The sequence below is a fragment of the Triticum dicoccoides genome, chromosome 5A (genome assembly GCF_002162155.2).
Source record: "Triticum dicoccoides isolate Atlit2015 ecotype Zavitan chromosome 5A, WEW_v2.0, whole genome shotgun sequence".
Lineage (NCBI taxonomy): Eukaryota > Viridiplantae > Streptophyta > Magnoliopsida > Poales > Poaceae > Triticum > Triticum dicoccoides.
In genome coordinates this window covers 133,011,817-133,083,905 of record NC_041388.1, presented here as the reverse complement: position 1 = coordinate 133,083,905, position 72,089 = coordinate 133,011,817, and the positions used below count along the sequence as shown (strand labels likewise).

General features: G+C 45.3%; 1 protein-coding gene and 1 non-coding gene across 2 annotated transcripts; one reads left to right on the top strand and one right to left on the bottom strand.

Moving 5' to 3' along the window:
* The first annotated feature begins 46,579 nt into the window (after positions 1–46,579).
* Positions 46,580–46,662, top strand: TRNAL-UAA. Its single transcript has one exon. It is a non-coding gene; the product is annotated as a tRNA-Leu (tRNA).
* Positions 46,663–49,227: 2,565 nt separating this feature from the next.
* Positions 49,228–51,938, bottom strand: LOC119300278. The gene has a single exon (XM_037577296.1). The coding sequence runs from the start codon at positions 51,850–51,852 to the stop codon at positions 49,465–49,467; it is 2,388 nt and encodes a 795-aa protein (XP_037433193.1). The 5' UTR covers positions 51,853–51,938; the 3' UTR covers positions 49,228–49,464.
* Between the last annotated feature and the right edge of the window lie 20,151 nt (positions 51,939–72,089).

The window sequence follows — 72,089 nt, the reverse complement described above, 5'->3', positions numbered from 1 at the left end:
TCCCCCTAGGAGCATGCGCGTAATACTTTGTTTTGATAACTACTAGATTTTTGCAATAATTATGTGAGTTCTTTATAACTAAGGTTGAGTCCATGGATTATACGCACTTTCTTCCTTCCACTATTGCTAGCCTCTCTAATACCGCGCACTTTTCGCCGGTATCATACACCCACCATATACCTTCCTCAAAACAGCCACCATACCTACCTATTATGGCATTTCCATAGCCATTCCAAGATATATTGCCATGCAACTTTCCACCGTTCCGTTTACTATGACACGCTCCATCATTGTCGTATTGCTTTGCATGATCATGTAGTTGACATTGTATTTGTGGCAAAGCCACCATTCATAATTCTTTCACACATGTCACTCTTGATTCATTGCATATACCGGTATACCGCCGGAGGCACTCACATAGAGTCATATTTTGTTCTAAGTATCGAGTTGTAAGTAAATAAAAGTGTGATGATCATCATTTTTAGAGCATTGTCCCAAGTGAGGAAAGGATGATGGAGACTATGATTCCCCCACAAGTCGGGATGAGACTCTAGACTAAATAAAAAAAAGAGGCCATAAAAAGGCCCAAATAAAAAAATGAGAGAAAAATAGAGAAGGGACAATGCTACTATCCTTTTAACACACTTGTGCTTCAAAGTAGCACCATGATCTTCATGATAGAGAGTCTCCTATGTTATCACTTTCATATACTAGTGGGAATCTTTCATTATAGAATTTGGCTTGTATATTCCAATGATGGGCTTCCTCAAAATTCCCTAGGTCTTCGTGAGCAAGCGAGTTGGATGCACACCCACTTAGTTCCTTTTGTTGAGCTTTCTTATACTTATAGCTCTAGTGCATCTGTTGATGGCATTCCCTACTCACTCACATTGATATCTATTAATGGACATCTCCTTAGCCCGTTGATATGCCTAGTTGATGTGAGACTATCTTCTCCTTTTTTTGTCTTCTCCACAACCACCATTCTATTCCACATATAGTGCTATGTCCATGGCTCACGCTCATGTATTGAGTGAAGATTGAAAAGGTTTGAGAACACCAAAAGTATGAAACAATTGGTTGGCTTGTCATCGGGGTTGTGCATGATTTAATTACTTTGTGTGGTGAAGATAGAGCATAGCCAGACTATATGATTTTGTAGGGATAACTTTCTTTGGCCATGTTATTTTGAGAATACATAATTTCTTAGTTAGTATGCTTGAAGTATTATTATTTTTATGTCAATATTAAACTTTTGTCTTGAATCTTTCGGATCTGAATATTCATACCACAATTAAGAGAATTACATTGAAATTATGCCAACTAGCATTCCACATCAAAAATTCTATTTTTTATCATTTACCTACTCAAGGACGAGCAGGAATTAAGCTTGGGGATGCTTGATATGTCTCCAACGTATCTATAATTTTTTATTGTTCCATGCTATATTATATTCTGTTTTGGACAATATTGGGCTTTATTACACACTTTCATATTATTTTGGGACTAACCTATTAACCGGAGGCCCAGCCCAGAATTGTTGTTTTTTGCCTATTTCAGAGTTTCGCAAAAAAGAATATCAAACAGAGTCCAAACGGAATGAAACCTTCGGGAACGTGATTTTCGGAACGAACGTGATCTAGAGGACTTGGACCCTGCGTCAAGAAAGCAACCAGGAAGGCACGAGGTAGGGGGGGCGTGCCCTCTACCCTCGTGGGGGCCATGTTGCTCCACCGACATACTTCTTCCTCCTATATATACCTACGTACCCCCAAACTACCAGATACGGAGCCAAAACCCTAATTCCACCGCCGCAACCTTCTGTACCCATGATATTCCATCTTGGGGCCTTTTCCGGAGCTCTGCCGGAGGGGGCATCGATCACAGAGCGCTTCTACATCAACACCATAGCCTCTCCGATGATGTGTGAGTAGTTTACTTCAGACCTTCGGGTCCATAGTTATTAGCTAGATGGCTTCTTCTCTCTTTTTGGATCTCAATACAATGTTCTCCCCCTCTCTTGTGGAGGTCTATTCGATGTAATCTTCTTTTGCGGTGTGTTTGTTGAGACCGATGAATTGTGGGTTTATGATCAAGTTTATCTATGAACAATATTTGAATCTTCTCTGAATTCTTTTATGTATGATTGGTTATCTTTGCAAGTCTCTTCGAATTATCAGTTTGGTTTGGCCTACTAGATTGATCTTTCTTGCAATGGGAGAAGTGCTTAGCTTTGGGTTCAATCTTGCGGTGTCCTTTCCCAGTGACAGTAGGGGCAGCAAGGCACGTATTGTATTGTTGCCATCGAGGATAACAAGATGGGGTTTATATCATATTGCATGACTTTATCCCTCTACATCATGTCATCTTGCTTAAAGCGTTACTCTGTTCTTTTGAACTTAATACTCTAGATGCATGCTGGATAGCAGTTGATGTGTGGAGTAATAGTAGTAGATCCTGGCAGGAGTCGGTCTACTTGTCTCGGACGTGATGCCTATATACATGATCATACCTAGATATGCTCATAACTATGCTCAATTCTGTCAATTGCTCAATAGTAATTTGTTTACCCACCGTAATACTTATGCTCTCGAGAGAAGCCACTAGTGAAACCTATGGCCCTCGGGTCTATTTTCCATCATATTAATCTCTCATCAACAAGTTATTTCTTTTGTTGTTTTTATTTTGCTTTATTTACTTTGCATCTTTATCATAAAAATACCAAAAATATAATCTTATCATATCTATCAGATCTCACTTTCGTAAGTGATCGTGAAGGGATTGACAGCCCCTTTATTGCATTGGTGCGAGGATTTTATTTGTTTGTGTAGGTGCGAGGGACTCGTGCGTAGCCTCCTACTGGATTGATACCTTGGTTCTCAAAAACTGAGGGAAATACTTACGCTACTTTGCTGCATCACCCTTTCCTCTTCAAGGGAAAACCAACGCAGTGCTCAAGAGGTAGCAGCAGGCTGCTGAGTCATCATGGTGGTAAGGTCTTCACGAAGATCTGCATGCCGCCACACTAGTGTTTGGCTAGTTGGATTAGCATCCACGTACTGCCACGTGGGTACTAGCCTCAGTTGGTGGGTTGGCCGCTGAGCTGGGGCGGCAAGGTCTTGTCGCGGTCCCGTGTATATTCTCGGCAAGGGTCTTGTCGGGGTCTTGTGAGCACCCTCGACAAGAGTCTTGTCGGGGCCTTGCGAGCGTTTTCGGCAAGGGGGCTTGCGGTTGTCTTGTTTTCTGGTCATCGTCTAGTCTTGTGGGATCTTTGTCTTCACAAAGATCTGCATGCCAACTATGCAGGTGCTTCCCGAGCCTTGGCTCCAATGCTGCCGATGGTGTCGGTACTCTTAGGCTCAAGGGTGGCCGCGATGTTGGCTTTGGGTGAGCTGCCCTGGCAAGGCTCTTGCCGGGGCTGTGTAGGCCGCCCCGACAAGGATCTTGCCAGGGAAAAACCCGTTTTGCTGCTTCGTCTTCTACGCCCCCTGGCTGGAGCGCTGCTCTAGTATTCTTGTGCTGCTGCTTCCTCCCTTTGTCCCGCTAAGTGTGGCCGCAGGTGCGGCTCTAAATGTTCGTGCACAAGTAGAGGGGTAAAAAGGAGAGCGCCTACTTTTGTACACCGATAGGAGCCCCTGGTCTTGGGCCACAGATAAGCGCAACATGTTGTTAGGCCAGGCCCAGAACGGTGTGCGGGCATGTGGGTGGAGTTTTACTGCGGTAATTCCCTTGCCGGTCGCGCTTCCCCGCGACCCGTGTTGAATGCGTGACATGGGGGTCGTGCGTGGAATGACCGCGGCATGCTTGCATCATCCATGGTGAACAGTAAAGAGGCGGCTTGCATGTTCTCTCGAAACGGCAAAGCCACCGCTCATTTACTCTCTTCCCGTTGGAACCATCGTTCCACGTTTCCCACTACGCCTGCTCCTTACGCCATGTATGCCGCATGCACGACGCGGGGTAGGTGACAGACGCATGGAATATGGGAAGGCGTGCGGGGGTGATGCTCACGTGCCTTCGATTGGGCGGGGAGGGCGGTCGATGGCCTCGCTTGGTGCCACTTTAATAAGTCGGATTCGAGCGGGCTCTTCAGGGGCGTAGAGCTAGTATTTCGGCCTCCCCTCCCCAACTATAAAAAGGGAACTCGGGGGTAGGAGGAAGAGCATCTCCCTGCGTCTCCCCTTTGTCTCCATCCCCACCCAAGGTCATGGTGAGGGGGCGTGGCCGCGGCCGTTCTTCTGCGGAGGCGACTAGGTCCTCCTCCCGCCAGAGAGCTGCGGCAGTCGAGGAAGAGATAGATGCCCAGGGTGGCGGCCATGCTCGAGGCGGGGCCGTGGTCAGCGAGGCGGTCGAGGCAGAGGCGGCTGAGGCAGAGGTGGGCGTGGAAGGGGATGCCTGCGTCGTCTCCGTCTCCATCGCCATCTCCCCCGCCAACTCCTCCTGCTTCGCCGAGTGGCCATGTCGGGGACTCGGCGCTCGAGTTTATCCTACAGCTGCATGGGCCACTGCGCCACCGCCTTCGTCTTCCCTGGGCGTTCACGAGGGTGCTGGAGATCGACCAGCCACCGCGGTTGAGGCTTCACATGAAGGGGTGTTGCCATGGCGACATGTGGGTGAACACAGGGTTCCCCGCCCCTCAAGTGATGCTCCTTCGCCGGGGCTGGAAAACCTTTGCACGCGCCCATTGCTTGATGGATGGGCACGTCCTATGCTTCAAGCTAGCGGAGAGAGATTTTCTCTCCGTCAAGGTCTTCGGGCGCTCGGGACACAGGCGAGGGTGCTGTGCGGAGAGCTCGACTGATGGCGAAAGCTCCTCTGTGGGCGAGAGTGAAGAGGAGGACAGCGACAGCGACGACGAGGGTAGTGGGCGGGAGGATGACGGGCCTGACTAGGCGTCGGGCACACCGTTCCTGGGCGATGCCGGCAGCACCATCATCTGCATCGCCAGCTCCTTGAACTTCTCGGGGTTGTCGCCTTGGGCGGCTGGCGTTGGAGGGACGGGGAAGACGAAGAAGGCGGGTGGCGGCCCATCAAGTCGGAGTACGATGGCCTCGACACCTTCGTCGCATATTGTCGGGCTGCTGCCTCATCTTTCGGCTCTTCCTCCGGCACCGTCATCACCAGCCACCTTCCGGACGATCGCCGATGTGTTCTCTTGGCGTCTTCTGTTGCTCGTACCTCGCCTAGGCACTCATTTTGCCCTTCCGCCATCTTGTTCCGTTTCCTGAGGAGAGGGACAATAAAGGGATTATCGGCATCTTATCTCTTTTTAGTTTTTAAGCCTACGGGCCTTTGTAAGATTTAAATCTCGTAACCCCCTTGCTCATGTATGCATTCTGTACGAATTGTACTTGTTAGCAACGTATTAATGAGGAGAAGGGTGTTTGTCGGGTTTTGTTTGTGCGTGGGCGAGGGCCACACCAAGGAACGAGTCCTCGTTATCTTAAGATAAACAATGTACCCCGGCAATAGGCCTTGCCGTCTTTCTGCTCTATAGCTCGGCTACACTCACGCCCTTGGCGGAGGTAGAGGCCGAGTAGGATTAGGCCCTTCGCTCCTCCCCTTCCCATCGCACTACAACCAAGTTCCGGCCCAAAGTAAGGTTTTCGGACATGGGACAGAGGGAGCAAGATGGTATGAGAGCGAGCGAAGTCTCGTACGTTCAAGTTTCATATGGAGGCACAGAGTGGGGAAAAACTTATCTGATGTTGCAACCCCCGGCAACCTTGGCTTGTCATGATCGGATCCTTAGACCTGTAGCCCCTGGCAACCTTGGCTTGTCGGGGTCGGGGCGTCGGATGTTGGGGAACGTAGCATAAATTCAAAATTTCCCTACGTGTCACCAAGATCTATCTATGGAGTCATCTAGCAACGAGGGAGGAGTGGATCTACCTACCCTTGTAGATCGCGCGCGGAAGCGTTCAAGAGAACGGGGTTGATGGAGACGTACTCGTCGTGATCCAAATCACCGATGATCCTAGTGCCGAACGGACGGCACCTCCGCGTTCAACACACGTACGGAGCAGTGACGTCTGTACATGCTAGGCTCGTCAAGTCAACCTAAGTGTTTCGCGTGTGTAAATCTGTGTTACACCCGTTGTATGTGAACGTTAGAATCTAACACCCGATCATCACGTGGTGCTTCGAAACAACGAACTGTCGCAACGGTGCACAGTTAGGGGGAACACTTTCTTGAAATTATTATGAGGGATCATCTTATTTACTACCATTGTTCTAAGTAAACAAGATGCATAAACATGATAAACATCACATGCAATCAAATAGTGACATGATATGGCCATCATCACTTTGCTCCTCTTGATCTCCATCTTCGGGGCTCCATGATCATCATCGTCACCGGCATGACACCATGATCTCCATCATCATGATCTCTATCATCGTGTCTTCATGAAGTTGTCTCGTCAACTATTACTTCTACTACTACAGCTAACAGTTAGCAATAAAGTAAAGTAATTACATGACGTTTATGTTGACACGCAGGTCATAAATAAATTAAGACAACTCCTATGGCTCCTGCCGGTTGTCATACTCATCGACATGCAAGTCGTGATTCCTATTACAAGAACATGATCAATCTCATACATCACATATATCATTCATCACATCCTTTTGGACATATCACATCACATAGCATACCCTGCAAAAACAAGTTAGACGTCCTCTAATTGTTGTTTGCATGTTTTACGTGGCTGCTATGGGTTTCTAGCAAGAACGTTTCTTACCTACGCAAAAACCACAACGTGATATGCCAATTGCTATTTACCCTTCATAAGGACCCTTTTCATCGAATCTGATCCGACTAAAGTGGGAGAGACAGACACCCGCTAGCCACCTTATGCAACTAGTGCATGTCAGTCGGTGGAACCAGTCTCACGTAAGAGTACGTGTAAGGTCGGTCCGGGCCGCTTCATCCCACAATGCCACCGAATCAAGATTGGACTAGTAACGGTAAGCATATTGAACAATATCAACGCCCACAACTACTTTGTGTTCTACTCGTGCATAGAAACTACGCATAGACCTAGCTCTGATACCACTGTTGGGGAACGTAGCATAAATTCCAAATTTCCCTACGTGTCACCAAGATCTATCTATGGAGTCATCTAGCAACGAGGGAGGAGTGGATCTACATACCCTTGTAGATCGCGCGCGGAAGCGTTCAATAGAACGGGGTTGATGGAGTCGTACTCGTCGTGATCCAAATCACCGATGATCCTAGCGCCGAACGGACGGCACCTCCGCGTTCAACACACGTACGGAGCAGCGACGTCTCCTCCTTCTTGATCCAGCAAGGGGGAAGGAGAGGTTGATGGAGATCCAATAGCACGACGGCGTGATGGTGGAAGTAGCGGGATTCCAACAGGGCTTCGCCAAGCGCTGTGGGAGGAGGGAGATGTGTCATGGGAGGGAGAGGGAGGCGCCAGGGCTTAGGTATGGTTGCCCTCCCTCCGCCCCACTATATATAGGGCCAAGGGAGAGGGGGAGGGCGCAGCCTTTCCCCTTCCTCCAAGGAAGGGTGCGGCCAAGGGGGGAGGAGTCCATCCTCCCCAAGGCACCTCGGAGGTGCCTTCCCCTTTTAGGACTCTCCCCTCCTCTTGTCCCTTTGGCGCATGGGCCTCTAGGGGCTGGTGCCCTTGGCCCATGTAGGCCAAGGCGCACCCCCTACAGCCCATGTGGCCCCCGGGGCAGGTGGCCCCACCCGGTGGACCCCCGGGACCGTTCCGGTGGTCCCGGTACAATACCGATGACCCCGAAACTTGTCCCGATGCCCGAAATAGCACTTCCTATATATAATTCTTTACCTCGGACCATTCCGGAACTCCTCGTGACGTCCGGGATCTCATACGGGACTCCGAATAACTTTCGGGTTACCGCATACTTATATCTCTATAACCCTAGCGTCACCGAACCTTAAGTGCGTAGACCCTACAGGTTCGGGAGACATGCAGACATGACCGAGATGACTCTCCGGTCAATAACCAACAGCGGGATCTGGATACCCATGTTGGCTCCCACATGTTCCACAATGATCTCATCGGACGAACCACGATGTCAAGGACTTAATCAATCCCGTATACAATTTCCTTTGTCTAGCGGTACGATACTTGCCCGAGATTCGATCGTCGGTATCCCGATACCTTGTTCAATCTCGTTACCGGCAAGTCTCTTTACTCGTTTCGTAACACATCATCCCGTGATCAACTCCTTAATCACATTGTGCACAATATGATGATGTCCTATCGAGTGGGCCCAGAGATACCTCTCCGTTTACACGGAGTGACAAATCCCAGTCTCGATTCGTGCCAACCCAACAGACACTTTCGGAGATACCCGTAGTGCACCTTTATAGCCACCCAGTTACGTTGTGACATTTGGCACACCCAAAGCACTCCTACGGTATCCGGGAGTTGCACAATCTCATGGTCTAAGGAAATGATACTTGACATTAGAAAAGCTTTAGCATACGGACTACATGATCTTGTGCTAGGCTTAGGATTGGGTCTTGTCCATCACATCATTCTCCTAATGATGTGATCCCGTTATCAACGACATCCAATGTCCATGGTCAGGAAACCGTAACCATCTATTGATCAACGAGCTAGTCAACTAGAGGCTTACTAGGGACATGGTGTTGTCTATGTATCCACACATGTATCTGAGTTTCCTATCAATACAATTCTAGCATGGATAATAAACGATTATCATGAACAAGGAAATATAATAATAACTAATTTATTATTGCCTCTAGGGCATATTTCCAACAGTCTCCCACTTGCACTAGAGTCAATAATCCAGTTCACATCGATATGTGATTAACACTCAAGGTCACATCCCCATGTGAGTAACACCCAAAGAGTTTACTAGAGTCAATAATCTAGTTCACATTACCATGTGATTAACACTCGATGAGTTCTGGGTTTGAACATGTTATGCTTGTGAGAGATGTTATAGTCAACGGGTCTGAATCTTTCAGATCCGTATGTACTTCACAAATTTCTTATGTCATCTTGTAGATACAACTAGTACGCTACATTTGGAGCTATTCCAAATAACTGTTCTACTATACGAATCCAGTTTACTACTCAGAAAAATCTGGATTAGTGTCAAAGTTTGCATCGGCGTAACCCTTTACGGCGAACTCTTTTACCACCTCCATAATCGAGAAAATTCCTTAGTCCACTAGTTACTAAGGATAACTTTGATCGCTGTCCTGTGATCCATTCTTAGATCACTCTTGTACCCCTTGACTGACTCATGGCAAGGCACATTTCAGGTGCGGTACACAGCATAGCATACTGTAGAGCCTATGTCTTAAGCATAGGGGACGACCTTCGTCCTTTCTCTCTATTCTGCCGTGGTCGAGCTTTAAGTCTTAACTTCATACCTTACAACTCAGGCAAGAACTCCTTCTTTGACTGATCCATCTTGAACACCTTCAAGATCATGTCAAGGTATGTGCTCATTTGAAAGTACCATTAAGCGTTTTGATCTATCCTTATAGATCTTGATGCTCAATGCTCAAGTAGCTTAATCCAGGCTTTCCATTGAAAAACCCTTTCCAAATAACCCTATATGCTTTCCAGAAATTCTACGTCATTTCTGATCAACAATATGTCAACAACATATATTCATCAGAAATTCTATAGTGCTCCCACTCACTTCTTTGGAAACACAAGTTTCTCATAAACTTTGTATAAACCCAAAATCTTTGATCATCTCATCAAAGCGTACATTCCAACTCCGAGATGCTTACTCCAGTCCTTAGAAGGATTGCTGGAGCTTTGCATACTTATTAGCATCTTTTAGGATTGACAAAACCTTCCGGTTGTATCACATACAACCTTTCCTCAAGAAAATCGTCGAGGAAACAATGTTTTGACATCCTATTTGCAAGACTTCATAAATAATGCAGTAATCGCAAATATAATTCCAACAGACTCTTAGCATCGCTACGAGTGAGAAAGTCTCATCATAGTCAACTCCTTGAACTTGTCAGAAAAAATCTTAACGACAAGTCGAGCTTTCTTAATGGTGATACTTACCATCATTGTCCGTCTTCCTTTTAAAATCCATCTGTACTCAATAGCCTTACGACCATCGAGCCGTTCTGCCAAAGTCTACACTTTGTTTTCATACATGGATCCTCTCTCGGATTTTATGGCCTCGAGCCATTTATCAGAATCCGGGCCCACCATCGCTTCTCCATTGCTCGTAGGTTCATTGTTGTCTAGCAACATGACTTCCAAGACAGGATCACGTACCACTCTGAAGTAGTACGCATCCTTGTCATCCCACGAGGTTTGGTAGTGACTTGATCTGAAGTTTCATGATCACTATCATAAGCTTCCACTTCAATTGGTGTAGGTGCCACAGGAACAACTTCCTGTGCCCTGCCACACACTAGTTAAAGAGACGGTTCAATCCACCATCCTCCCACTCAATTCTTTCGAGAGAAACTTTTCCTCGAGAAAGGACCCGATTCTAGAAACAATCCCTTATTGCTTTCGGATCTGAGACAGGAGGTATACCCAACTGTTTTGGGTGTCCTATGAAGATGCATTTATTCGCTTTGGGTTCGAGCTTATCAGCCTAAAACTTTTTCACATAAGCGTCGCAGCCCCAAACTTCTAAGAAATGACAGCTTAGGTTTCTCTAAACCATAGTTCATACGGTGTCATCTCATCAGAATTACGTGGTGCCCTATTTAAAGTGAATGTGGTTGTCTCTAATGCCTAACCCATAAACTATCGTGGTAATTCGATAAGAGACATCATGGTATGCATCATATCCAATAGGGTGCAGTTATGATGTTCGGATACACAATCACGCTATGGTGTTCCAGGCTGTATTAGTTGTGAAACAATTTCCACAATGTCTTAATTATGTGCCAAACTCGTAATTCAGATATTCATCTCTATAATCATATCATAGATCATTTATCCTCTTGTCACGACGATCTTTCAACTTCACCCTGAAATTACTTGAACCTTTCAATAATTCAGACTCGTGATTCATCAAGTAAATATACTCAACATCCACTCAAATCATCTGTGAAGTAAGAACATAACGATATCCACTACACGCCTCAGCACTCATTGGACTGCACACATCAAAATGTATTACTTCCAACAAGTTGCTTTCTAGTTCCATTTTACTGAAACCGAGGCTTTCAGTCATCTTGCCTATGTGGTATGATTTGCATGTCTCAAGTGATTCAAAATCAAGTGAGTCCAAACGGTCCACTTGCATGGAGTTTCTTCATGCATATACACCAATAGACATGGTTCGCATGTCTCAAACTTTTCAAAAAACGAGTGAGCCCAAAGATCCATCAACATGGAGCTTCTTCATGCGTTTTATACCGATATGACTTACGTGGCAGTGCCACAAGTAGGTGGTACTATCATTACTATCTTTTGGCATGAACATGTGTATCACTACGATCGAGATTCAGTAAACCATTCATTTTAGGTGCAAGACCATTGAAGGTATTATTCAAATAAACAGAGTAACCATTATTCTCCTTAAATGAATAACCGTATTGCGATAGACATAATCCAATCATGTCTATGCTCAACGCAAACACCAATCTCGATGGTAGAGGGAGCGTGCGATGCTTGATCATATCAACATTGGAAACACTTCCAACACATATCGTCAGCTCACCTTTAGCTAGTCTCCGTTTATTCCATAGCTTTTATTTCGAGTTACTAACACTTAGCAACCGAACCGGTATCTAATACCCTGGTGCTACTAGGAGTACTAGTAAAGTACACATTAACACAATGTATATCCAATATACTTCTATCGACCTTGCCAGCCTTCTCATCTACCAAGTATCTAGGGTAATTCTGCTCCAGTGGCTATTCCCCTTATTACAGAAGCACTTAGTCTCGGGTTTGGGTTCAACCTTGGGTTTCTTCACTAGAGCAGCAGCTGAATTGCCGTTTCATGAAGTATCCCTTCGTGCCCTTGCCCTACTTGAAACTAGTGGTTTCACCAACCATCAACAATTGATGCTCCTTCTTGATTTCTACTTTTGTGGTGTCAAACATCGCGAATATCTCAAGGATCATCATATATGTCCCTGATATATCATAGTTCATCACGAAGCTCTAGCAGCTTGGTGGTAATGACTTCGGAGAAACATCACTAACTCATTTGGAAGATTAACTCCCACTCGATTCAAATGATTGTTGTACTTAGACAATCTGAGCACAAGTTCAACAATTGAGCTTTTCTCCCTTAGTTTGCAGGCTAAGAAAATCGTCGGAGGTCTTATACCTCTTGACGTGGGCACGAGCCTGAAATCCCAATTTCAGCCCTCGAAACATCTCATATGTTTCGCGATGTTTCAAAACTATCTTTGGTGCCTCCATTCTAAACCGTTTAACTGAACTATCACGTAGTTATGAAAATGTGTATGTCAGATGTTCGCAACATCCACAGACGACGTTCGGGGTTCAGCACACTGAGCGGTGCATTAAGGACATAAGCCTTCTATGAAGCAATGAGGACAATCCTCAGTTTACGGACCTAGTCCGCATAATTGCTACTACCAACTTTCAACTAAATTTTCTCTAGGAACATATCTAAACAGTAGAACTAAAGCGCGAGCTACGACATAATTTGCGAAGATCTTTTGACTACGTTCAGGATAATTAAGTTCATCTTATGAACTCCCACTCAGATAGACATCCCTCTAGTCATCTAAGTGATTACATGATCCGAGTCAACTAGGCCGTGTCCGATCATCACGTGAGACGGACTAGTCATCATCAGTGAACATCTTCATGTTGATCGTATCTACCATACGACTCATGCTCGACCTTTCGGTCTCTTGTGTTCCGAGCCCATGTCTGTACATGCTAGGCTCGTCAAGTCAACCTAAGTGTTTCGCGTGTGTAAATCTGTCTTACACCCGTTGTATGTGAACGTTAGAATCTAACACCCGATCATCACGTGGTGCTTCGAAACAACGAACTGTCGCAATGGTGCACAGTTAGGGGGAACACTTTCTTGAAATTATTATGAGGGATCATCTTATTTACTACCGTCGTTCTAAGTAAACAAGATGCATAAACATGATAAACATCACATGCAATCAAATAGTGACATGATATGGCCATCATCACTTTGCTCCTCTTGATCTCCATCTTCGGGGCTCCATGATTATCATCGTCACCGGCATGACACCATGATCTCTATCATCGTGTCTTCATGAAGTTGTCTCATCAACTATTACTTCTACTACTACGGCTAACGGTTAGCAATAAAGTAAAGTAATTACATGACGTTTATGTTGACACGCAGGTCATAAATAAATTAAGACAACTCCTATGGCTCCTGCCGGTTGTCATATCATCGACATGCAAGTCGTGATTCCTATTACAAGAACATGATCAATCTCATACATCACATATATCATTCATCACATCCTTTTAGCCATATCACATCACATAGCATACCCTGCAAAAACAAGTTAGACGTCCTCTAATTGTTGTTTGCATGTTTTACGTGGCTGCTATGGGTTTCTAGCAAGAACGTTTCTTACCTACGCAAAAACCACAACGTGATATGCCAATTGCTATTTACCCTTCATAAGGACCCTTTTCATCGAATCCGATCCGACTAAAGTGGGAGAGACAGACACCCGCTAGCCACCTTATGCAACTAGTGCATGTCAGTCGGTGGAACCAGTCTCACGTAAGAGTACGTGTAAGGTCGGTCCGGGCCGCTTCATCCCACAATGCCACCGAATCAAGATTGGACTAGTAATGGTAAGCATATTGAACAATATCAACGCCCACAACTACTTTGTGTTCTACTCGTGCATAGAAACTACGCATAGACCTAGCTCTAATACCACTGTTGGGGAACGTAGCATAAATTCAAAATTTCCCTACGTGTCACCAAGATCTATCTATGGAGTCATCTAGCAACGAGGGAGGAGTGGATCTACATACCCTTGTAGATCGCGCGCGGAAGCGTTCAATAGAATGGGGTTGATGGAGTCGTACTCGTCGTGATCCAAATCACCGATGATCCTAGCGCCGAACGGACGGCACCTCCGCGTTCAACACACGTACGGAGCAGCGACGTCTCCTCCTTCTTGATCCAACAAGGGGGAAGGAGAGGTTGATGGAGATCCAATAGCACGACGGCGTGATGGTGGAAGTAGCGGGATTCCAACAGGGCTTCGCCAAGCGCTGTGGGAGGAAGGAGATGTGTCATGGGAGGGAGAGGGAGGCGCCAGGGCTTAGGTATGGTTGCCCTCCCTCCCCCCCACTATATATAGGGCCAAGGGAGAGGGGGAGGGCGCAGCCTTGCCCCTTCCTCCAAGGAAGGGTGCGGCCAAGGGGGGAGGAGTCCATCCTCCCCAAGGTACCTCGGAGGTGCCTTCCCCTTTTAGGACTCTCCCCTCCTCTTGTCCCTTTGGCGCATGGGCCTCTAGGGGCTGGTGCCCTTGGACAATGTAGGCCAAGGCGCACCCCCTACAGCCCATGTGGCCCCCGGGGCAGGTGGCCCCACCCGGTGGACCCCCGGGACCCTTTCGGTGGTCCCGGTACAATACCGATGACCCCGAAACTTGTCCCGATGCCCGAAATAGCACTTCCTATATATAATTCTTTACCTCCGGACCATTCCGGAACTCCTCGTGACGTCCGGGATCTCATCCGGGACTCCGAACAACTTTCGGGTTACCGCATACTTATATCTCTATAACCCTAGCGTCACCGAACCTTAAGTGTGTAGACCCTACGGGTTCAGGAGACATGCAGACATGACCGAGATGACTCTCCGGTCAATAACCAACAGCGGGATCTGGATACCCATGTTGGCTCCCACATGTTCCACGATGATCTCATCGGATGAACCACGATGTCAAGGACTTAATCAATCCCGTATACAATTTCCTTTGTCTAGCGGTACGATACTTGCCCGAGATTCGATCGTCGGTATCCCGATACCTTGTTCAATCTCGTTACCGGCAAGTCTCTTTACTCGTTTCGTAACACATCATCCCGTGATCAACTCCTTAATCACATTGTGCACAATATGATGATGTCCTATCGAGTGGGCCCAGAGATACCTCTCCGTTTACACGGAGTGACAAATCCCAGTCTCGATTCGTGCCAACCCAACAGACACTTTCGGAGATACCCGTAGTGCACCTTTATAGCCACCCAGTTACGTTGTGACGTTTGGCACACCCAAAGCACTCCTACGGTATCCGGGAGTTGCACAATCTCATGGTCTAAGGAAATGATACTTGACATTAGAAAAGCTTTAGCATACGGACTACATGATCTTGTGCTAGGCTTAGGATTGGGTCTTGTCCATCACATCATTCTCCTAATGATGTGATCCCGTTATCCACGACATCCAATGTCCATGGTCAGGAAACCGTAACCATCTATTGATCAACGAGCTAGTCAACTAGAGGCTTACTAGGGACATGGTGTTGTCTATGTATCCACACATGTATCTGAGTTTCCTATCAATACAATTCTAGCATGGATAATAAACGATTATCATGAACAAGGAAATATAATAATAACTAATTTATTATTGCCTCTAGGGCATATTTCCAACATCGGATTGTTCTCTTTCTTCCAAAATAGCTCAGCAGAAATGTCCACACACCCTGCGAACCAAAAATGACAGGAAGGAACAGATAGATGCATACTCGACCTCTATGCTAAGGGTTAGTCGCTGCCAAGCACTATCAACCCTAACACAGAGAGAGACTCAATCTAGCATGCGTGTTAAAACTTAGGGCGCCAGCGCTTCATTTATTTATGCTCAGGGTCTGCGCCTAGCTTTGTACAAAGGGTTACTTGCCTTGCCGGCAAGGCTTGCACAAAAGGTGGTTTGCCGGGGAGCCCGGCAACCGTGCCTTATGGGTAAAACTTGTGAAGATGTTCGATGTTCCATGAGTTGCTCACTGGAATACCATCTTCGGTCTCCAGGTGGACTGCGCCGGGCCTGGTGACTCGTATTACCCGATAAGGGCCTTCCCACTTTGGCGCCAACTTGTTGGAATTCTTGGTCGACTGAACGTACCTAAGAACAAGGTCGCCTTCCTCAAAGCTTCGGGCACGAACCTTGCGGCTATGGTAGCGGCGCAAGGCTTGCTGGTAGCGTGGTGCTTGCACAGCCGCCCGAAGACGATCTTCCTCAAGGAGCGTTGCGTCATCTTGCCGCAACTGCTCTTGCTCAAGCTCATCATAAGCGAGCACTTGAGGTGACCCATGCGTGAGTTCCATGGGGAGAACTGCTTATGCCCCGTAAATGAGGGACAAAGGGGTCTGGCCGGTGGCTCGATTTGGTGTCGATCTGATTGACCAAAGAACCGCTAGCAATTCATCAATCCAGCGTCGTCCGCACTTGTGTAGCCTGTCAAAAGTTCTTGTCCAGAGGCCTCACAATACTTCAGCATTTGCCCTCTCAGCCTGGCCGTTGCTTCGTGGGTGTGTAACAGAAGCAAAATAGACCTTGCTACTGAGGTCCTGGCTGTACTACATGAAGGTGCGGCTTGTGAACTACGTGCCGTTGTCGGTGATGACTCTATTTGGCACACCAAAATGGTAGACTAGTCCCTTGAAGAATTTGACGGCCGACTGTGTTGTCACCTTTCTCACTGCCTCCACCTCCGGCCACTTTGTGAACTTGTCAATTGCGACGTACAAGTACTCAAAGCCCCCGACAACACGGGGAAAGGGGCCCAGTATGTCGAGCTCCCAGACCGAGAATGGCCAGGAAAGAGGGATTGTCTGGAGAGCTTGAGCTGGTTGATGATGCTTCTTTGAATGGAACTGGCACGCTTCACACTTGGTTACTAAGGCCGTTGCATCCTGGAGGGTAGTGGGCCAGAAGAAACCTTGCTGGAATGCCTTGCCAGCAAGGGCCCTTGACCATATGTGGGAGCCACATATGCCTCCGTGGATCTCTTCCAACAGCTCCAGTCCTTCCTTCCAGGGAATGCACTTCAATTTCACACGTTTCGGCCTTTTTCTGTACAGAACGTCGTCGACGAACTGATACATGATAGGTCGACGGACTACTTTCTCCTCCTCTTCCTGCTCCTCAGGAAGTTCCCCTGTTTGGAGGAATCGGACGGTATGTTGTGCCCATGCCAGAGCATGAGGCTCGACGACAAGGGCTAAAGGCGTTTCCTCTGGCATGGGAGCGGCTGTCTCTATGGCCAGGGCTTGACGCCCTGCCGAAGTCTGTTGCCCCATGGCAGGCCCAGTGTCCACAGCAACATCTTTGTCGGCGGCTCCTGGGAGCTCGGCGGGAAAGTACTTGCCGGGGCCTAATTTCCTTTGCTTGTTCTGCCATGTCGATGGTTCAACGGATGGTTGAGTTAATCAAAGCACAAAAGTACCTGGTTCCACAGGCAATTTGAAGGCAGTGTGTTTCGACAAGTAGTCGGCGATGCCGTTCTCCACCCGGGGAACATGCTCCGCTTGTATACCATCAAAACACTCTTCCAGCTTCCTCACTTCATCTATGTAGGCCTCCATCAATGGGCTTTGATAATCTTTGTCAACTTGCTTGACGACAAGCTATGAATCACCCCTCACGTTGATCTTCCTGATTCCGAGGTCTGCCATGTTCCTTAGACCAGCAAGTAACCCCTCGTATTCAGCAGTGTTGTTTGTTGACATCTCCCTGGAAAGTGCATCTGGACTACATACTTGAGGTGCTCTCCAGGGGGTGCGACGAGCAGCACACTAGCACCGGCGCCTTGCAGCGAGAAAGCCCCGTCAAAGTACATAATCCAGTCGTGACTTGTTACCTTGCCGGGGAGAGTGGTCTCCTGAATCTCTTCGTCGAGCGTTGAGGTCCATTCCGCAATGAACTCTGCCAAGACTCTACTCTGAATTGTCGAAGTGCTTTCAAACTTCAAACCAAATCTCGACAGTTCCAAAGCCCATTCCACAATCCTCCCGGTTGCGTCTGGGTTATGCAATATCCTTTGCAACGGGAAGCGGGTGACGACGATGATTTCGTGTGCTTGGAAGTAATGACGCAGCTTCCTCGAGGCCATAAGGAGGCCGAAGAGCAATTTCTGCACACCAGAGTACCTTGACCTAGCCCCTGCAAGAGGGGGCTGACAAAGTAAACTGGGTGCTGCATCATCTTCTTCTTCTGCACTATTTCATTTGGTTGCGTCGCTTCTGCTTCGCCAGAGCTGGACTCTGCCGGGGGCCTTGCCTTACCGGCGCCAGGCCCTGTCGGGGGGAGCTCTGGTTTGCCATCCGCCAGCCCTGCCGTTGTCATTGCCTCTTCGTCGACCTCCCTCTATGCCACTAGCGCGGCGCTGACCACTTGGTTTGTTGCCGCTAGATATAACAGCAACGGTTCTTGTGGTTTAGGCGCAACGAGTATTGGCATAGAGGAGAGGTACTTCTTCAAATCCTGCAGGGCCGCCTCGGCCTCTGGGGTCCATTCCATTGGGCATGCCTTTTTCAAGATTTTGAAAAAAGGAAGGGCACGTTCAGCAGACTTGGAGATGAATCTTCTCATGGCGGCAATGCAGCCAGCGAGCCGGCGTACATCCTTGATCCACCTAGGTGCCGATCTGCTCAATGGCCTTGATCTTGTTTGGATTCGCCTTGATCCCACGTTGTGACACAAAGAACCCGAGAAGTTTGCCAGACACAACACCGACGACACACTTCTCAGGATTCAGCTTGAGGTTGATCTTGCGCAAATTTGCAAACGTCTCTTCTAAATCTTGTACGAGTGTTGCCCTGTCCTTGGTTTTGACCACTATGTCATCCATATAAGCTTCCATATTTCTATGTAGCTGGGGCTCAGAACCAATTTGGACTGCTCTTAAAAACGTTGAGCCAGCACTCTTCAACCCGAAAGGCATTCGTAAAAAACAATACATACCACATGAGGTGATGAATGTTGTCTTCTCTTCATCTTCTCTCGTCATGAAGATCTGGTGGTATCCTGAGTAGGCGTCAAGGAATGATGACAAGTCGCACCTGGCCGTGGAGTCAACAATCTGGTCAATGCGCACCAACGGGAAAGGGTCCTTCGGACAAGCCTTATTGATATCTGTGTAATCAATACACAGCCTCCACTTCCCATTTGCCTTGCGCACCACCACCGGATTGGCCAACCATGTCGGATGAAGTACTCCCCTCACCAAGCCTGCCGCTTCTAACTTCCTAATCTCCTCCATGATGAACTCCTGCCGTTCCAAAGCTTTGTTCCTGACCTTCTACTTGACGGGTCGCGCATGAGGACAGACAGCATGATGGTGCTCAATCACCTCCCTGGGAACGCCAGAGATGTCGGATGCTTGCCATGCAAACACATCGACATTCGCCCGCAGGAAGGTGACGAGCACGCCTTCCTATTTGCTGTCAAGGGAGGAGCTTATGGTGAAAGCCCCTCCCGTGCCATCCTCCTTGACGAACACCTTCTTGGTCTCTGGTGGTGTAGCTCTAGATTTCTTTCTCTTGTCGGTGGAGCTATCTGGCACGTCCTCAACGGGAGCACAGCACTCCGAAGAGGTGCGCTTGCCGGAGTGGGTGCGAGAGGTCTTGCTGGTCTTCTTCCCTCCCGGGGCGTCGGCGGCAGGAGCAAGTGCCTTGGCGGCAGTCGCTACAACTGCCTCCCGGTAGAGTTAGTTAGCGCAGATCAGCGCATCCTTCTTGTCGGAGGGGGCGGTGATGATAGTCATCGGCCCAGGCATCTTCAGTGTGTTGTAGGTGTAATGTGAGGCCGCCATGAACTTGGCTAGTGTTGGGCGGACGAGGATCCCGTTGTAGGGCAAGGGGATCTCGGCTACATCGAAAACAATCCTCTATGTCATGTAGTTTAACTCGCCTCCAAACGTCACGAGCAGCGTGACCTTACCCTTCGGCTGACTCCTTCCCGGGTTGACCCCTTGAAATGTGTCCGTCTCTCCGAGGTCTCCATCAGGAATCTGCAGCCTTTTGATCACAACATGCGAGATCAAGGCCCCACCATCAACTAGCATTTTTGTCACCTTGAGGTTGCATATTGCTGGCGGAACCAACAACGGCAAACACCAGACCGCAGTTGTGCGATCAGGGTGGTCCTTGGTGTAAAAAATGATAGGCGTGATGGACCACTTCAGTGGCTTTCGAGCATCGAATGATGGTTCCGCTGTTGTGATCTCACGCGCCCACTGCTTGAGCTGGCGGTGAGAGGTGTGCAGCGAGGCGCCACCGTCAACACACATGGCCTCCGTAGCTTTCTGGAACTCATGCTCGCCGGACTCGTCATCCTCGTCATGACCATCGTCTTCCTGCTTCTTGTCGCGGCCCCGGGAGGGCCTCTCTTGCTGGTTATCCTTGCCTCGGCAACCTCCTTGGCCGCCACGCTTCTTGCCGGATCTTTCGGCACCATCCTGACCCTTCTCCTTGTCCGCCTCTCAAACTCAGCTTTTTGCTTCTCAGCAAGCAACTCAACTTGTCGGCAATTCTTGAGGTCGTGGCCCTTCGTGCGGTGGATCTTGCCGTACTGCTTGTCGGAGCCTCCTGGCAAGCGGCACACCCGGCAATTTCCTTGCTGGGGTCGTCTGCCTTGGCCTTCTTGGCAGCGCCGGTGTCCTCGGATCCCTCAACGGCAAGCACGGTCTTGCCCTTGTGCTTCCTGTTGTGGCGCCGGCCCTTCTTCGTCCGGACGGCTGTGTCTTCGTCTATGGAGTCGGTTTCCGCACCGGCGTCCTCGCCGGGGTACTTCCTCCCCTCTTCAGCTCGAGCACACCTATCGGCCAGAACATAAAGTTTGGCCACATCTTTGACCTTGTTTATCGCAAAATCTTCACGCATCTTGCGGTTGCGCACATTCTGATGGAATGCGCTGATCATGGCGGCAGGATGAACATCTGGGATGTTGTACTGCACCCGGCTGAACCTGTGTATGTACTTGCGCAGGTTTTCACCTTCCTTCTGGGGGATGATATGAAAATTGCTTGCCTGGCCATGAGCTTGGTGGCCTCCAGTGAAGGCGCCAACGAACTCATGACACAAATCCGACCAAGAAGAAATGGAATCCGCCGGCAAGTGCATCAACCATGACATGACATTGGGTTTAAGTGCCAACGGGAAGTAATTGGCAAGCACCTTGTCGTCGCGAGCTCCAGCACCTTGCATCGCGATGGTGTAGATGCTGAGGAACTCCGACGGGTGGGTCTTGCCGCTGTACTTCTCGCTAACGCCGGGCTTGAACGTGCGGTGGGAGGGCCACTGGAACTGCCGCAACTCACGAGTAAAGGCTGGGCAACCCACCTCGTAGGATAGGCCACCAGACCTCCCGGTAGTGGGTGGTCCATAGTGGACCCCTCCCGCCTATCTGACTGGTGGCATGCTTCGCACCAGCGCTCGATGGTGGTTCGAGCGTCTTCATGGGCTCGCTCTCGAAGAACTTGGCGCTGATCGCGGTGGTTCCGTGGGTCAGACGATGCTATGGAAATGCTATCACAAGCGTCATCACAACGGACCGACACCCACGGTGGCTGGCGTGGGGGAGGAGAGTGCGCCATGGCCGCGGCACCTCCGGTCCTTCCACCACTGGCATGCAGTGGCTCGACGAAGCTTCGGCCTGAGGGCCCCACTGGTCGCGGCTCATCTTTGTTGGCAACGCCAACGAGGCTCCGGATGGTGGCTCTCCACTCGTCGAGCTTTTCCGCGGCAGGAGGAAAGTCGAGGAGCAACTGCACGCGCGCCAAAGCTTCTGCTGGCGTGGGTGGCGGCGAAAGCTGCATGGACCGTGACGCGCTCAGACTTCTAACCACGTTAGAAGGAGCTCTGTCACGGCCTTGTGGCTATGCGCCATTTTTGACAGTGCCTCGGCGTGCATGCTGGCCTTCTACGTCCCGCGAATGAGTCACATGACTCTTCCCACGTCGGCGCCCGAGGTCACCAGCGTGGTGACGCTGCTCGTCGCGCACAACCTGGGAAGAGCGCGTCATGGGCGGCGGCGTAGGCGTCTTGGAAGTCGCCGCGCCGCCTATGGGTGGCATGACGCCGCCCTTGGGGGGCCCCACGCCGCCTGTGGGGGCCCCGACATATCCTCACAAATACCGACAGGTATAGTAGTTGATTTATCAGCCATTTGCAAAGATATTTCAGTAGGTGTTAACTTATTCAAATCAAGTCTACGATATAAAGAGAGAGGCATAACACTAACACCGGCTCCAAGATTACATAAAGCAGTTTTAACATAGTTTCTTTTAATGGAGCATGGTATAGTTGGTACTCCTGGATCTCCAAGTTTCTTTGGTATTCCACCCTTAAAAGTATAATTAGCAAGCATGGTGGAAATTTCAGCTTCCGGTATCTTTCTTTTATTTGTAACAATATCCTTCATATACTTAGCATAAGGATTCATTTTAAGCATATCGGTCAAACGCATACGCAAAAAGATAGGTCTAATCATTTCAGCAAAGCGCTCAAAATCCTCATCATCCCTTTTCTTGGATGGTTTAGGAGGAAAGGGCATGGGTTTCTGAACCCATGGTTCTCTTTCTTTACCATGCTTCCTAGCAACATAGTCTCTCTTATCATAACGTTGATTCTTTGATTGTGGGTTATCAAGATCAGCAACAGGTTCAATTTCTACATCATTATTATTACTAGGTTGAGCATCAACATGAACATCATCATTAACATTATCACTAGGTTCATGTTCATTACCAGATTGTGTTTCAGCGTCAGAAATAGAAATATCATTGGGATTCTCAGGTGTGTCAATAACAGGTTCACTAGAAGCATGCAAAGTCCTATCATTTTTATTTTTCTTCCTTTTAGAAGCACTAGGTACATCTACATTATCTCTCTGAGAATCTTGCTCAATTCTCTTAGGGTAGCCTTCAGGATACAAAGGTTCCTGAGTCATTTTACCACCTCTAGTCATAACTCTAACAGCATTATCATTCTTCTTATTACTTAATTCGCTGAGCAAATCATTCTGAGCTTTAAGTACTTGTTCTACTTGAGTGGTAACCATAGAAGCATGTTTACTAATAAGTTTAAGTTCACCTTTAACATTAGCCATATAATCACCCAAGTGTTCAAGCATATCAGCATTGTGTTTCAATTGTCTACCAACATAAGCATTGAAGTTTTCTTATTTAACCATAAAGTCATCAAACTCATCCAAGCATGGGCTAGCAAACTTAGTAAATGGGATTTCACATTTATCGAATCTATAGAGAGAATTTACCTTTACTACATGTGTCGGGTTATCAAGACCATGTGTTTCTTCAACGGGCGGCAAATTAAGACCATGTATTTCTTCAATAGGTAACATCTTCAGTTTTAATACCTTTTTCTTTCATAGATTTCTTTGCCTCTTGCATATCTTCAAGAGTGAGAAATAGAATACCCCTTTTCTTCGGAGTTGGCTTAGGAGTTGGTTCAGGAAGTGTCCAATTATTTTCATTGGGCAACATATTATTCAATAGAATTTCAGCTTGATCAACTGTTTTTTCCCTGAAAACACAACCAACACAACTATCCAGGTGGTCTCTGGAAGCATCGGTTAGTCCATTATAAAATATATCAAGTATTTCATTTTTCTTTAGAGGATGATCAGGCAAAGCATTAAGTAATTGGAGAAGCCTCCCCCAAGCTTGTGGGAGACTCTCTTCTTCAATTTGCACAAAATTATATATTTCCCTTAAAGTAGCTTCTTTCTTATGAGCGGGGAAATATTTGGCGGAGAAGTAGTAAATCATATCTTGGGGACTACCCACACAACCAGGATCAAGAGAATTAAACCATATCTTAGCACCACCCTTTAATGAGAACGAAAATAATTTAAGGATATAATAGTAGCGAGTTTTCTCATCATTAGTGAACAGGGTAGCTATATCATTTAATTTAGTAAGATGTGCCTTTCAGATTCATAGCCATAGAAAGGATCAGATTCAACCAAAGTAATTAACTCAGGATCGACAGAGAAATCATAATCCTTATCAGTAATAAAGATAGGTGAAGTAGCATAAGCAGGATCATATTTCATTCTAGCATTTAGAGATTTTTCTTTCAGCTTAGCTAATAATTTCTTAAGATCACTTCTATCATTGCAGGCAAGAAAGTCTCTAGCAGTTTCTTCATACATAACATAACCCTTAGGGACAACAGGAAATTCATATCTAGGGGGAGAATCTTCAACATCACTTTCATCAATATTATCAGTTTCAATAATTTCATTGTCTCTAGCCCTACCAAGTTGTTCATCAAGAAATTCACCTAGTGGCACAGTAGTATCAAGCATAGAAGTAGTTTCATCATAAGTATCATGCATAGCAGAAGTGGCATCATCAATAACATGCGACATATCAGAATTAATAGCAGAAGCAGGTTTAGGTGTCGCAAGCTTACTCAAAACAGAAGGTGAATCAAGTGCAGAGCTAAATGGCAGTTCCTTACCTCCCCTCGTAGTTGAGGGAAAAATCCTAGTTCTTTCGTCTTTCAAGTTCCTCATAGTGACCAGCAGGGATAAATCCCAAGTGACTCAAAGAATAGAGCTATGCTCCCCGGCAATGGCGCCAGAAAATGGTCTCGATAACCCATAAGTATAGGGGATCGCAACAGTTTTTGAGGGTAGAGTATTCAACCCAAATTTATTGATTCGACACAACGGGAGCCAAAGAATATTCTCAAGTATTAGCAGCTGAGTTGTCAATTCAACCACACCTGGAAACTTAATATCTGCAGCAAAGTAATATGATAGTAGTGGTAACGGTAGCAAAAGTAATTTTTTTCGGTTTTGTAGTGATTGTAACAATAGCAACGGAAAAGTAAATAAGCGAAGAACAATATATGAAAAGCTCGTAGGCATTGGATCGGTGATGGAGAATTATGTCAGATGCGATTATTCATGCAAAAGTTATAACATAGGGTGACACAGAACTATCTCCAATTCATCAATGTAATGTAGGCATGTATTCCGAATATAGTCATACGTGCTTATGGAAAAGAACTTGCATGCCATCTTTTGTCCTACCCTCCCGTGGCAGCGGGGTCCTATTAGAAACTAAGGGATATCAAGGTCTCCTTTTAATAGAGTACCGGACCAAAGCATTAACACATAGTGAATACATGAACTCCTCAAACTACGGTCATCACCGGTATGGTCCCGATTATTGTCACTTCGGGGTTAACGGAACATAACACATAATAGGTGACTATAGACTTGCAAGATAGGATCAAGAACTCACATATATTGATGAAAATATAATAGGTTCAGATCTGAAATCATGGCACTCGGGCCCTGGTGACAAGCATTAAGCATAGCAAAGTCATAGCAACATCAATCTCAGAACATAATGGATACTAGGGATCAAACCCTAACAAAACTAACTCGATTACATGATAAATCTCATCCAACCCATCACCGTCCAGCAAGCCTATGATGGAACTACTCACGCACGGCGGTGAGCATCATGAAATTGGTGATGGAGGAAGGTTGATGATGACGATGGCGACGGATTCCCCTCTCCAGAGCCCCGAATGGACTCCAGATCAGCCCTCCCGAGAGAGTTTAGGGCCTGGCGGCGGCTCCGTATCGTAAAACTCAATGAGTCCTTCTGTATGATTTTTTCTCCCTGAACATGAATATGTAGAGTTGGAGTTGAGGTCGGTGGAGCACCAGGGGGCCCACGAGGCAGGGGGCACGCCCCCACCCTCGCTGACAGGGTGTGGGCCCCCTGACCTTGATTTTTTCACCAATATTTTTTATTAATTCCAAAAATAATCTCCGTTGATTTTCAGGTCATTCCGAGAACTTTTATTTCTCCACAAAAATAACACCATGGCAATTCTACTGAAAATAGCGTCAGTCTGGGTTAGTTCCATTCAAATCATGCAAGTTAGAGTCCAAAACAAGGGCAAAAGTGTTTGGAAAAGTAGATACGATGGAGACGTATCAACATCTCTCTCCCATAAATCTTTGAAGCTCTCAGTATCCGGTTTAAACGGTTGAAAAAGAAATTCATCTCTCGCAAGTTCGAGTTCTCAGAAAAATTAAAGGTTTCCAAAGAGAACTTGCTGCCATGATGTGTGGTGCAAACATGGGTATCCTGTCTTATGGGCTTATCTTATTATGATCACATGGGGGCTTCCTGCTCAGTGCTCATTGAGCAAAGCTATGATTACCCTTTGATCCAGCTTATATGCTATGCTTACAAAACACTTGGGGGCTTGCTACCCATGTTAAAGGTACCAAAGAGAGTCTGTTGCAAAGCACAACTCAAACATAGGTACCCGGCGAGCACAGCTCAAAAATATATTACTGGGGGGCTCCTTGTTCAATGGACAAGAGTTTTTATGACCCTTGTAATAGGCTATAAAAGCCAGGCTTGGAAGCCAGGTGTATTCACCTAGAAACCTGAGTTACCTGCCTTTTTAAGTCTACCACTCCGCCCAGGTAATCCTGGAACAACCCGTCGTACTTTTGACAAGTCAATCTTACACAGACCCTGAACTTGTCAAAGTTAAAACGACGAGTGGTTATGTGAGGTCCGGCTTATAAGGTTTGTATGAAGGTTTAACTCAGTGGCTGTGCGGCCCTTGAAAGCACTTGAGATTTAAGCTCGGCATCCTATGAAAGCCTTTTTTCGGATTTATTATTTCTATTTGAACATTTTTGGGTTCATCCTTGTTCCATATTAACATATGGTTTACAACAATTCAGGCCATGTAGCCTTAATATTTATGTCTCATATTTGAAGCATCTTTGGGTCTTTGCAACCCGCCATGATGACAGATTCTAAGTCGCCGCAGAATAATCATCTTACGTTCAGAGTTATGGCTCTAAACACTTGGGATATTACCCCTTATGGAAGTGCGGCATTATAAGGCCTACAAGCATGAGTCCATTGAATAGGACAATGCGTCCTAAGTCTTCCCTTAGTGCATGGATCTGCTAAGCCGACAGTTTAAGCAAATACCATAAGTATGATGTTATTGTATAAGAATTGTGTTATACCGGCCCTGGTTATGGACTTGTATGGTCACTAGTGGATTTATACTCGGCATCATGACCTGCCCTGCGGTAAACCGCCCGGGTACTTGTGAGTTGTTTGTGTGCAGGAATTGGTTTTCAAACCGGGTTATATTATTCAAATCTTTAATAGCCAACATGGCTGGATTTTTATTGTGGTTATCAATAACCAGTATTATGATTGAGGTTTTCAAAGCCGCTCCAGAATAATGGCTATTATTTCTTCATTCAAGAAGACCGGCTCACAACAGAGAGAAAGGTTCAATATTGATATGCAGAGCATTCAACAATATCATCCAGACAGAGGATATGATTTATCCCACAATGGAAGGAATAGTCCTGAGTCGCTGCAGGTTTATGACCTGGCACTTGGGGGCTACATTATTCAGATTGAGATTACATCAAATATGCGAGTCCCATGTCACTGCCAGCATGCACCATGGCACTTTGGGGCTAATGCAAAGTCACTTTTTGATCAACTTATTGAAGACCCGACTCATCACATCGTAATGAGACGGCCCTCGGGGGGCTACCAATTTCTCCTATCAAGAATTCAAGGTACACAAGCCTTAATCCATTATATTGAAAGATCCACTACTCAGTTGGTAGAGTACAAAGCTCTTAACCTTGTGGACGTGGGTTCGAGCCCCATGGTGAGGGTTACATCATATGATGTTATTTTCAATGAAAGTCCCAGCTCAGTATTATCTTACTGACCCGGCCCTTGGGGGCTACACATTGTTGTTCAAGTCTACATGATCATATCTACAAAGTCCCTTCTCATTATTGCATAATGACCCGACCCTTGGGGCTACACTGGTTGAAGTTTTCATGAGCATAAGGCAATTACAAGTCCCAGGTTGCTGCAAGCATGACAACCCGGCACTTGGGGGCTACATATGTGGAATATTCAGTTTGACTAGTGACTGGGATGAACAAATCGGATTTCTTCAAGGTTGTGACACTTATATTGAAGCAAGTCTTAAGCTGTTCTACGCTACCTTCTTAAGACTTGGGGGCTACAAGTGATATGCATATAAGAGGTACATTTTCAAGCTTGATGTTAACTACAATTATGACCCGGTGTCATCAATATTTACAAGCCGGCAATTTTGGTAATGATAAACCGGCAAGTTTTTTCATCTTTAAGCCGGCTGAAGAAGAAGGAAATGACAAGGACTTAAGGATGTTCAAGTGCCGGCTTACAGGAGTTCTTAACCCGGAGCATTATCTATCAAAGTTGTTCTTGTGTTTGTTTTACAGGGTCAGTTTAACATGGATAAATCCAAATTAAACTGGGTGCTAATATCGGGGATATACCCTGCGGTATGACTCGGACGAAGATATGACCTGGTCGGAGATATGACCTGACTGGGACTTGGTGTTTCATTGGTAAGCCGGCAGATGTTAAGTCAGATATTAAGCCGGCAGATGTTAAGCTGGCAGATGTTAAGTCAGATATTAAGTCGGCAGATGTTAAGCTGGCAGATGTTAAGTCAGATGGTAAGCCGGCAGATGTTAAGTCAGATATTAAGCCAGCAGATGTTAAGCTGACAGATGTTAAGTCAGATGGTAAGCCGGCAGATGTTAAGTCAGATGGTAAGCCGGCAGATGTTAAGTCAGATATTAAGCAGGCAAATGTTAAGCTGGCAGATGTTAAGTCAGACGGTAAGCCGATAGATGTCAAGTCTCATATTAAGCGGGCAGATGTTAAGCTGGCAGATGGTAAGCCAGCAGATGTTAAGCAAGATGTTAAGCCAGATGGTAACAGAGTCGCCTGGGGTTAATAAGCCTAAGGCATTAAGAAGCCCATGGAGAGAAGCCCGTGATGACAAGTAAGAATAGTTTAAGTCTTAATCCGAGTTGGACTCTACATATAACCCGCCCCTTTAACTTATATAAGGAGGGGCGAGGCACTCCGAGAGGACAGAAAATAATCGTTAAGGCTAGACACAAGTAGGAGAGCCAGTTTATGGCGACTCTCTCATGATCATAATGAGACCTAGCCACAAACAGCATGTAGGGTTGTTACTGGATGATGTTTCCCGGGGCCTGAAGCTATCTAAACCCTTGTCTTGTGTTACGTCTCTCGATTCTGTTCAACCCCTCTCAAGCTACCACATAGATGCGTTGGCCTCACGACTAAGTCCTCACACTAGGACATCTGCCGTGACAAATCCACGACAATACTCTTTCTTCAGCACCTTCTTTTTGGAGCTAACTTCCTCCTCAACAACCACATAGTCCTCATCTTCAGAACCTGAGGTTTTCTTCTTCCTTGTCCCGGTGGCTGCCTTTGGCAGGTTACTAGGAGTGCTCCTGCTGCCATCATCTGAGCTGCTTGAGGGACTAGTTCCCTCACTCATTTCCACTGGCTCTTCAGATATGTTTTGGCTATCACTCTGGTCAGACATCTTGGCAGGCAAACTGACAGCAAACCTTGTGAATAGATGTAAATGAGGTAGAATGGATGAGCATCACAAAGTGCAGAGTTTTGCAAAACAAATGAGTCGAGAACTTAGTTTTAGTTCTCCACATAAAGCATATTGGAGCTACCGATTTGTTAAACTCGGTGATACCGAAGCAACTGTTGGAGTCTAAACTAGTGAACTCGCTTAGACCGAGTCACAGTTCGGTGGCTCCGAGATTGCTAGGGTTTCACAGAGAATCGAACTCAGTCACACCAATTTACGATTTTCGGTCAGACCGAAAAGTGCATGTGCAATGCCTAAGACAAATCGGTGAGACTGATTTCTACAACTCGGTCAGTCCGAGATGAGTTTGGCGGAGACTTAACCCTAAATTTTCGAATCAAACTAACCTAAAGGGAGTTTTATCTAGATAGATTGATTTCATACGTGGTAATGATCATGGCAAAGCAATGTTCTAGGAATCGGAGTAAGGAATTTAGCACACAAGATCGAACTCATACCCTAGTTTGGCGGGAGTTCGCTACAGTGACAACGGCGGGGCAGAATCCCGTTGACGGCAACGGAGATCAGTGGCAGGAGGTCGCTGGCAACAAGGAGACGATCCGGAGACCCGAGATGGCAGAGCAGGACATGCACGGGATGAAGAGTTTTGGAGAATCTTCCAAAATTCAACTCGTCGGTATATATATCCCGACCCTGTCGGTGTGACCAAGTGGACTAAATCGGTGGCACCGAGATGCAGAATCGCAAGCGGTTACTCCAACTCGATGTGACCAAAAAGTTCAAATCGGTTGCATCGAGATTGAAAACCTATATCAACTCAGTGAACTCGGTGTGACCTGAAAGGATGGATCGGTCAGACCGAAATGCACAGAGAGGTTTTGGAAGTTTAATTCTATGACGAATCAAGGACTCCGAGTGCTCCTCACACAGAGTGGTTCGAATCTGACTTGGTCAAACTTTGTGATGTAGCAAGAATAGAGTTTGAGACGAGAAAAGCATAGATAGCTAGAGGAGGTTCTTAGGCATTCTTGTCCATCCACTTGGGAAAAGAGAAAACGCCAAACAATCAAAACAACAAGTGGATGTCCTCAAATGAGTAAAATATGCATCAACATGCTCACACAATAAAATGGCAAATGAAATATGTGGCAAAGCATGCACAAACACTCTACTCCCTCCTTCCATCTATATAGGGCCTAATACATTTTTCAAGACCTCCTTTGACTATTGATAGATTAATAGTCATACATGATATGTATAATCTAAAGATTATATCATTGGAAGCTCCTTTCACATATGAATTTGACGGTATGATTTGTTTAAGTTGCATGTCATATATTATTTCTCTAACATTTGGTCAAAGTTAGCCTCGAAAATTGCATTAGGCCCTATATAGATGGAAGGAGGGAGTAGCATCTATCAAGCAATTAGCGATGACTAGGGCATCTATATATGAGTATATTGACTTAGGAGTCAAATGAGAACATTTGATCATAGGTCATATTCATCGTTTAAGCACAAGTGGGGTTACCACTTTTACATAAAGCATTGTTGTGTTCACACCTTTAGAGTTGCTTTAGCTCAATGGTTAGAGTAAAGCTCCCCCTAGATGTGATATCGCCCCTAAAAGGGATGAACTAACCTTGGGTCTTGTCGATGATGACTTCATGTAGATGTTGAAGATGTGGATGCGCAATGTTGATCATTTGGAGCAATCCATTGGAGTGAGTTGCACTTTCAATACCTACACGGGTAAGTCCCACAAGGAATAAACAAGGATATCCATAGACATAGAGTGATGTACACACAAGATGATGTCCATGAAAGTATTAGGTTACCTTGTCCCTTGTCTTACCAACAAGAGGGTTTGTGACTCCTTGAACTAGTGCAAGATGTGGAAGTTGCTTACACTTGTTCTCGCCAAAGTGATAGGAGTGAAGTATGTTGGCGGAGTCACCCTCAAGAACTCTCTAGTTCTTCTTCTTTGGGATCCACATCATCTTGATGGGAATCCTTGGAGTTGTAGTCATACTTGATGAAGTATAACTTGATGTAGTCTTGAGAACCCACTTGACCAAGGCCTTGGGAGATTCTTAAAATGCATCAATCTCCTCTTGAAGCTTGTCCTTGCCGTTTTGCTTGTGGTCTTGTGGTGGAAGATCATCTTGAGCTTGTGTCCCTTGGAAGGAAGTAGGATCATACTTCTCTTGTTGAGGAACAAACTTTGTCTTGGCGTATTGTTCTTCTTCCCACTCAACTCCATTGGCATTGAACTTTCGTTCAAAACCAGTACATTGATTCTTCCGGTGCCTTCCTTGCTTGTGTACAATTTCCTCAAATTGCTTACTTCCGGCAAGACTCTTGTAGACACCTTTCTCTATAGTTCCCTTCAATAAGCTATTTTCTTGCACAAGTGTAACTTGGCTAAGAGAATCATTAGTGGAATCAAGAGAACTACTAGAAGCAACAATATTGGATTTAACATGATTGTTGTTACTACTAGAAGAAGAATCTTTCTTACTCTTGTTGCTAGATTTAACTTGTGGCATGTAAGTAGACAAGAGTAAATGCTTGGCAATGTAAGACGAACTTTTCTTGCGGAGATCATCATTAATTGCTTTTAAGAACCCATGCTCTTTCTCAAGGTTGAGCTTTTCAAAGCGTAACTTCTCATGAGTCTTTAAAAGCTCTCGATGATTTTCCAAGGTAGTTTCATGAGCTAACTTAAGAGTGTTTAGCTCTTTAGTTAGACGCTCAATCTCCTTCTTATCATCATCATTCATTTTATCTTGATTATCATGATTAATAGCAAGCTCATCATAGTTTTCATCGCTAGAGTTGTCAACAAGTAGATCATCATCACCTAACAAATCATATTCATCACTATTGAAATCAACATACTCAGGGTGTGATACCTTTGGACCTTTAGCCATGAAGCATCTTCCAATTCCTTCATTTGGTGAGTCAAATATGTCGTAGGAGTTGGTTGACACAAGTGCTAGACCGACAACACCTTCATCTTGAGTATATTCAGAGTCGGAGTGATAACTTCTCTCTGAGTGATTGTCGGAGTCGGAGTCGGATACCCATTCACCAACATGAGCTTGATGTCTTCATTTTGTGTAGCTCCTTGATGATTTGTCCTTCCTTTCCGAATCCTTCCTTCTCCGTGATGTTCTTCATTCATAACAGTCATCTCTACTCCTTCTCTCTCTTGGTGGTGATTCTTCTCTTCTACTTCTCCTTTTGGGTGAATCTTCTCTTCTTTTGTAGGGAGTCGTACACTCATTGGAGTAGTGTCCGGGTCTTCCACAATTGTAGCAATTACGTTCACGACTCGTAGATCTTTTGTCATTGTAGGACCTTGACTTGGAACTTCTTTCCTTGCTTCTACTCTAGAACTTGTTGAAGTTCTTCACCGTTAGGCTCAATTCTTCATTGAAGGCTTGTTTCTCACATGAGACTTTGTAAGCACCACTTGACTTGTTGTGAAGCTCTTCCTTATCCTAGATGGCCATAGTTTTCACTAGAGGCTTCTTTCTTGAAGATAGCATACGGTGGGTAAATAAATTACTATGAGGCAATTGATAGAAAAGCGAATAATCATGACGATATCCAAGGCAATGATCATGTATATAGGCATCACGTCCGAGACAAGTAGATCGATTCCTGCCTGCATCTACTACTACTAATCCACACATTGCCGCTATCCAGCATGCATCTAGAGTATTAAGTCCATAAAGAACGGAGTAATGCCTTAAGCAAGATGACATGATGTAGACAAAGTAAACTCACGCATGAATAAATCCCATCTTTTTATCCTTAATGGAAACAATACAAATATGTGTCTTGTCCCTTTCTATCGCTGGGATATAGATCAGTGCAAGATCGAACCCATTACAAAGCACCTCTCCCATTGCAAGAAAAATCAATCTAGTTGGCCAAGCCAAATCAATAGACCGGAGAGAAATACAAAGCTTTAATAATCATGCATAAAAGAGTTCATAGAAGACTCAAAAAATATTCATGGATAAACTGATCATAAAGGCAAAATTCATCGGGTCCCAACAAACACATCGCAAAAAGTGATTACATCGAATAGAACTCTAAGAACATCGAGGAGAACATTGTATTGAAGATCAAAGAGAGAGAAGAAGCCATCTAGCTACTAGCTATGGACCCGTAGGTCTATAGTAAACTACTCACACATCATCGGAAGGGCAGCAAGATAGACGTAGAGCCCCTCCGTGGTCGATTCCCCCTCCGACATAGTACCGGAAAAGGACTCTAGATGGGATCTCACGAGAACAAAAGCTTGCGGCAGCGAAAAAAGTATTTTGGGTGGCCCTCTGTTGGTTTCCCGATTTTAGAGAATTTATAGAGGCGGAATTAGGTCAAACGGATGCACATGGGCCCCATAAGACACCAGGGCGTGCCTGGTGCCTTGTGGGTGTTGGGGAACGTAGTAATTTCAAAATTTTCCTACGCACAGCAAGATCATGGTGATGCATAGCAACGAGAGGGGAGAGTGTTGTCTACGTACCCTCGTAGACCGTAAGCGGAAGCGTTATATCAACGCGGTTGATGTAGTCGTACGTCTTCATGATCCGACCGATCCAAGCACCGAAAGCATGGCACCTCCGAGTTCTACACACGTTCGGCTCGGTGACGTCCACGCCTTCTCGATCCAGCAAGAGGGGCGAAGTAGTAGATGAGTTCCGGTAGCACGACGGCGTTGTGACGGTGTTGGTGAAGAACAATCTTCATAGGGCTTCGCCTAAGCACTACGAAAACTATGACGGAGGATAAACTAGAGGAGATGGGGTTGCCGGCACACGGCTTGGTGTTTCTTGATGTGTCTTTGGTGCTAGCCCTACCCCTCTATTTATATGTTGAGCCCTGGGGTCGAAACTTGGAGTAAAAGCCACCTCAAAGTCGGTTTCACCCGAAAGGCAAGAGTCCTTCTCGGACTCCAGGGCTAGACGCCAGGGTTCCTGGCGTCTACCCCCTAGACGCCAGGGTTCTTGGCGTCTAGCCTCTGGTCTCCACAAAACTTCCTTTTGCACTTTCCAAAAGCCTCGTGGGCTTTCCCCTTTGGCCCAGATAAAGTGTTCTCGTGCCCAAACATTTCAGGAAACATCCAGAACCCCTTCCGGTGAATTCCAGAACCCTTTCGGCAATCAAACACTACTATCCACATATCAATTTTTACTTCCGGACCATTCCGGAGTTCCTCGTCATATCCGTGATCTCATCCAAAACTCCGAACAACATTCGGTCACCAACATACATAACTCATAGTACTATATCGTCAACGAACGTTAAGCGTGCGGACCCTACGGGTTCGAGAACTATGTAGACATGACCGAGACACATCTCTTGTCAATAACCAATAGCGGGACCTGGATGCCCATATTGGCTCCTACATATTCTATGAAGATCTTTATTGGTCAAACCGCATAACAACAAACGTTGTCCCCTTTGTCATCGGTATGTTACTTGCCCGAGATTCGATCGTCGGTATCTCAATACCTAGTTCAATCTCGTTACCGGCAAGTCTCTTTACTCGTTCCGTAATACATCATCCCGCAACTCACTCATTAGTTGCAATTCTTGCAAGGCTTATAGTGATGTGCATTACCGAGTGGGCCCAGAGATACCTCTCCGACAATCGGAGTGACAAATCCTAATCTCGAAACACGCCAACCCAACAAGTACCTTTGGAGACACCTGTAGAGCACCTTTATAATCACCCAGTTACATTGTGACGTTTGGTGGCACACAAAGTGTTCCTCCGGTAAACGGGAGTTGCATAATCTCATAGTCATAGGAACATGTATAAGTCATGAAGAAAGCAATAGGAACAAACTAAACGATCAAGTGCTATGCTAACGGAATGGGTCAAGTCAATCACATCATTCTCCTAATGATGTGATCTCGTTAATCAAATGACAACTCATGTCTATGGTTAGGAAACATAACCATCTTTGATCAACGAGCTAGTCAAATAGAGGCATACTAGTGACACTCTATTTGTCTATGTATTCACACATGTATTATGTTTTCAGTTAATACAATTCTAGCATGAATAATAAACATTTATCATGATATAAGGAAATAAATAATAACTTTATTATTGCCTCTAGGGCATATTTCCTTCAGTCTCCCACTTGCACTAGAGTCAATAATCTAGTTCACATCGCCATGTGATTTAACATCAATAGTTCACATCACCATGTGATTAACACCCATAGTTCACATCGACATGTGACCAACACCCAAAGGGTTTACTAGAGTCAATAATCTAGTTCACATCGCTTATGTGATTAACACCCAAAGAGTACTGAGGTGTGATCATGTTTTGCTTGTGAGAGAAGTTTAGTCAACGGGTCTGCCACATTCAGATCCGTAAGTATTTTGCAAATTTCTATGTCGACAATGCTCTGCATGGAGCTACTCTAGCTAATTGCTCCCACTTTCAATATGTATCCAGATTGAGACTTAGAGTCATCTGGATCAGTGTTAAAACTTGCATCGACGTAACCCTTTACGACGAACCTTTTGTCACCTCCATAATCGAGAAACATATCCTTATTCCACTAAGGATAATTTTGACCAATGTCTAGTGATCTACTCCTAGATCACTATTGTACTCCCTTGCCAAACTCAGGGCAGGGTATACAATAGGTCTAGTACACAACATGGCATACTTTATAGAACCTATGGCTGAGGCATAGGGAATGACTTTCATTCTCTCTCTATCTTCTGTGGTCGGGTTTTGAGTCTTACTCAACTTCACACCTTTGTAACACAGGCAAGAACTCCTTCTTTGACTGTTCCATTTTGAACTACTTCAAAATCTCGTCAAGGTATGTACTCATTGAAAAACTTATCAAGCGTCTTGATCTATCTCTATAGATCTTGATGCTCAATATGTAAGCAGCTTCACCGAGGTTTTTCTTTGAAAAACTCCTTTCAAACATTCCTTTATGCTTTGCAGAATAATTCTACATTATCTCCGATCAACAATATGTCTTTCACATATACTTATCAGAAATGCTGTAGTGCTCCCACTCACTTTCTTGTAAATACAGGCTTCACCGCAAGTCTGTATAAAACTATATGCTTTGATCAACTTATCAAAGCATATTCCAACTCCGAGATGTTTGCACCAGTCCATAGATGGATCGCTGGAGCTTGCATATTTTGTTGGTACCTTTAGGATTGACAAAACCTTCTGGTTGCATCATATACAATTCTTCTTTAATAAATCCATTAAGGAATGCAGTTTTGTTTATCCATTTGCCAGATTTCATAAAATGCGGCAATTGCTAACATGATTCGGACAGACTTAAGCATATATACGAGTGAGAAACTCTCATCGTAGTCAACACCTTGAACTTGTCAAAAACCTTTTTGCGACAATTCTAGCTTTGTAGATAGCAACACTACTATCAGCGTCCGTCTTCCTCTTGAAGATCCATTTAATCTCAACGGCTCGCCGATCATTGGGCAAGTCAATCAAAGTCCATACTTTGTTCTCATACATGGATCTCATCTCAGATTTCATGGCCTCAAGCCATTTCGCGGAATCTGGGCTCATCATCGCTTCCTCATAGTTCATAGGTTCGTCATGGTCAAGTAACATGACCTCCAGAACAGGATTACCGTACCACTATGGTGCGGATCTCACTATGGTTTACCTACGAGGTTCGGCAGTAACTTGATCCGAAGTTACATGATCATCATCATTAGCTTCCTCACTAATTGGTGTAGTAGTCACAGGAACAGATTTTTGTGATGAACTACTTTCTAATAAGGGAGCAGGCACAGTTACCTCATCAAGTTCTACTTTCCTCCCACTCACTTCTTTCAAGAGAAACTCCTTCTCTAGAAAGGACCCATTCTCAGCAATGAATATCTTGCCTTCGGATCTGTGATAGAAGGTGTACCCAATATTTTCTTTTGGGTATCCTATGAAGACGCACTTCTCCGATTTGGGTTTGAGCTTATCATGTTGAAACTTTTTCACATAAGCATCGCAGTCCCAAATTTTAAGAAACGACAGATTAGATTTCTTGCTAAACCATAGTTCATACGGTGTCGTCTCAACGGATTTAGATGGTGCCCTTTTTAATGTGAATGCAGCTGTCTCTAATGCATAACCCCAAAACGATAGTGGTAAATCGGTAAGAGACATCATAGATTGCACTAAATCAAATAAAGTACGGTTATTATGTTCGGACACACCATTACGCTGTGGTGTTCCAGGTGGCGTGAGTAGTGAAACTATTTCACATTGTTTTAACTGAAGGCCAAACTCGTAACTCAAATATTTTACTTCTGCGATCATATCGTAGAAACTTTTATTTTTGTTATGATGATTCTCCACTTCACTCTGAAATTCTTTGAACTTTTCAAATATTTCAGACTTGTGTTTCATCAAGTAGATATACTCATATCTGCTCAAATCATCTGTGAAGGTCAGAAAATAACGATACTTGCCGTGAGCCTTAACACTCATCGGACCGCATACATCAGTATGTATTATTTCCAATAAGTTAGTTGCTCGCTCCATTGTTATGGAGAATGGAGTCTTAGTCATCTTGCCCATGAGGCATGGTTCGCAAGCATCAAGTGATTCATAATCAAGTGATTCAAAAAGTCCATTAGCATGGAGTTTCTTCATGCGCTTTACACCAATATGACCTAAACGGCAGTGCCACAAATAAGTTGCACTATCATTATTAACTTTGCATCTTTTGGTTTCAATATTATGAATATGTGTATCACTACGATCGAGATCCAACGAACCATTTTCATTGGGTGTGTAACCATATAAGGTTTTATTCATGTAAACAAAACAACAATTTATTCTCTTACTTAAATGAATAACCGTATTGCAATAAACATGATCAAATCATATTCATGCTCAATGCAAACACCAAATAACACTTATTTAGGTTCAACACTAATCCCGAAAGTATAGGGAGTGTGCGATGATGATCATATCAATCTTGGAACCACTTCCAACACACATCGTCACTTCACCCTTAACTAGTCTCTGTTCATTCTGCAACTCCCGTTTCGAGTTACTACTCTTAGCAACTGAACCAGTATCAAATACCGAGGGGTTGCTATAAACACTAGTAAAGTACATATCAATAACATGTATATCAAATATAGCTTTGTTCACTTTGCCATCCTTCTTATCCACCAAATACTTGGGGTAGTTCCGCTTCTAGTGACCAGTCCCTTTGCAGTAGAAGCACTTAGTCTCAGGCTTAGGTTCAGACTTGGATTTCTTCACTTGATCAGCAACTTGTTTTCCGTTCTTCTTGAAGTTCCCCTTCTTCCCTTTGCCCTTTCTCTTGAAACTAGTGGTCTTGTCAATCATCAACACTTGATGTTTTTCTTGATTTCTACCTTCACTGATTTTTGCATCGCGAAGAGCTTGGGAATTGTTTTCGTCATCCCTTGCATATTATAGTTCATCACTAAGTTCTACTAACTTGGTGATGGTGACTAGAGAATTCTGTCAATCACTATTTTTATCTGGAAGATTAACTCCCACTTGATTCAAGCGATTGTAGTACCCAGACAATGTGAGCACATGCTCACTGCTTGAGCTATTCTCCTCCATCTTTTAGCTATAGAACTTGTTGGAGACTTCATATCTCTCAACTCGGGTATTTGCTTGAAATATTAACTTCAACTCCTGGAACATCTCATATGGTCCATGATGTTCAAAACGTCTTTGAAGTCCCGATTCTAAGCCGTTTAAGCATGGTGCACTAAACTATCAAGTAGTCATCATATTGAGCTAGCCAAACATTCATAACATCTGCATCTGCTCCTGCAATAGGTTTGTCACCTAGCGATGCATCAAGGACATAATTCTTCTATGCAGCAATGAGGATAAACCTCAGATCACGGATCCAATCCGCATCATTGCTACTAATATCTTTCAACTTAGTTTTCTCTAGGAACATATCGAAACATAGGGAAGCAATAACGCGAGCTATTGATCTACAACATAGATATGCAAATACTATCAGGACTAAGTTCATGATAAATTAAAGTTCAATTAATCATATTACTTAAGAACTCCCACTTAGAAAGACATCCCTCTAATCTTCTAAGTGATCACGTGATCCAAATCAACTAAGCCATAACCGATCATCACGTGAAATGGAGTAGCTTTCAATGGTGAACATCAATATGTTGATCATATCTACTATATGATTCACGCTCGACCTTTCGGTCTCAGTGTTCCGAGGCCATATCTGCATATGCTAGGCTCGTCAAGTTTAACCTGAGTATTCTGCGTGTGCAAAAACTGGCTTGCACCCGTTGTAGATGGACGTAGAGCTTATCACACCCGATCATCACGTGGTGTCTGGGCACGACGAACTTTGGCAACGGTGCATACTCAGGGAGAACACTTTTATCTTGAAATTTAGTGAGAGATCATCTTATAATGCTACCGTCAATCAAAGCAAGATAAGATGCATAAAAGATAAACATCACATGCAATCAATATAAGTGATATGATATGGCCATCATCATCGTGTGCTTGTGATCTCCATCTCCGAAGCACCTTCATGATCACCATCGTCACCGGCGCGACACCTTGATCTCCATCGTAGCATCGTTGTCGTCATGCCAATCTTATGCTTCCACGACTATCACTACCGCTTAGTGATAAAGTAAAGCATTACAGGGCGATTGCATTGCATACAATAAAGCGACAACCATATGGCTCCTGCCAGTTGCCGATAACTCAGTTACAAAACATGATCATCTCATACAATAAAATTTAGCATCATGTCTTGACCATATCACATCACAACATGCCCTGCAAAAACAAGTTAGACGTCCTCTACTTTGTTGTTGCAAGTTTTACGTGGCTGCTACGGGCTTAAGCAAGAACCGTTCTTACCTACGCATCAAAACCACAACGATAGTTTGTCAAGTTGGTGTTGTTTTAACCTTCGCAAGGACCGGGTGTAGCCACACTTGGTTCAACTAAAGTTGGAGAAACTGACACCCGCCAGCCACCTGTGTGCAAAGCACATCGGTAGAACCAGTCTCGCGTAAGCGTACGCGTAATGTCGGTCCGGTCCGCTTCATCCAACAATACCGCCGAACCAAAGTATGACATGCTGGTAAGCAGTATGACATATATCGCCCACAACTCACTTGTGTTCTACTCGTGCACAACATCAACGCATAAAACCTAGGCTCTGATACCACTATTGGGGAACATAGTAATTTCAAAAATTTCCTACGCACACGCAAGATCATGGTGATGCATAGCAACGAGAGGGGAGAGTGTTGTCTACGTACCCTCGTAGACCGTAAGCGGAAGCGTTATATCAACGCGGTTGATGTAGTCGTACGTCTTCACGATCCGACCGATCCAAGCACCGAAAGCACGGCACCTCTGAGTTTTGCACACGTTCGGCTCGGTGACGTCCTCGCCTTCTCGATCCAGCAAGAGGGGCGAAGTAGTAGATGAGTTCCGGCAGCACGACGGCGTAGTGACGGTGTTGCTAAAGAACAATCTTCGCAGGGCTTCGCCTAAGCACTACGAAAACTATGACGGAGGATAAACTAGAGGAGACGGGGTTGCCGGCACACGGCTTGGTGTTTCTTGATGTGTCTTTGGTGCTAGCCTTACCCCTCTATTTATATGTTGAGCCCTGGGGTCGAAACTTGGAGTAAAAGCCTCCTCAAAGTCGGTTTCACCCGAAAGGCAAGAGTCCTTCTCGGACTCCAGGGCTAGACGTCAGGGTTCCCGGCGTCTACCCCCTAGACGCCAGGGTTCCTAGCATCTAGCCTCTAGTCTCTGCAAAACTTCCTTTTGCACTTTCCAAAAGCCTCGTGGGCTTTCCCCTTTGGCCCAGATAAAGTGTTCTCGTGCCCAAACATTTTGGGAAACATCCGGAACCCCTTCCGGTGAATTCCGGAACCCTTCCAGAGATCAAACACTACTATCCACATATCAATCTTTACTTCTAGACCATTCCAGAGTTCCTCGTCATATCTGTGATCTCATCCAAAACTCCGAACAACATTCGGTCACCAACATACATAACTCATAGTACTATATCGCCAACGAACGTTAAGCGTGCGGACCCTACGGGTTCGAGAACTATGTAGACATGACCGAGACACCTCTCTTGTCAATAACCAATAGCGGGACCTGGATGCCCATATTGGCTCCTACATATTCTACGAAGATCTTTATCGGTCAGACCGCATAACAACATACGTTGTTCCCTTTGTCATCGGTATGTTACTTGCCCGAGATTCGATCGTCGGTATCTCAATACCTAGTTCAATCTCGTTACCAGCAAGTCTCTTTACTCGTTCCGTAATACATCATCCCGCAACTCACTCATTAGTTGCAAGGCTTATAGTGATGTGCATTACCGAGTGGGCCCAGAGATACCTCTCCGACAATCGGAGTGACAAATCCTAATCTCGAAATACGCCAACCCAACAAGTACGTTTGGAGACACCTGTAGAGCACCTTTATAATCACCCAGTTATGCTGTGATGTTTGGTGGCACACAAAGTGTTCTTCCGGTAAACGGGATTTGCATAATCTCATAGTCATAGGAACATGTATAAGTCATGAAGAAAGCAATAGCAACAAACTAAACGATCAAGTGCTATGCTAACGGAATGGGTCAAGTCAATCACATCATTCTCCTAATGATGTGATCCCGATAATCAAATGACAACTCATGTCTATGGTTAGGAAACATAACCATCTTTGATCAACGAGCTAGTCAAATAGAGGCATACTAGTGACACTTTGTTTGTCTATGTATTCACACATGTATTATGTTTCCATTTAATACAATTCTAGCATGAATAATAAACATTTATCATGATATAAGGAAATAAATAATAACTTTATTATTGCCTCTAGGGCATATTTCCTTCAGTGGGTTGCTCCTTCATTTTCTGGCCCTCTCCCGATGCTTCCAGGGTCTCTTATGTCTAGGAAAAAATCTCCAAAAAGTTTCGTGGCAATTGGAGTTCATTTGATATTGATATTCTGGAAAACCAAAAACAGGCAAAAAACAACAAGTGACACTTGGCACTAAGTTAATAGGTTAGTCCCAAAAAATGATATATAATGACATATAGTTGCATATAAAACATCCAAGATTGATACTATAATAGCATGGAACAAAAAAATTATAGAGACATTGGAAACGTATCATTGCCCTTGGCCACAAGGCACGCCTTGTACTTCTCAATAGTACCATCGGGCCTTTAGCTTCATTTTGAACACCCACTTATGGCCCACGGGTTTACAATCATATGGTCGTTATGTTAGCTCCCAAGTTCCATTAGAAAGAAGTGAGTCTATCTCATTATGAGCGGCTTCTTTCCAGTCATCTACATTTGGAGATGCATATGCTTCTACAATATACTTGGGAGTGTCATCCACAAGGTATACAATGAAATGGTTACCAAAAGATTTTGCAATCCTTTGTCTCTTGCTCCTCGCAGGAGCTTCATTGTTATCATTCTCAAGGACTTCCTCAGGTGATTGTTCCAAATACTCATCAGATATACTAGATTCATGATTTATCTCAGAAGAAAATCTAGCAATGCTATGCATATCTTTCATAGGAAATATATTCTAAAAAATTGCATCACAAAATTCCATTATAGTATCAACATGCATATCAGGTAGCTCAGATTTAACTACTAAAAATCCATATGCAATGCTCCGCTGAGCATAGCCTAGAAAGACACAATCCACTATCTTTGATCCAAGTTTGCATTCCTTAGGGATATGAATATTGACCTTCGCCAAGCATCCCCAAGTGCGCAAATAAGAAAGTGATGGTTTTCTCCCAACCCACTCCTCATAAGGGGTTTTCTCTTTATTCTTGTTAAGAACTCTATTCATGACATGACATGAAGTCAATATAGCCTCCCCACCATGCCTTCGATAAACTAGCAGTGTCTAACATGGCATTCACCAAGTCAATCAGTGTGTTGTTTTTCCTCTCGGTGACCCCGTTCGATTGGATGAATAGGGAGGTGTCCTCTCTGGAATAATACTGTGTTCCTCATAAAATTCATCAAATAATATGGGAAAATACTCTCCACCATGATCTGACCTAAGACGCTTAATCTTTCTCTCTAGTTGATTTCCAACTTCAACTTCATAGATTTTGAAGTTGTCTAAAGCTTCATCTTTAGTTTGCAACAAATAAACATAGCAAAATCTAGTCGCATCATCAATCGACGTCATGAAATATCTCTTTTCATCTTCTGTTAACACACCATTCATCTCACATAGATCAGAATGTATGAGTTCTAGAGGTGCCAAGTTTCTCTCATCGACAGCCATGTGAGGCTTTCGAGGTTGCTTCGATTGCACACAACTATGCCACTTAGAATCTTTGGCAACCGTGAAATTCAGAATTAAACTCATATTGGATAGCCGAGACATTAAACTAAATTTAACATGACATAATCGAGAGTGCCAAACACTTGCATCACTATTAATACTAGCATAAATTTGTTTTACTGACTTATTGCAGAAATCCGGAAGCGAATAGAGGAACAAGCCTCCGCACTCATAGCTTTTACCTATAAACTATCATATCTCGACACAATTACTTCATTCGACTCTAAAACTATCTTAAATCCATCTCGACATAGAAAGCAAAGCTGAGGCAGAGACTATGCATAGGGTTGCGTTCACGAAGAGCCAGCTCGTCTCAGCCTAGGTGCTCAGGGAACCGACACTCAAGGAGGCTTGGGCCCTCGATCGGTCTAAGACGACCATCAAGTCGGTCACCTGCCATCGGCGCTGGTGCAACAACCAGCTCCTCAAAGTGACATTGGTGAAGTCAGGGCACGCCGCCATCATCCAAATCTCCCGCCTTCATCCCAACCGCTACCGGAAGAACGTCTGGCGAGCGTTCGAATTGGTGCGATGACAACGACGACGACAAAGACGGGCGTGCGGACAACGGCTTGGACGACGAGAAGGTCCCTGTGGCCAAGGAGACCATTCCTACAAGGTCACTATCTGGTATCTCGTCTAATTTTGTTTAATTTAGGTTAAATTTAGTTTCAACTTTGTTAAATTTCATTCGTTTGGTTGTAATATATGAAACTTGCTTCAAGTTTGTCTCGTTTAGCTGACATTTTGTCCATACTTGTGTTTGAATCATCTGAAATGGGTTGGCCAATTGATACCTGTGATTGGATGGCCGACAATTCAACTGCTATCCGCGAACACGATCCGATGTATCCACAAACATTTGATGCCATCCATTTTTTTAATCCGTGTTGTAGTTTTTTTGAAAAGAACGATGTACCCCGGGCCTCTGCATCTGGGCGATGCATGCAGCCATTTTATTAATTATTCACAAAGTCCTTATAAGGTAATACATTAGTAAGTCTGAAGCCACCATCTTGGCAACACCTGTCGCTACTCCTATCCCCGTGATGAAGGGGTGCCGAATGTCTGAGCCTAATACCAAACAGACATCGCGCCAACACCTAACATCTAATGTTGGATGACCCATCCAAGCCACAATACTTGGATTGGGTTACAAACTGGTCCGACGCATTTTTAGTGGGCACCACATGTGCACGCTGCAAGGGTCGTCACCTCCTTCATCCACCGATCCATCCTCAGATCAGATACTGACGCATCGACCTTGTCAGGCCTCTTTGCCATCGACACCACCACGACGCCAGACAACGTCGTCCTCCTGCGCGAGTCCATCGCCACCCCATCGGACGCCGAGTCTCCACCGCGCCACGCCGCCGAGATCCGCCGCCATCGATGTGTAGGATGAAGCACCGCTCCACCACCTATCGACGCCCAACCACCAAGCCGTCCACATGTCCGTCCAGCCGATGAATGTCTCCAAAGATGATGCCCCCACGGGGGTGACGATGAATACGGTGCCATCATCCGATCCAGGAGGCCCCTCAATGCCTCCAATGAGGGCTACGACGCTCACAGGCGACACCGTCAATGATAGCCTCCTCCAGGTCTGAGGTTTCCCCCTGAAAGAATGGAGCAAGGGATGCCCCACCATCGCCTCCAACGAGGAAAATGACACCCATGGGCGCCGCCGACGGCGATGGCGTCCTCACCCACTTCAGCAACTAGGCCACGATCCCCTCCTCCAGTTCATCAGCCGCCGGGAAGCCACCGCGAGGCAACACCCACCGACCAGATCCCTTTGGACCAACGGTGAAAACAGCCAAAGCTAGAGGAGGTCACATCGTTGCGTGACCGACGCCATGGCCACACACACATTGTCCCGAGGAGCCCGCTCAAGATCCACCGTCACAGCCACGCCTCCAAGCCGCGACGGGGGGACGCCCCGCCGCCGCCATCATCCCCCCGCACGGGCTTTGTCCAGCCGAGATCCGGCGGCGGCGGGAGGGGAGGCAGAGGGGAGGGGAGGGGAGGCGGAGGAGATCGGATCTGGAGGGGAGGGGAGGAGGAAGGGAGGTGGAGGCGGACGACAATTGGAGGCGGAGATCAGGATCTAACTTTGCATTACTGAAGACGATGAGGTCGTTTGTCCATTCGCATTGGAGTTGCCCTAACAATCTGTAGCATCTTTCTAGCCCCTCACTAACTACTCCCTCCATTCCAACGAATAAGACGCGCACACGCCCTAAAATTTAACTCTTACCACATATTTAGACCAACTTTATATGATTATATGTGATAAAAATTATATAGTTGATTTCGTATTGAAAAGCAGTTTTCAGTGATATAATTGTTACAATTATATATACTATCCATCTAATTTATGGTCAAAGACTTTATTCGTTTTTTTTTAGAATGTAGGGAGTAGTACGAGGGAAGTACACATAACATGTGACTTGTTCGCTTGAGCCTTGAGGCACACACGATGACCTAGATGATCGGTTGTGACACACGATGAACTAGAACTAGAAGAAAAGGGTATGATCTATTGTGACACACGACGAACTAAATTATATCTAGAAGAAAAGGCTGTGGTCTATATTATGTAGTTCGAAAGAACGTGTGCTACTTTTAGTACATATAGTTTGCAGTTTAAAAAATAATCACTTGAGCTGGTTTGCCCGAGTGGTTAAGGGGGAAGACTTAAGATCTTCTGCACATAAGTGCGCGTGGGTTCGAACCCCACAGCCAGCAGGATTATTTTGCACCTTTTGCTTCTGAGTGGTAGCTAGCGGTATTTTTGTTATATATAATGAGGTTTTCTGGCCTGCTGGATTCGAACCCCACAGCCAGCAGGATTTTTTTTTGCATGCTTTTCTTTTTGATTGGTTAGCTAGCGCCATTTGTGTCATATAATAAGTTTTTTTCCATGCCGTATATACCCAATTTTTCATCACAGTGCAATGAAACGTATCTATATTAGCAATTAGTATGGAACATGTGCTAGTGTTGAATGATTACTAGAATATAAATAAGTTGTAATTGAAAGTTTTGAAAGGTACCCCTATTTTAATTTAAAAGGATTGATATAAAATTACTAAATGAGGTGGTGTGGCATATCATGTATGATTGCTGTAAGGCCCCTGCTTATCTCTAGATCGATAATTTGATCAACATGATATCAGTTAAAAATGATAAAACAATACAATTGATTATTTTGTTAAGATTCACTTTATTTTTCCCTTGTGTTGTTTTCATGGTTGAGCTGAATTTTCGACTTGCCCTTGTTTGGGGTGAGTCAATTTTCTTATTGGGCTTGAAGCCCGTTACCCATTTTCTGTTTTTTCCCCTTGTTTTTATGTGTGTTTTTTGTTTTTCTTGGTTGTCTTTTTTTGTCACCTAATGAGATTTTTTTTGCAATATATACCCAACTTTTAATCACGGTGTGTAGAAACATTTCTATATTAACAATTGCATATTGTGCGTGTGGGTTTGAAGCCCATAGCCAGCAGGATTATTTTTTTTGCATGCTTTCCTTTTCAGGTTGTTAGCTAGCGTCATTTTTGTCATATAATAAGGTTTTCTTTCATGCAGTATATACCCACTTTTCATCATAGTACAGTGACAAATTTCTATATTAGCAATTACATATGGAACATGTGCTAGTGCTGAATGATTGCTAGAATATGAATACATTGTAATTGAAATTTTTGAAAGGTACACTTATTTTAATTTAAATGAGTTAATTTAAATTTACTAAATGAGGTGGTGTCGCATATCATGCATGACTGCTCTAAGGCTCACGTTTATCTCTAGATTGATAATTTGATCAACATAATATGAGTTAAATATGATAAAATAATACTCCTACCATTGATTCTTCTGTTTTTATCATTTATGCCACTAATTGTGTCCCACTATCCAATTTTTCCATTAGAAGTTACAACTGCTCAAAAATACTAATGTTTTGTGAGATGCTTGCTCAAAAATGCCACTAGATATCTAAAAAATGCCATCGTTTCGTCAAATGTTTCCTCAAAAATACCATTAGACATTGTTATTGTCACGACAAACCCGTTAACCATTTTATATGACAAAAATACCCCTAGACCCACATGTCAGTTCTCTCTATCTCACAATGACAAGTGTGCCCTCACTTGTCAGGAGTAAGTAAGCGAATAATTTACGAGAAAATAAGAATGCTGTTAGGATTAAGTGGGACTCACGCTTTATTGTACTGAGATAGAGGGAGAGCTAACATGTTGGTCCATAAGTATTTATGTCATTATAACATGGCAAACGAGATTTGAGCTGACAGTAATGGTGCCCGGCGGCATTTTTTAGCATGTGTCTAACGAGGCGATGGCATCTTTTAGCAGTTGAAATTCCTAATAGCAAAACTGAGTAGTGGGACACAACTAATGACACAAATGATAAAAAAAAAACCATTCTTTTTTTTTTTCTAAGCGAATCTCTCGAAGCCAAACATTAAAGCAATTGTCTAGGTCGGAGAAATCACAAGGTGTCCCTACACTATAACTCACCACACTCCACATGTATCTAGCTTGGGGGCATTGTATTTTTTGAAAGATCCAGCGCTGCTGGCGTTCATATATTAAGCAGAAAGCAACGGAAAGAGCAAATACATGGGGTAGATCCTAAGATCGCGTAGTCCAGAAAAACTAAAAATTACATTAGCCGATCCCTGTTGGTGGTTCAGCAAAATGCAGCTATAGGCAGCGTGCTCCTGCCTGGCGCCATAGCTCAATGGCTCGGTGGCTTGAGGCCACCACGTCTCTGACCAGCGCATGCTTAGCCCGAAAAATGCAATTGTTGCGCTCAAGACATAGTTGCCAAAGCACAATCATAATGATAGACTTGATTCCCTTCCGTTCATCTCCAGGTGTTGCAACAACGATCACTTCAACGATGTCAGTTGCCTTGTCGAGGTGCCCCCAAGTGGCCGGGTTCGCAGCTCGGCAGCCAACCCAGGTGGCGACAGCTTCCCACACCTGCTTGGCGATCGGGCAGTGCCAGGACAGGTGCACCGAGCACTCTAAGCTCCCGAGGCAGAGAGGGTAGAAATAGCCATTGCTCCAGCCCTGCCGTTGCAGCTTGTCGTTGCACCACAACTTGTTTGGGTGAAGGGCAGAAATAGGCATTGCTTGGGGGCACTGTTTAACTCTGGGGTCTTAACCTTCCACATAAATCTATTAGGACATTTTTCTCTAATCTATAAGACAGAATATGAGGCTACACGGTGGAGTAAAGAAAAAGTGGCCGACCTAAAAAAAGTCGCCTGAGACATAGCCGGTTTCAAATTTATAGCAGTCTTCCTAAAACCCAGTCGACTTGTATTTAGTACTATATTCGTGAGATCTTACATTGGGATTTGTGCACATTCTTATTTTTCAGTTTTTTTTCTTCTTTCTTACTCAGACATAGCCAGTTCCAAATTTATAATCATCAATCGGTGTGAATTTTGGCAAACGAAATATGCACACACGACAATCTTGGTCTTCAGCTCACGTAACGGATAACACACGTGGAGTTCGGCTACTGGCTGCGGAAGTCCATGTCCATGAGCTCCCGTGCCTCGCTGACGAGCGCGCAGAGGCTCACCGCGTGCCGGCTCACCCCGGCGCTGCCGGAGAACACGTGGAAGCACTCCAGCTCCGACGTCGTCTCCGCCACGCGCCGCAGCTCCCGCCCCATCCCCGCCGCCGCCATCAGCTCCGCGAACGACGAGTCCATCCTCAGCATCCCGATCAGGAACTCCACCGTGAACCGTCTGATCCGCGGCACCTTGATCGAAGGGCTGCTGTACCTCGTCAGCACGTGCACCAGCCTGTTCACCAGGTCCACCTCGCTGACGCCGGCGCGGGCGAGGTGGCGGGCCAGCTCATGAGGCCCCATGAGCCTCATTGCCTGCGCCGCGAGGCCCAGCGACACCTCCAGCAGCTTCGACTTCTTGGCCATGATGTTGCGCAGCACCGTGGCGGCGCCGGACGTGACGGCGCGAACCTCCGGGAACCGCTCGCCGCCGGTGTACGCGCACAGGTTGGTGAGGATCCTTGCCGCGCCGACCCCGACGGCGTTGTCACTCAGCGCCTCCACGAGGCGGTCGACAACGGCGGGGGCGGCGTTGAGTATCCTCTCGCAGTTGTGCGGGCTGTCGAGCGCCAGCATGGCGAGCGCCTCGCCGGCCTCGACGCGCACGGCGTCACCCTCGTCAGTGATGCCTTGCCGGAAGAACATGGCGAGGAGGAGCGAGATGACACTGCCGGTGCCGCCGATCTTCTCACGCGCGTCCTTGTCCATGGCTAGCCGGGTGAGCACCTCGGCGCTGAGGCGCTGCAGCTCCAGGTGGCTGGTGGCGTGCTGCAGCACGGCGCGGATGTTGCTGACCGTGAACACGATCTCCGCCACCTCTCGCCGCAGCTGTCTCCCTGTGCTCCCGGTCGTGTCGGCGAGCATCCTGATCACCTGCAGCGACCGCTTCACTGCTTTAGCGCGCGATTGGGTGATAACCGTGGATGGTGCGCCGGCTGCGCCGATGCTGGAGAAGTCGATGATCTTGTCGAGCAGGCCCCGGGCGTTGCCGATTTTGCTGCAGTTGTCGTGGTCTTGTGCGAGCCTCTTGATGATGAGGAGGCCGAGTAGGTTGCACTCCTCGTCCGCGGCATAGAGCAGCGACGACACGGACTCGATGGCGCCTGGAACGCCGGCGACCCTGAGCGCGTTCCGCTTCTTGCTGGCGAGCTTGGACACGACGAGTGCCGCGGACGCTCTCGCCCCGGCCTCCGCCGCGCCCTTCCAGCCGAGCATCTCCACCAACCGCTCCATGACTGCCGCTGACGTGCCGACCCGATGCAGCGCCGCGTCACCGAGCCGTGGGCTCCCGGCGACGTTGACGAGGATGCCGACGCCGATCCGCTGCTCGTCGTGCGAGCCCTCCACGAGGAGCTCCTCGGCGAAGGAGACGAGGTCCATGCGGAGGCCGTCGAATATGCTCCCGTCGACGCACCGAGAGTATGCGTCGTAGAAGAAGCGGCGGATGGCGAGGAGCCCCGGTGCGCCAGCGAGGTGGCACTCGCTCGCGACGCGCTCGAGCAGACGGCCGTGGCTCACCTCCCACTCCCACACCGCCTTCTCCGCGAGGAAGAGAAGCGCCTCCGCCAGCGCGAGCCCGTAGAAGATGTCCAGCGCCGATCGCCGGTTAGTCCGCGCGTCCTCCGCTTCGCCGAAGTCCTGCCTGACGAGCCGCACCGCCGACAGCGTGACGCAGGCCGTGGCGGACGCTAGCTGCAGCCAGTAGAAGGCCCTCCCGACGTGCCTCGACAGGAAGCCCCAACTCTTCAATCTCCAGCTCCATTTAGACGACGAGGCATCCATATTCTTGGGGCTGCCGCCGCGGCCGTCGAGGCCGAAGACGAAGCGGAAGGAGCGGGCGACGAGGCGGAAGCTGGAGCGGCCGGCAGCGGAGAGCGACCAGGTGGCCTGGTGCTGCCACTCGAGCTCGTGGCTGCGGCTGAAGATGCGTGCGCCCTCGATGAGGAGGATGATGGTGACGGACCAGAAGTCGTCCTTGCCGAGGGTGATGGCGAAGCCGCCGAGGAGGACGACGGTGGCCCAGATGAACCCCAGCGCGCCCAGCCCGCTGGCCGCCTTCTCCAGGATCGCCAGCCGCAGCGCCAGCAGCGTGAGCCTCCGCTCGGGCCCCTCCGCCGCCGCCCCACCGCCGTCGACTCGCTCGCTGCACGAGGCGGCCGCCGCGTCGAGGCTGGCCGACCCGCCGCCCTCGAGGCTGGAGCGCGGGGGCGAGTCATCCGACAGCTGCGGCTCGAACGGCGTGGCGGAGAACCCCCCCGCCGCGCTCGGCTGGCCCTCGATGAGCACCCGCACAGACCGGCTAATGTCGGAGCTGACACCGCCGCCGTCCATCGACCGGTGTCCAAGATCGAGCAGGCAGCTAATACAACACACTGGATCAATGCAATGCAATGCTATGCTGGATGTGAGGCGTTGTTCTTGAGTTCTTGACCTGGTACGTGACAGATACCTGATAGCGTGCGTATATATATGCGTGGAATGCATCATCCGGCCGCCATGGACGAGGGATACGGGGTGTCACTCCTTGGGTTGCGTGGGCGCGGGAGTTGTGTTTGTCCGGAAGGCAAGGGAGGATCAGGAAGACGGTGCGCGCGCGCGTGCAGATGTGGCGAGCGTTTGCACGGTTGGGGTCGACGGATGGGACGGGATGGAGGGACGGGATCGGTTCTCCGCGGGTCTGGGGGTGGTGTGGAAGCAAGGAGAACCGATCCAAGCGCGGCGCGTGCTGTCCACCGCTCGATCGTCGCACGCTTGCTTGCTTGCTTGCTTGTGCACACCAAGCGTTGTGCGAGATCATCCGTCAGCGGCCTAATTTGAATCATACACATGGGAATGGGATTCATGACGCGCTATTAATTTCCTTGTCGTGAGCTCAATCGATCGTGTCGATCACACGGACGTATACGTTCGTACAAACGATCGTACGTACTTCGAGTCGATGCTAGCTACCTAGCCATGATGGCATGATCTAGAGACTAGATCGAGATGTCCACTCGCAGATTAGACTAAACCTTGGCTTGCAAGTGTCGTTCATCATGCGTAAGGAGTGCAGTACTAGGTTAACGTTAATCATGCGATTAGGCAAAGTCAATTAATTCATGAATTCTTGACAACTTTGATACCTCTCGCCCGGCACGCTACACACACACATACTCCAATCATACATATGCGTATGGGTATTATTCCCCGAAACAGAGATGAAACATACGGTGTTCTTCAGTCCAAATCGATAAATGAATGGTGGGTCTATGTCGTATACATCCTTGATAATTATTACTCCGACAGAACTAACCTTCCTAGCTACTAACTTTTTCGCCCTTTTTGGCTAGCTCGTTTTCTTTTGGTCGGTTAGCAGATAAGATCACTATCTATCCGGTCTTAGAAGCGACCAATTCCTGAGCCAGACAAAGCATTCATCAAGAGAGGCCGGCTGATGTAGAGAGCAAGATCGATTTCCAATATTGCTTCGGCCGGCAAGCGATTATTTCTAGAGCATGCTCGAGCTGTATGGCGTAAAAGAAATATGGCATTGCCAAATTTGTTTTAGTGAGGTGGTTAATGACACTCTTCTCTCTAAAATAGGAGTGACATGTTTTTAGCATAAAGTGGCAATGGCAACAGAGAGGCACGGAGCATGATATAAACCACATTGCTTCTTCTTTTCCTTTCTTTGCGAAAAAACCACATTGCTTCGGCCTGCAAGAAATCAAGACCCCTCATGAACGTGCTCGAACATTTCGTACAAATATCTTGTGAAGCAATTTTTTGACAAAGGACGTTTTTATTATCTTAAAATGTAGCATCAAAGTGATACAAAGCATTAAGAGTATCACCCAGCCTCTGCATAATTAGGATGCACACATCCAAATACCAGTAGTCTGATAAACTGAAAGATAAAAGACCGACAATTCGGCAACAGTAGAGTCCATAGACCGACACTATGCCTATGTCGAAAGAGATGGTGGACCGATCCGAAGATTATGCTGCCACCCATGTTGGGTAAAAACCTCCGTAGGCACCTGCTCCAACAGCGTACACACCGCCTTGAATAGCGGTTGGTACTCCGTTCGTTGTAGCGTACACCACGTACAAAGCGAGTGCGTACAACAAAATATAACCAGCAAAGAAGAAGCATTTTTGTCATTAAAAACAACATCGTTTCTACATAGCCAAAGCGACCATAGAAAGGCATACACTCCCACCATTATTAGTGTTATGTACCTATTTGAAATACCGTCCAGTCAATGACCGAAAATATTGGCAACATTTGTGGGCGGATACAAATTTGAGGCTATTTGGATGGCTGACCACGTAGAACGCGCAAACTTACAATGAAAAAGAGGTATTTAATTGTCTCGTCATGAGTACAAAAACAACACTTCTTACTTCTCGACCAATTGCGTCGTGCGAGGTTGTCTTTTGTTAGCACAACTCCCCTACGGAGATACCACATGAATATTTTGACTTTAAGTGGTACCTTCTCTTTCCAATTTTTCTTGTTATTACTCATCGGTACCTCAGAATGCGTGAGTGCATGATACATAGAGTTTACTGTGAAAGACCCCGATGTAGTAAGGTTCTAGCGAAACACATCACGACCTTGTGTCGGGTTAATCGAATCCATACGGGACAAGAATTTATTCCATGACATAAGTTGGGTGCCAATCAAATCCCGCCTGAACGAAATATTTGGCGGGGATGAGCCGAGCACTTGTGCAAAAGTTATTCTTATCGTGCACAATGTTGTATAATGCTGGGTATTGTTCTCGAAGACTAGCATTGCCTAGCCAGATGTCTTCCCAAAAACGAATCTCCGACCCGTCCTTTATCGGAGAGATCCAAAGTGAAAGAGATGTTTCTTTGTCGCCATTAGGCCGGTCCAAAAGTGTGAGTCTCCAGGTTTCTAATATATCCGAGACACTGCCTTTTGCCCTATATACTTATTGCGCAGCTTGGTTTGCCAAACAACATCCTCAGTAAGAAGTTTGAACAACTATTTACTAAGTAGAGCCTCATTCTTGACCTGCAGCTCATGAATACCGAGGCCACCCTGGTCTTTCGGCCTACAAATCACACTCCATTTGGCCAACCTATATTTTTTTCACCATCTCCTTGCCAAAAGAACCTGGACCTAAAATAGTCCAGTCTTTGCAAGACCCCTTTTGGGAGCTGGAAGAACGAAAGCATATAGAGGACTATATTTGTGAGGACAGAGTTTATTAAAACCAATCGTCTCCAACTGAGAGCAATTTGCTTTTCCAGCCGTTCAAGCGTTTCTCTAGCCGCTCCTCTACATGCTTCCACTCCGCAATGGTGAGACACCGATAATAAATTGCTATTCCCAAATATTTAATTAGGAATTGTCCATGTGCACAACCAAAAAGGTCAGCATAATCGCCAATGCCTCAACGGCTTCTCCAAAGCAGAACAATTCACTTTTATGGAAGTTAATCTTAAGACCTGACATTTGCTCAAATGCTGACAACAGAACTTTCAAGTTTCTAGCCTTGTCTAGGTCATGTTCCATAAAGAGAATTGTGTCATCGACATATTGCAGAATAGAGAGACCACCATCCACTAGATGTGGCACTACTCCAGTAATCTGGCTGTCCTGCTTGACGCGCTCAATCAGAATAGCCAACATGTCAGCCACAATGTTAAATAACATTGGGGATATGGCGTCACCCTGTCATAGTCCTTTTTTGTCTGAAAGTAATGGCCGACATCATCATTGACTTTGATGGCTACCTCCAATTACAAAAATTTGGATCCACTTACGCCATTTATCGGAGAAGCCTTTCATCCTTAGGGCATGTTGGAGGAAAGACTATTTGACCTTGTCATAGGCTTTTTCAAAGTCTATTTTGAATACTACTCCACTCATGTGTTTTCCAGTGCATCTCATGGATGGTCTCATGCAGGATTACTATGCCATCGAGTATGTTCCTTCCTTGCATGAAAGTTGTTTAAGATGGCTGGACAACATGGTCAACTACCGAGTTCAATCTATTCGTCGCCACTTTGTTGAAAATCTTGAAGCTAACATCAAGGAGGCATATGGGTCTGAGTTGTTGAATCCGTTCGGCCTCCTTAATCTTCGGCAATAAGACAATCTCTCCAAAATTAAGTCTGAATAGGTCAAGTCGGTCAGCATGAAAACAATTGAACAACTCCAAAAGGCCAGACTTGATGATATCCCAGAAATTCTGATAGAATTCTACGGGGAAACCATCAGAGCATGGAGCTTTGTTATGTTCCATTTGGACCAATTGGAAGTACCTTGTATTACTATCACCCATCAAAATGAAATCAACTTTGGATCTTTGGTAGTATTTGATCTCCTCTTCTCGCAGTAGACGGGCAACCATCTCATTAGATTTATTTTTCAGTTCAATCTCTTGCTGAGATAGTGTGCACGTCTCTGTAATTTTGTCGAGGTCAACAACGATGGTACAAAGCCTTTCTTTTTCTTTTTTATAAATTCCGTTGGTGTGTTTTTCCCATCGATAGAGGTGTCACCTCATGGCTTTTATTTTAAAGATCCATCGCTGAATAGGTGTACGACCTACAGCGGGCCTCTCCCAAACATCCTTGATTATGTCTATGAATCCGTCCCTATGCAGCCATCCCAATTCAAATTTGAAAGGGCGCCCGGTGGCTGGGTTTGTAGAGTTAGAATCTAGAATGATGGGTGCATGATCCGGTAAGGCCTTGATACGTGCTACTTCTTGAGCTTGCGTTGGTTTTCCCTTAAAGAGGAAAGGGTGATGCAGCAAAGTAGAGATAAGTATTTCCCTCAGTTTGAGAACCAAGGTATCAATCCAGTAGGAGACAACGCATAAATCACCTAATACCTGCACAAATAATCAAACAACTTTCACCCAACGTGATAAAGGGGTTGTCAATCCCTTCACGGTCACTTGCAAAAGTGAGATCTGATAGAGATAGATTAAACTAAACAAACGATAAAGTAAATATTTTGGTATTTTTGGTTTATAGATCAGAAAGTAAAAGGTTGCAAAATAGTAGATCAGAAACTAATATGGAGGAAAATAGTAAATCGAAAACTTATATGATGGAAAATAGACCCGGGGGCCATAGGTTTCACTAGAGGCTTCTCTCAAGATAGCAAATAATACGGTGGGTGAACAAATTACTGTCGAGCAATTGATAGAAAAGCGCAAAGTTCTGACGATATCTAAGGCAATGATTATGAAATATAGGTATCACGTCTGTGTCAAGTAGACCGAAACGATTATGCATCTACTACTATTAATCCACACATCGACTGACTTCCGCCTGCATCTAGAGTATTAAGTTCATGAAGAACAGAGTAACGCGTTAAGTAAGATGACATGACGTAGAGGAATTAACTCAAGCAATATGATGAAAACCCCATCTTTTTATCCTTGATGGCAACAATACAATACGTGCCTTGCTGACCCTACTGTCACTGGAAAAGGACACTTCAAGATTGAACCCAAAGCTAAGCACTTCTCCCATTGCAAGAAAAACCAATCTAGTTGGCCAAACTAAACCGATAGTTTGAAGAGAATTACAAAGATCTCAAATCATGCATATAAGAATTCAGAGAAGATTCAAATAATATTCATAGATAAGCTGATCATCAATCCCCAATTCATCGGATCTCACCAAACACACCGCAAAAGAAGATTACATTGGATAGATCTCCAAGAACAATGAGGAGAACATGGTATTGAGAATCAAAGAGAGAGAAGAAGCCATCTAGCTACTAGCTATGGACCCGTAGTCTGAGGTAAACTACTCACGCTTCATCGGAAGGGCAATAGAGTTGATGTAGAAGCCCTCCGCGATCGAATCCCCCTCCGACAGGATGCCGGTAAAGGCCCCTAGATGAGATCTCACGGGTACAGAAGGTTGCGGCGGTGGAAAAGTGTTTTTGTGGATACCTCTGGTGGTTTGGGAATATAGGTGAAAGAATTAGGTCAGGGGAGTCAGGGGGGGTCACAAGGCAGGGGCATGCCCTCCACCCTTGTGGCCGCCTCGTGGCTCCTCTGACTTGAACTCCAAGTCTCCTGGTGTCTTCTGGTCCAAGAAAAATCATCGCGAAAGTTTTATTCCGCTTGGATTCCGTTTGGTATTCCTTTTCTGCGTAGCTCAAAAACAAGGAAAAAACAGAAACTGGCATTAGGTTCTAGGTTACTAGGTTAGTCCCAAAAATAATATAAAATAGCATATTAATGCATATAAAACATCCAAAACAAATAATATAATAGCATGGAACAATAAAAATTATAGATAGTTGGAGACGTATCAATACGCTCTAGGGCTCGCACAGTTACCGGAGGAAAGTTTAGTTCCCATTTTGTATCCATTAGTAACCTATCGACCTTCTTGTATGTCGGCACAGATCGGTTGTTCGCCCAAGTGATCTGACGCCCCGACATACTGGCCTCCCAAAGATCCAAACTGTCTATCACAACATTGAATAGGAAAGGCCAATGAGTGTCGAAGCAGTCATTATTTTTCTCTTCCTAGTACCTCAGAATGTTAAAGTCCCCTCCAATAAGCATTGGGTACGGGTTATTCTTAGCCAGGTTAATGAATTCCCGAAGGAAAGCAGATTTATGCTCATCTTGGGCAGCCCCATAGACAGAGACAAGAGTCCATGTAAAATTATCAGCTCTATTTAGCAGGTGAAATTTTATATGAAATTCACCAATCGAAAAAGCCAACAAGTCCATGGTTATTTTCCTTATCCCAATAAGGATTCTTCTAGATCTTCCATGAGCTGGTAGACTATGCCATGTGTATTCGAAACCACCTGATAGATGATCGAGGACATGCAGGCGAAAGTCACACTTGCCAACCTCGGAAATTGCCACAAAATCCAAACCATGTTCCTGGACACAATCATTGATGTGTTTATGTTTAGCCAAGTTTGAGAGACCTCTGCTATTTCAAAATATGCCTCTCATGTGGAAACTTGGGTTTGTGTTGAACTCTTTGCCTTCTTGGGCGTTTTTTGTTTCTTTTTAGAAGAGTGCGATTTAGATTTCCGCAAAGACACCGTGAAGTCACAAAACATGGACCCAGGTCTTGCATCATCCAATCCAACCTTGGTAACCTCACCAACCAAGTGGGATATAAGCGGACCATCATATTTGGCATTCGCTTCATCATCCTGCTTGGTTTCAGGGTCAGGTGTGGTGGTTTTACATTTCGGAGAAACCTTTAAGCGGTCGATCTCCATATGTTTAAGCACCCGTACTGACCCCATTACAGATACCTCGTCCGTTCAGTCATTTCTCTCTTTATCCGACAACCATATTTCTACCATTTTAAATAAAGTCGGTGTATCTATGGGAAATAATGATAATGAAATCTTGTGAAGCAGTTAGGGAGCAAAAACTTATGACGCTAGATGAGTCTTGCAATACACATTCTTGGTATAAAATGTTGAATATTTGAGAAATTTTTCATAGAAATTAATTCAAAAATGCAAATAGATAAATCATGACAATCATAAAAGACATGATAATTGGTTTAGGTAACAAAGTACTAAAACTAGTCATTCTACGAGGTAAACAAAAGACAAGCATATTTTTGCCACTAAGTTTTGTGAATGGTCATATACATTGTGGATGGAGACTTCTCGCTGAGATCAGCTTATGCCACTAAGTTTGTTGAGCGTGAGGTCATACCCATAGCGGAATTCACTTGGAAATCCAAGGCCCCTCTGTAGTGCCGCCTCTTCATGTGGATAGCTTTGGGGAACATATGTTGGACATCCAACAGACTTGACATGAGAAGACGGTCGTACTAAGATGCTTGCCCATTTTGTGCTCAACATGAGGAAACAATCAATCACATTCTACTGAGTTGTGTTGCGAGGACTGTCTGGTGCGAAATCTGCATCGCCCTTGGTTGTGGGCTCTGTCTTGACAAATGACACACGTGACAAATGGTGCATTAGTGTGGTCGGTGGAGGACACAAACCAAGAGACATACAAGCCATTCTCATCTTGACCACGCGGGTGAAGGAAATATGCCCTAGAGGCAATAATAAAGTTATTATTTATTTCCTTATATCATGATAAATGTTTATTATTCATGCTAGAATTGTATTAACCGGAAACATAATACATGTGTGAATACATAGACAAACAGAGTGTCACTAGTATGCCTCTACTTGACTAGCTCGTTGATCAAAGATGGTTATGTTTCCTAACCATAGACATGAGTTGTCATTTGATTAACGGGATCACATCATTAGGAGAATGATGTGATTGACTTGACCCATTCCGTTAGCATAGCACTTGATCATTTAGTTTGTTGCTATTGCTTTCTTCATGACTTATACATGTTCTATGACTATGAGATTATGCAACTCCCGTTTACCGGAGGAACACTTTGTGTGCTACCAAACGTCACAACGTAACTGGGTGATTATAAAGGTGCTTTATAGGTGTCTCCGAAGGTACTTGTTGGGTTGGCGTATTTCGAGATTAGGATTTGTCACTCCGATTGTTGGAAAGGTATCTCTGGGCCCTCTCGGTAATGCACATCACTTAAGCCTTGCAAGCATTGCAACTGATGAGTTAGTTGCAGGATGATGTATTACAGAACGAGTAAAGAGACTTGCCGGTAATGAGATTGAACTAGGTATTGAGATACCGACGATCGAATCTCAGGCAAGTAACATACCGATGACAAAGGGAACAACGTATGTTGTTATGCGGTCTGACCGATAAAGATCTTCATAGAATATGTGGGAGCCAATATGAGCATCCAGGTTCCGCTATTGGTTATTGACCGGAGACGTGTCTCGGTCATGTCTACATTGTTCTCGAACCCGTAGGGTCCGCACGCTTAAGGTTTCGATGACAGTTATATTATGAGTTTATGAGTTTTGATGTACCGAAGGAGTTCGGAGTCCCGGATGAGATCGGGGACATGACGAGGAGTCTCGAAATGGTCGAGACGTAAAGATCGATATATTGGACGACTATATTCGGACATCGGAAAGGTTCCGAGTGATTCGGGTATTTTTCGGAGTACCGGAGAGTTACGGAATTCGCCGAGGAGTATATGGGCCTTATTGGGCCATACGGGAATAGAGGAGAGAGGCCAAAAGGGAGGAGGCGCGCGCCCCCCTCTGGTCCGAATTGGACAAGGGGTGCAGCTCACTTTTCCTTGTTCCTTTCCCCCTCTTTCCTTCTCTCCTACTCCAACAAGGGAAGGAGGAGTCCTACTCCCGGTGGGAATAGGACTCCCCCCTTGGCGCGCCCTCCTCCTAGGCCGGCCGCCTCCCTCCCTTGCTCCTTTATATACGGGGGCAGGGGGCACCCCATAGACACAACAGTTGATCATTGATCTCTTAGCCGTGTGCGGTGCCCCCCTCCACCATAGTCCTCGATAATATTGTAGTGGTGCTTAGGCGAAGCCCTGCGACAGTAGAACATCAAGATCGTCACCACGCCGTCGTGCTGATGAAACTCTTCCCCGACATTCTGCTGCATCAGAGTCCGGGGATCGTCATCGAGCTGAACGTGTGCTAGAACTCGGAGGTGCCGTAGTTTCGGTGCTTGATCGGTCGGGCCGTGAAGACATACGACTACATCAACCGCGTTGTGCTAACGCTTCCACTTTCGGTCTACGAGGGTACGTGGACAACACTCTCCCCTCTCGTTGCAATGCATCACCATGATCTTGCGTGTGCATAGGATTTTTTTTGAAATTATTACGTTCCCCAACAGTGGCATCCGAGCCTAGGTTTTATGCGTTGCTGTTGTGCACGAGTAGAACACAAGTGAGTTGTGGGCGATATAAGTCATACTGCTTACTAGCATGTCATACTTTGGTTCGGCAGTATTGTTGGATGAAGCGGCCCGGACCGACATTACGCGTACGCTTATGCGAGACTGGTTCTACCGACGTGCTTTGCACACAGGTGGCTGGCGGGTGTTAGTTTCTCCAACTTTAGTTGAACCAAGTGTGGCTACGCTCGGTCCTTGCGAAGGTTAAAACAGCACCAACTTGACAAACTATCATTGTGGTTTTGATGCGTAGGTAAGAACGGTTCTTGCTTAAGCCCGTAGCAGCCACGTAAAACTTGCAACAACAAAGTAGAGGACGTCTAACTTGTTTTTGCAGGGCATGTTGTGATGTGATATGGTCAAGACATGATGCTAAATTTTATTGTATGAGATGATCATGTTTTGTAACCGAGTTATCGGCAACTGGCAGGAGCCATATGGTTGTCGCTTTATTGTATGCAATGCAATTGCGCTGTAATGCTTTACTTTATCACTAAGCGGTAGCGATAGTCGTGGAAGCATAAGATTGGTGAGACGACAACGATGCTACGATGGTGATCAAGGTGTCGCGCCGGTGACGATGGTGATCATGACGGTGCTTCGGAGATGGAGATCACAAGCACAAGATGATGATGGCCATATCATATCACTTATATTGATTGCATGTGATGTTTATCTTTTATGCATCTTATCTTGCTTTGATTGACGGTAGCATTATAAGATGATCTCTCGCTAAATTTCAAGATAAAAGTGTTCTCCCTGAGTATGCACCGTTGCCAAAGTTCGTCGTGCCCAGACACCACGTGATGATCAGGTGTGATAAGCTCTACGTCCATCTACAACGGGTGCAAGCCAGTTTTGCACACGCAGAATACTCAGGTTAAACTTGACGAGCCTAGCATATGTAGATATGGCCTCGGAACACTGAGACCGAAAGGTCGAGCGTGAATCATATAGTAGATATGATCAACATATTGATGTTCACCATTGAAAGCTACTCCATTTCACGTGATGATCGGTTATGGTTTAGTTGATTTGGATCACGTAATCACTTAGAAGATTAGAGGGATGTCTTTCTAAGTGGGAGTTCTTAAGTAATATGATTAATTGAACTTTAATTTATCATGAACTTAGTCCTGACAGTATTTGCATATCTATGTTGTAGATCAATAGCTCGTGTTATTGCTTCCCTATGTTTTATATGTGTTCCTAGAAAAAACTATGTTGAAAAATGTTAGTAGCAATGATGCGGATTGGATCTGTGATCTGAGGATTAACTTCATTGCTACACAGAAGAATTATGTCCTTGATGCACTGCTATGTGACAGACCTATTGCAGGAGCAGATGTAGACGTTATGAACGTTTGACTAGCTCAATATGATGACTACTTGATAGTTTAGTGCACCATGCTTAAACGGCTTAGAATCGGGACTTCAAAGACGTTTTGAATGTCATGGACCATATGAGATGTTCTAGGAGTTGAAGATTAAATATTTCAAGCAAATACCCGAGTTGAGAGATATGAAGCCTTGTAGGATCGAAAGTATGTCTAGAGGGGGGTGATTAGACTACTTGACCAAATAAAATCTAGCCTTTTCCCAATTTTAGTTCTTGGCAGATTTTAGCTATCTTAGCACAAGTCAAGCAATCTCCACACAATTCAAGCAAGCATGCAAAAGAGTATATGAGCAGCAGAAAGTAAAGCATGCAACTTGCAGGAATGTAAAGGGAAGAGTTTGAAGGATTCAAACGCAATTGGAGAGACAGATGTTTTTGTCGTGGTTCCGATAGGTGGTGCTATCGTACATCCACATTGATGGAGACTTCAACCCACGGAGGGTAACGGTTGCGCGAGTCCACGGAGGGCTCCACCCACGAAGGGTCCACGAAGAAGCAACCTTGTCTATTCCATCATGGCCGTCGCCCACGAAGGACTTGCCTCACTAGCGGTAGATCTTCACGAAGTAGGCGGTCTCCTTGCCCTTACAAACTCCTTGGTTCAACTCCACAATCTTGTCGGAGTCTCCCAAGTGACACCTAGCTAATCTAGGAGACACCACTCTCCAAGAAGTAACAAATGGTGTGTTGATGATGAAATCCTTGCTCTTGTGCTTCAAATGATAGTCTCCCCAACACTCAACTCTCTCACACAGGATTTGGATTTGGTGGAAGGAAGATTTGAGTGGAAAGCAACCTGGGGAATGCTAGAGATCAAGATTCATATGGTTGGAATGGAATATCTTGACCCCAACACAAGTGTAGGTGGTTCTCTCTCAGAAAATGTGTATTGGAAGTGTAGGTATGTTCTGATGGCTCTCTCCACGAATGAAGAGTGGGTGGAGGGGTATATATAGCCTCCACACAAAATCTAACCATTACACACAATTTGCCAAACTCGGTGGGACCGAATGGTTAAACTTGGTCGGACCGATTCAGCAAACCTAGTGACCGTTAGGATTTTCGATGGGACTGAGATGCAACTCGGTAGGACCAATATGGTTAGGGTTAGGGCATAATGCAATCTCGGTGTGACCGATTACACAAACTCGGTGGGACCGATTTTGGTAATAAGCTAACCAGAGAGTTGGTCAGGTAAACTTGGTGGGATCGATTCGCTCATCTCGGTGAGACCGAAATGTTACAAAAGGGAAACAAAGAGTTTACATTGCAATCTCGGTGGGACCGATCGCTCATCTTGGTAAGACCGAAACGTTACGAAGGGAAACAGAGAGATTACAATCCCATCTCGGTGAGACCGAGATCCCTATCGGTGAGACCGATTTGCCTAGGGTTTGTGGCAGTGGCTATGACATTTGAAACTCGGTGGCGCCGGATAGAAAGAATCGGTGGGGCCAAGTTTGACTTTTGGTTTAGGTCATATGTGGATGTGGGAAGGTAGTTGAGGATTTTGGAGCATACCACTAAGCACTTTGAGCAAGCAAGCCATTAAGCAACACCTCACCCCTCCTTGCTAGTATTGGCTTTTCCTATAGACTCAATGTGATCTTGGATCACTAAAATATAAAATGTAGAGTCTTGATCTTGAAGCTTAAGCCAAACTTTTTGTCCTTAGAATTTTGAGGGATCCACTTTCCTCATCCATGTCATGCCATTCATTGAGCTTTTCCTGAAATATTAATTTTGGAATAATGTTAGCTCAATGAGCTATATGTTGTTAGGAATTACCAAAACCACCCAGGGATAGTTGCACTTTAAATCTCCCCCTTTTTGGTAATTGATGACAACATATAGATCAAAGCTTCGACAAATGATAATAAGAGTGAAAGATATTGTCGCTTTGAGAAGTATGTGAAAAGCAAGAGCTCCCCCTAAATTTGTGCATATCTTAAGATTTGCTTTGGACTGCAAATGCACAATGAGTTAGGATCATGGGTTACTCTTCCATGTCACATACATCTTGGTGGAGCGCTCAAAATGATAAGAATTAAATACATGCACTCATCACCAAGTAAAGTGAATGATCATATAAGGATAAGTAAGATAATATCATCTAACAAGCATAAGTGTAGCTTATGATCAACCACATGATCATCAATGTCTCACAGATAATAGCATAGTATCTCAAGCAATCAAAGCAACCAAAGTTCAACCAAGAAGACAAGAGAGAACAAAAGCAAACTCTCTCTCTCTCGAAGCCTATGATCTATACATTTTTCTCCCCCTTTGGCAACAAGTTACCAAAAAGTTCATAGAAAATGCATAGCACTAAAACGTCTCTCAGGCTTGGTCTTCAGGTGGTGGTGTCCGGAGAATTCCAAGAACGAAGGCTTCAGTCGAAGTAGATGGGGCTGCTGGGGTAGGTGCTGGAGCTGGTGGCACTGAAGCTGTAGCTGGTGCAGATGAAGTGGCTCTGGTGTCTGGTACTGGTACTGCAGTTGACCTCTGAGCTCTAGGCACTCTGGAAAATGCATCAGTGGTTGTTTTGCCCTTCCTCTCCTGCATGTCATCCTGTAGCTGCTCCACAACTGACTGAATCTCAGTTAATTTGACATCTAAATCATAGAATTTTTGTTCCATGATTCTTTCCAGCCTCTCCTGGTTTTGAGTTAGGGTGTCCAACCCCTTCTCAATCCTCAGAGCTGATGCTATAAAATAACCAAGCTAGTCTTGCTTGCTTTTAAAAAAATACTCAGATGCCTCCTCTTGAGTTGGCATCTTGGCAGCCTTCTCTTTCTTTGCTTTCTCCTTCTTCTCTTGAGCTTGTACTGATGTTGGTTCATTCTCATCCATCACAACTTGATTGTCCTCGAAGTCTGGGTAGATAGGCAAGTGTTTCTTATCCAACAAGTATGTGCCTGTGCCCATCTTTGAGTTTATCAACTCCTGGATTTGTGGGGCATATCCACAACTTCTTTTCTGGTCTGCTGCAGTCCTCTTGATAGTCTCAACTATAAGGCGCATGACCTTGAACTTCTGTGGCACATCAAATATATGTAGCAAGTTAATTGCATTGCCTCTGATCATTCTATGATCACCAGACTTGGGAAAGAGAGTGTGCCTAAGGATCCAATTGATTGTAGGCAGCCCTGACAGCAAGTGTTTTACTGAGCCAAACTGGTGAGTCTCAAGATCATCTTTAGGAATCTCCTTGTACATGTTTTCATAGAGTTGTGATCCATCTTCTTCTTGGCATAGACATCCAAGTCATCTTCTTCTTCCTTAGGAGCATTGAACAGATTTGCCCATTCCTCAATAGTTGAGTGGTACCTTGTACCTTCAGACATCCATACTATCCTGCCATCTGGATAGAAGTGTGCTGTGGAGTAGAATTGCATTATGAGCTCCTCATTCCACTTTGTGAGCTTCTGCCCAACAAAGTCTGCAACTCCACAAGCACTGAAGCTGTCAAACACACCAGGATAGTGTTCCTCATTTTCCTTGATATACTTCCAGTCGACCCACCTCATTTCACACACTATAGGCTTCTTGTCTAGCAGCACTGTCTCATAGAAATCTTGTTGTTCCTTTGTGTGGAACCTGTAATCAACAGCAGTTCTTCTTCTTGTAGCATATGGGTATGTCTCTCTCCATTTCCTCAGTCCTGAGTCTCTCCTGATCTTCATGTTCTCAGCCACAGGATGAGCATCATTGTGGTCTGGAATCTTGGGTTTGAGCTTCCTCAGGACTTGTCCTTCACCATCTTCATCAATAGCAACTTCAGGCACTGGGGCCTTATTCTTCTCAGCAGCTGGTATACTCCTGGTATTCCTCTTAGGTGCACTCTTGGGCTTGGAGGCTGCTTTGGGTGCTTCTCTGGGCTTTGATGAAGCAGCCCCGGTCCTGATAGCATCACCCATAAGCTTCTGGGCCTTAGGTGCTGGTGTAGCAACCTCTTCTTCCTCTTCCTCTTCAGAATCTCTCATGATTGAGGATCTCCCAAGCACTCTAGCAGTGGTCTTTTTGATCCTCTCCTTCCTCTTCTTCCCTTCTGCAGCAGCCTCTTTGGGTTCAGATCCCAAAGGGACTTGAGTAGATGCTCTGGCCTTAGACATTGGAATTCTCTTTGCAGGAACCTTTTGCTTCATGCCTGGCTTGGTGGCAGCAACAGTGCTATATTCCTTCTTAACCACTTTCTTCTTGGAAGTGGCCTCATCCTCAACTGCCACATAGTCTTCATCCTCAGACTCTGAAGTTTTCTTCTTCCTTGTTCTGGTGGCAGCTTTGGGCAAGTTGCTGGGAGTGCTCCTGCTACCATCATCTGAACTACTAGAGGGACTAGTGCCCTCACTCAGGTGAACCTGCTCCTCTGACCTGTTCTGGCTGTCACTCTAATCAGACATATTGCAAACACTGACAGCAGACCCTGTGAATAGATATATATGAGATAGAGTGGATGAGCATCACAAAATGCAGAGGTTTTTGCAAAAGAATGAGTCAAAAACTTAGTTTTAGTTTTCCACAGAAAGCATTTCAGATCAACCGATTTGTAAACTCGGTGATACCGAAGCAGCTGTTAGAACCTAAACTAGTGAACTCGGTCAGACCGAGTCACAGATCGGTGGCACCGAGACTGCTAGGGTTTCATAAAGTCCTGAACTCGGTCACACCGATTTGCAATTCTCGGTCAGACCGAAAATTACATGTGCAATGGCCTGAGCCGAATCGGTGGTACCGAGTTCCACAACTCAGATGGTCCGAGATGGTTTTGGCGGAAACCTAACCCTAAGTTTTCAATTCAACTCTAATCTACGGAGTGTTTTGACTGGATAGAAGCGTTTCAATCGTGGTAAGAATCATAATGAACACAATGTGCTAGGAATCAGACGGGGATAGCACTGTGATCGAGTCCATACCCTAGTTCGGTGATGAACTCGCTACAACGGCAACGGTGGGGAAGAATTCCGTTGACGGCGGCGGAGACCAGCGACAGGAGGTGGCTGGTGACGAGGAGGATGATCCGGAGACCCAGGAGGCAGAGCGAGCTATGCGCGGGCGAAGGGGTTTCAGAGAAATTTCCAAAATTTTGCCCATGAGTATATATAGCCCGACCCTGTCGGTGTGACCGAGTGGAACAACTCGGTGGCACCGAGATTCATAACTGCAAGCAGTTACGGAAACTCAGTGTGACCGAAAGGTTCAAATTGGTTGCACCGAGATTGAAAACCTTGATCGACTTAGTGATCTCTGTATGACCGAAATGGAGGAATCGGTCAGACCGAAAAGCACAAAGAAGTTTTGGAAGTTTAAGTCTATGACGAATCGGGGACTCCGAGTGCTCCTCACACAAAGTGGTTCGAATCTGACTTGATCAAATTTTCTGATGTAGCATGAATAGAGTTTGAGAGGAGAAAAGCATAGATAGCTAGAGAGGGTTCTTAGGCATTCTTGTCCATCCACTTGGCAAAAGAAAAGAAAAACAATCAATCAAAACAACAAGTGGATGTCCTCGAATGAGTGAAATATGCAATCAACATGCTCACACAATAAAATGGCAATTGAAATATGTGGCAAAGCATGCACAACCAATTCTAGCATCTATCAAACAATTTGCGATGACTAGGTCATCTATATATGAGTCTATTGACTTAGGAGTCAAATGAGAACATTTGATCATAGGTCATACTCATCGTTTAAGCACAAGTGGGGTTACCACTTTTACATAAAGCATTGTTGTGTTCACACCATTAGAGTTGCTTTAGCTCAATTCTTAGAGTAAAGCTCCCCCTAGATGTGAGATCCCCCCTAAGAGGGATGAACTAACCTTGGGTTTTGTCGATGATGACTTCATGTAGATGTTGAAGATGTGGATGCTCAATGTTGATGTAGATCATTTGGAGCTATCCATTGGAGTGAGTTGCACTTTCAATACCTACACGGGTTAGTCGCACAAGGAACAAACAAGGATATCCATAGACATAGAGTGATGCACACACAAGATGATGTCTATGAAAGCTTTTAGGTTACCTTGTCCCTTGTCTTACCAACAAGAGGGTTTGTGACTCCTTAAACCAGTGCAAGATGTGGAAGTTGATTGCACTTGTTCTTGCCAAGATGATAAGAGTGAAGTATGTTGGCGGAGTCACCCTCAAGAACTCTCTAGTTCTTCTTCGGGATCCACACCATCTTGATGGGAATCCTCGGTGTTGTAGTTGTACTTGATAAAGTGGAACTTGAAGTAGTCTTGGGAACCCACTTGACCAAGGTCTTAGGAGCTTCTTCAAATGCATCAATTTCCTCTTGAAGCTTGTCCTTGCCTTTTTGCTTGTGGTCTTGTGGTGGAAGATCATCTTGAGCTTGTGTCCCTTTGAAAGAAGTAGGATCATACTTCTCTTGTTGAGGAACAAACTTCGTCTTGGGGTATTGACCTTCTTCCCACTCAACTCCATTGGCATTGAACTTTAGTTCAAAACCAACACCTTGATTCTTCCGGTGCCTTCCTTGCTTGCGTACAATTTCCTCGAATTGCTTACTTCCGGCAAGGCTTTTGTAAACGCCTTTCTCTATAATTCCCTTCAATAAGCTATTTTCTTGCTCAAGTGTAACTTGGCTAAGAGAATCATTAGTGGAATCAAGAGAACTACTAGAAGCAACAATATTGGATTTAGCATGATTATTGTTACTACTAGAGGAAGAATCTTTCTTGTTCTTGTTACTAGACTTGACTTGAGGCATGTAAGTGGATAAGAGTAAACGCTTGGCAATGTAAGAAGAACTTTTCTTGCGAAGATCATCATTGATTGCTTTTAAGAACTCATGCTCTTGCTCAAGGTTGAGATTTTCAAAGCGTAATTTCTCATGAGTCCTTAAAAGTTCTCGATGATCTCCTAAGATAGTTTCATGAGCTAACTTAAGAGAGTTTAGTTCTTTAGTTAGAGACTCAATCTTCTCCTTATCATTGTCATTCATTTTATCTTGATTAGCATGATTAATTGACGTTTCATCACAGTATTCATCACTAGAGTTGTCAACAAGTAAATCATCATCACCTAACAAGTCATCTTCATCACTATTGAAATCAACATACTCAGGGTGTGATACCTTTGGGCCTTTAGCCATGAAGCATGTTCCAACTCCTTCATTTGGTGAGTCAAATATGTCGTAGGAGTTGGTTGTCACAAGTGCTAGACCGGCAACACCTTCATCTTGAGTATATTCGGAGTCGTAGTGATAGCTTCTCTCGGAGTGGTTGTCGGAGTCGGAGCCGGATACCCATTCACCAACATGAGCTTGATGTCTTCGTTTTGTGTAGCTCCTTGATGACTTGTCCTTTCTTTCCGAATCCTTGCTTCTCCATGAGGGTCTTCGTTCATAACGATCATCTCTACTCCTTTCTCTAGATGGTGATTCTTCTCTTCTACTTCTTCTCTTGGGAGAATCTTCTCTTCTCTTGTAGGGGGTCGTACACTCATTGGAATAGTGTCTGGGCCTTCCATAATTGTAGCAGTTTCACTCTCGACTAGAAGATCTTTTGTCATTGTAGGACCCTGACTTGTAGCTTCTCTCTTTGCTTCTACTCTTGTAGAACTTGTTGAAGTTCTTCACCATTAAGCTCAATTCTTCGTTGAAGGTTTGTTTCTCACTCGATGATGTGGGGGCTTCACATGAGGCTTTGTAAGCACCACTTGATTTGTTGTGAAGTTCCTCTTTATCCTTGAGTGACATCTCATGAGCAACAATTCTTCCGATGACTTTCATTGGCTTGAGATCTTTGTAATTGGGCATCATTTGGATCAATGTGCACACGGTATAATATTTTCCATCGAAGGCTCTTAGGATCTTCTTGATGATGAATCTATCGGTCATCTCTTCACTCCCTAAGCCGGCAATCTCATTTGTGATAAGAGCAAGCCTAGAGAACATTTCAGCAACACCTTCACCATCCTTCATTTTGAACTTGTCAAGTTGACTTTGAAGCACATCCAATTTGGATTCCTTGACGGAGTCGGTACCTTCGTGCATATCAATCAAAGTATCCCAAATTTCCTTTGCATTCTCAAGACGGCTGATTTTGTTGAATTCTTCGGGGCACAATCCGTTGAAGAGGATATCACAAGCTTGAGCGTTGTATTACATCATTTTCAACTCTTCCGCGGTGGCTTCACGGTTCGGTTCTTTCCCGTCAAAGAATTCACCTTGCAAGCCAATACACACAATAGCCCAAACGGCGGGGTTATGTCCAAGAATATGCATTTTCATCTTATGCTTCCAACTAGCAAAATTAGTACCATCAAAGTAAGGACCTCTACAGTGATAATTTCCCTCGCTAGACGCCATACTCTCCTAGGTTGTGAAACCAAGGCTATGACCACCAAAAGCTATGGAAATCAAAGCAAATGGAGACCAAAGCTCTGATACCACTTGTAGGATCGAAAGTATGTCTAGAGGGGGTGACTAGACTACTTGACCAAATAAAAATCTAGCCTTTTCCCAATTTTAGTTCTTGGCAGATTTTAGCTATCTTAGCACAAGTCAAGCAATCTTCACACAATTCAAGCAAGCATGCAAAAGAGTATATGAGCAGCGGAAAGTAAAGCATGCAACTTGCAAGAATGTAAAGGGAAGGGTTTGGAGGATTCAAACGCAATTGGAGACATGGATGTTTTTGTCGTGGTTCCGATAGGTGGTGCTATCGTACATCCACGTTGATGGAGACTTCAACCCAAGGAGGGTAACAGTTGCGTGAGTCCACGGAGGGCTCCACCCACGAAGGGTCCACGAAGAAGCAACCTTGTCTATTCCGTCATGGCCGTCGCCCACGAAGGACTTGCCTCACTAGCGGTAGATCTTCACGAAGTAGGCGATCTCCTTACCCTTACAAACTCCTTGGTTCAACTCCACAATCTTGTCGGAGGCTCCCAAGTGACACCTAGCCAATCTAGGAGACACCACTCTCCAAGAAGTAACAAATGGTGTGTTGATGATGAACTCCTTGCTCTTGTGCTTCAAATGATAGTCTCTCCAACACTCAACTCTCTCACACAGGATTTGGATTTGGTGGAAAGAAGACTTGAGTGGAAAGCAACTTGGGGAAGGCTAGAGATCAAGATTCATATGGTTGGAATGGAATATCTTGACCTCAACACAAGTGTAGGTGGTTCTCTCTCAGAAAATGTGTATTGGAAGTGTAGGTATGTTCTGATGGCTCTCTCCACGAATGAAGAGTGGGTGGAGGGGTATATATAGCCTCCACACAAAATCTAACCGTTACACACAATTTGCCAAACTCGGTGGGACCGAATGGTTAAACTCGGTCGGACCGATTCAGTAAACCTAGTGACCGTTAGGATTTTCGGTGGGACTGAGAT

Bases quoted from the DNA above. Each gene is read 5' to 3' on its own strand.
- LOC119300278 (XM_037577296.1), bottom strand. From the start codon at position 51,852: ATGGACGGCGGCGGTGTCAGCTCCGACATTAGCCGGTCTGTGCGGGTG.